At 46.2% G+C, this 72,089-nt stretch overlaps 1 long non-coding RNA gene across 1 annotated transcript; it reads right to left on the reverse strand.

Moving 5' to 3' along the window:
- Window positions 1–28,081: 28,081 nt before the first annotated feature.
- LOC139055429 (uncharacterized) lies at window positions 28,082–36,993 on the reverse strand. Its single transcript, XR_011511747.1, has 4 exons — window positions 36,935–36,993; window positions 34,003–34,188; window positions 31,994–32,155; window positions 28,082–28,187 (listed from the first exon to the last, which is right to left on the reverse strand). It is a non-coding gene; the product is annotated as an uncharacterized lncRNA (long non-coding RNA).
- Window positions 36,994–72,089: the final 35,096 nt, after the last annotated feature.

A 72,089-nucleotide genomic window follows, 5' to 3' on the forward strand; every position in this document is an offset into this window, starting at 1 on the left:
TTATTTTTTACGCATAACCCTGTTCGCAGTAATCGGGTTTCACTGCAAGCAGAGCACGCAGGAGCAGCTTTTTTTTTTGCTTGTTTATTAGCCGATTACAATTTGTTTATGTATACAGTACGACGGTACAGCGCAGCCAGCGTAGCTGTGACATCCCCAAATCTTTCAGCCTCTGAAAACAAACACTTCTACGCTGAGAAGGATGGCAACACACTTTCGAGAAATAAAAAGAAAGTCGGCAGCCAGCTTTGTTTCTAGAACTCTTCATTAGGATCGAAAGTAAGGCTAACGGATTTGGTTATGTTGGAAAGAAAGCTGGACCACGTTAACACTTTATGGGGTTAACGTGGCCTGGAGTTAACACTGGGGTTACATGAGCCATGCTTCTTGTGCTCCTTGTTTCGCGATCATAAAATAACATTCAAACAGGTGCCATTGCAGTAGCAGCGCTCGAGCAAATCCCGACAGGCTTTGAAAAAAAAAATACTTCGATCGTAGTTTTAGTGCAACCAGCGCAAGGGAAACGAGAAATAAACCTTTTAAAAATAAAGTTTCTTAGCGATTTCGGTGTTATATATTTTTATTTTCGTCGTTTTTAGTTTCCGCCAATGGATTTTCCCATTTTTTTTCGGTCATTTCTTCAGGAGCTTCCGCATCGTAGTTGCGAGCGTTGTTTTTTACTACAGCGTTTTCCACACCCTCGATTCCCTGTGCCAAAGGTACACAAAATGGCGAACAACAATGACATGGAGGAAAGATCAACAGACGCGCATCAACGCGCATCTCTGTCTATACTCTCGGCTGGTGGCGCATCTCTCCGTAGTCCTGCGAGAGTGGAGCCTGATTCTCCAACAGCCAAGAAAACTCTCAGAAAAAACGAAACAAGAAGGAAAGAAAAAAAGAACAAAATATAAACACGCATACAAAACTTTGGGAAAGTGTTTGCACTTGGGCAAGTTTATGTGACGACGCTGTTGTGTCTGGAACGCGCGCATATATGCAAGATTAACACGCGCACGCACACACACACACACACACACACACACACACACACACACATGTACAGCCGCACGCCGAGACAGCGATACTCTCTCCAGGCGACGGAGCAGAACGTCAGCATCGAGGGGCTTTGTGCGCCTTCTCGCATATTGCGAGGTGTTGAACGGGACGAAAAAGAAAAATAAGGCTGATAATAAAAAGATACTGCAGAGTTAGAGTAGACAGCTAAGTCGATTCAAGAGCAAACGTAAATTGAAAGTCGTGCACGGAGTGGCAAACGCCCGCACAGACGAAGTAAATTTGCAAACAACCCGCTGAACGTGCGTCGATACGACGGGAAAACATGTCACGGATCGAAACGAATATTTCAGACACGAGTGAAAAAGTGAAAATTAAAAAAGCGTTTAAAAAAAGGGAGGAAAATTAAAAAAGGGAGGAACTTTACTCGAAGTAAAGCCTTTACGCACGGCGACAAGGAGGGTATAGGATAGCCAAGCGAACGCAGATAGCCTGAACAAAGGCCTGATCTTGGTTTCCTGGGCAAGGACGGTGCGCAGGTGGAAGAAGAAAATAAATGTAAGATCAACACTGAGACAAGACAAGTAGCATAAAGACAACGTATAGCCGGGCGTTGTTTTCCCTTTATTTTTCTTTTGCTCCTTTCGCTTTCTTTCTTTCTTTCTTTATTTTTCATTTCTTGTCGTTATGACGCCGTAGAGGGCCCGCAGGGGTTCTTACCGACGGGGGCGCCTGCATATACAGGGCTGAATAGCACCCGCCAGCAACTTCAACTCCTGCTCATGGATTTCTTTCTTTTCTTTTTTCGTTTCTGAGCTCAGACATTGTGCTTCTTTCTATACGTGTAGGTTCTCTTTCTCTTTATTTTTCGCCGACGATTCCTGTTATATGTCGCCGGCCAGTTCCGTTGTGTTTGAACAGGCACCTGCCCCCCGCCACCTCCCTCCCCCACTACTTCATGCAGAGATCGCCCACCACCCCTCCCCCTTCTCTCTTCGCCCCCTTCCCACATCACATCATAAGGGGCTTGATCGATTTCAGCTTGCCCGGAACTTTCAGCTTGCAATGTTCCCCTGGGTAGCACTCATATTTGGTCGCTATCTATCCGCTCTTGCTTTCCTGTAAATTTTCCTCGTTTCGGTTCAATCGTCTCAGACATATTCTTCTCGCATTTAGGTTTCTTGGTTTTGTGCTTCTTGTTTCAGCTACGCGTTATCAGTCTGCTGCTATAGCATCACCATGAGTGCGGCGCTCTTAGAAATAACATTTGTGTCCTGTCTCTTTCTTTGTTATATAATGAATGAGAGGGAAGGAAACCGAGATGCACAATTTTTATTTGCCATATCGTAAAAAGCAAACAAACAATGACACCAAGGTCAGCACAAGGAAAATGTCCCCTATGGTGTCCTTAACTGAGCCCAATTTTGTTCCTTTTAAAACTGTTCTGTTCTGCTTTCTTCGTTGAAATGGGGCTTGGGGGCTTCTTCGTTGAAATGGGGCTTGGGGGCTGTCCACCCTTTCGCGCAATACTGCATCTGCGCTCTAACGTACGGAAGTGCGATTTTCTTCTTTGTTCCATATTGTTTCTTTAGCCGCTGCATCTTGAGCGAAAGACTGAAATTCGATATATGTTTTCGCCTTATGATAATACTACAACTGAAGGAATTCAGACAACTATACTGGGGCAACCACATCATGTCGCAGTTCTTCTGGTCGCGATCTTGTATAATCAGCCTTGACTTCCCGCATTATATTTGGTAGCTTCGGTGCACGTTACTGCCTTGCGGGCTTCAATATTAAGCCATGAAAGATTTTACAGCGTCAGTAAGAGGTTTAGAAGAAATAGAGTGGCGATAAAGATTCCAAGCACATTTGAGACGCTATGTGATGCGAAGCTTTCGCAAAGTGTTTAATAATATGCTAAATAAAGTGTCCATCTTCTGTAACTTCTTTTGCAGCAAAGCAATTACGCGCGAAGTAAGACGCTCGAAGGCCTGCTTAACAAGAGACGAGGGCCGCCGAGAAGTTTCTTATGGCTGTTCTTGAATCCGAGTAAATGATGGAGGCTCTTTTGCAGCTTCGAAGGGCCACTGCAATGGCCATTTCTTCTGCTTCATGAGTGAAGTTGGTAACTACTGTGCCTGCGTTGATGAGCGAGTCATGGACGTCCACCACGGAGACCGCGTAGGTGCCTCGATTCCTATATCTGGCCGCATCAACGAAGAGGACTTGCGTTTCGTTACATTTGATGTCAAGGATTGCCTTTGCTCTCGCTTTTCTCCACCCTTCGTTGTGGGTCGGGTGTATGTTTCTTGAGATTGGATCAACTGTTTTGCCCTCTTGGCGTTTGTGCATAGTTGCGACTTCTCTGGTGGCATGGAGAGGGGCTGTGTGCCTGCTTCTAGTAAGGTTTCAGTGCCCGCCCTTGTGAGTGAGAGCCGACTAATTTGGGCATTTCGCTGTGCCCCAAAGAATTCGGTTGCCGTGTTTTGAAGCCCCATGAATTTGGATGAGTCTTTCTGTGATAGCGTTTCTAGGGAGGCTTAGGACCTTTTTTAATCATGTTCTGATTAGTGTGTAGATTTTGCTCAGCTCTGTCTTCTTCCAGTTGAGGAAGGGGGCGGCGATGCTTACATGGATGATGAGGAAAGTGTGAAATGCTTTCATGAGGTTGTCCTCATTCAGCCCGTCCTTTGTGCCAGCGACCCGTGATATGACTCTGGTGAAGTTGAGGGTGCTCTTTTCTATGCGTTTTAGTGCCTCCGCGTTGTTATTGCTGTAGGCCCTAATGACCATGCCCAGGACCTTGATTGCGTTACACCTGGGGATGTCTCCTGCTTCCCTGGTGTGGTGAACGGAGAGGGAGCTAAAGGGCTCTCTCCCTGGGACCTTGTTTGCATAGGAGGAGCTCCGATTTGCTAGGGGAGAGCGTGTGGAGATAGAAGAGCCTTTCCATCGTTTCCCGGGCATTACTGTTGGTCGGCTTGTTGCTGTCGGCGAATAGGGGCTTGAGAAGGCTCCACTTGCTGGCCCTTCTCATTTTACCGTCCGCTTCGTTACACACCTCGTCATTGCTGCGAACTCAACTTTCTGGAGTGTTCTTCGATCTCTTTGTTGATTGCCCTTAATTTAGACCTCAGTCTCTTGTTTAGCATCTGCTGTTTGTATCTGTCTCTTATTGGCCTCCAGGAGGTTTTGCGAGTCGGGCGTCAATGGCTGGCCCCTCCAGGTCAATGCTTATTTCTTTAGTGGCACTGCATGGCCACCGTAATTTTTAGATTTTCCAGGAGCTCTTCGAAGGTTTCTTCTGGGCTGTCCTCATTACCCCTCATTTTTCGGAAGAGGTCCCAGTCGATGTGCGTGTACGTCCTGGTAGGAGTGGGTGTGATGCGGGCATTGATTTCTAGGATGAAATGGTCCCTGCCAAGGTCCTCTTGCAAGTTGTGCCACGACCCGTCCGTGTCCCCGAGGAACGTCAAGTCCGGGCTGGTGTCCCTTTGAACCGAGTTGCCTCTGCGCGACGTGAACCTTGAGTCTGTGATGAGTTGCATGCCTAGGGTGTCTGTGCACTCGGCAAGGTCAATCCCTTTTTTTTTGCTATTAGTGGCGTAGCCCCAGGTGGTGTTGTACTCGTTGAAGTCTCCGGCAATGATAAGTGGCCTGTACTTGGCTTGCACCGCGGCCGATAGGGAAACTGTAGACGTTTAGTATGTAAAGGTTCGTCTTTGGGAATGATTCCTGTGAGCATGGACTCCAGGTCTTTCTTGTATGTCGGGGTGTCCCTTTCCACAAAGGTGACGTCTTTGCGGATGAGAGTGGCAATGCCCCTGGCTTACTTGAACTCGGGGTCCAGGGTCGGCATGGAAGCCCTGTACCCCAAGAAGGACATGTTTTCAATGTTCTTTTCCTCTCCGCACTCTTGCAGGATGATGACGTGTGGCTTTTCTTTACATGAACTGACGAATCGCGTTAGGTTACCATTCTTTTTGTTGAATGAGTTACAGTTCCATTGCCAGCGCTTGAAATATTGAGGTACGTTATCCATTGTACTGTTTTGGCATGGCCCCCTTTTTGCTGGGCTCGCCTATTGGTCCTAGCGTCTTGGGGGTTGCGGGGACACAGGTAGGGGTCGCAGAGAAGACATGGGCCCTGGGTCCGGCGTGGGGATTGTTTTCGTGGTTTTGGGATTAGCGATTGGTCTTTCTATAGGCGGTCGAGTCTGCCGCACATTTGCGTGAGTGCCTCCTTAATTTCAGTAATTGCGGATTGAAATGTGTTGTACTCTCTCTTCTTCCAGCTGCGCTTCTTGGCTTTGTTGTTACTGACAGAGGCGTTAGACGAAGCCATGCTGGCATAGACATAAAGGCGTCCACGTCGGAGGTGTCGTCATCGGTTTGGATGACGACGGCCCTGCATATGTGCGTGCTACACGACGCGACCACGCTCAAGGAAGATTGAGGGATAGGCGTCGGTGTGTTGTTATTTAAGATACGTCCTTCTAACCTCGCCAGGGTTGCCCTGAGTTCAGCTGGATCCTGTTTGAGTACTTTGTTTTCCCGCTCTAGTGTGTGTATCCGCGCGCGTCTGCCACGTGCATTGGCTGCGCATTAGCTTGCTTTGCAGAGGCTACAAACAAAATCTGCTACTTTTGCTACTGACTTTGCGGAGTAGCAGAAGCTACTCAGCAAAGTGAAGCTAACAGTGCTTACATTCTCTCTAATCATGCATAAAACATACAGAACAGCATGTCGAAAACTGTCATCATCAGTGGCTCATACACCCGTAAGCAAGCAAGGTGGTGGTAACAACTTCATTGAGATTCTGCTCAGTTATGATCAGGCAGGCCCGAGTCCTAGGATGGCCCCTTACGAGGAGCGACCCTTTCGGCCCAGGCAACGAGGGCTTTTTGTTGTTTTTGATCCGGCGTTCTGAGCAGCTACTCCCACGTCTGTTGTGAGGGAGTAAGCAAAAAATGCAGTTACTCATAGTCCCGTAAGATTCATGGCTACTCACTTTGCGTGAATTAGCTGCGATGACACTGCGTCTGTTGTCGTTGTCGGTGATTTCAATGTGGATGTGTCGGTACCGAAAAGAGAGTGGTTTACGTGTTCCGCGTTGCAGACCTATCTCTTGCGATGCCACACCAATCTGACCCAACCGAGCACCCAGCGGCGTCCGTGCATCGATTTGACATTATCAAAGAATGTGATTGCAGTTGTGAGGGAAATAGTGACCACCCATCAAGACAATAAATGAATTCGTACTTTTGTTCAAAACTATGTGAGCTCCGCTGGTCAACCACCTTCACAGAGTGGAATGGCTCATCAATGTTTAGGTACCTGGCGTTATTTTGCCACCTAATTCCGTAGGTAACAACTCCATTCACCGGAAAACGTGTTGAGGTGGTGCAAATGGGGCTACCTACAGGGTGATCATCTTTACGTATTACGGAATTCTTAAATATGGCCCCTTGCAGATAACATAATTCTAGCCTTTGAGCACGATTATTCAAAAAGGCGGACGTTACTTGCACGAGAAATCGAAGCACATATGCAATTAATTAACAAAAATCTACTAATGTCCTTCTGAATTATTTACTTTAGGCACATATTGCAATTTACGAATTGTAGCCGATGTGTTTACAAGGCATATCCACTTGCATTGAATTTCCAGATATGACGCCAATTAGTAGATACGCGCCATCAAACATGCCGTAAACATGCACTGTTATTCCACTTACTTTTTATCAAAAGGCTCATTTACGCACTGAAACAAAAAGTAACTTGGACGCCCAAATATTTCGTTGCACGCTTTAGGAAATAATATCTCCAAACGGGTGACATCCTGGAAATTCATTCCATGTGGATACACCTTGCAAACTCACTGGCTACAATTAGTAAATGGCAATATTTGCTGTAAATGAATTAAGAAGGTAATTAGTTAATCTATGTTAAATAGTTTAGTGCGTGTTTTGATGTATCATGCTAGTAATGTCCACCTCTTCGAATAATGCAGCTTGAGGACAAGAATTATGTTGTCTGCGGCAATCGATATTTAGAAATTTCATAATACGTAAAAATGATCACCAGGTATAGGCCTATTTGTTATGCGAGCGCTGTCCCGTGGGTGAGCCATTCGGCCCAACAGCAGCAGCAGCGCTTCTAAACAAATCGACAGTTTCGTCCAAATGGCGAAGCAGTGACAGCAACGGCTAGGTTGAGCGTTGTTGCGCTCGAACTCCTCGGGCGGTTCTGAAATTCCACGACAAGCGCGACGTGTTGGCGCGACGCCGCACGCAAAAGTAGAGCGCCTCGATGTCCTCCTCACCCGCCGCTCCGTAGCGTCGTCTACTACGGCGTTGGGCACGCGAATGGCGCTTACACACGAGTGCTGGCAACGAGTGCCTACGGCGTCCACCAAAGCCATCTACTACGGTGTCCGCCATTCGCGTGCCCAACGCCGTAGTAGACGCCGCGGTTTGTCTCCACCCTGCAAACGGAGCGGCGGGCGAGGAGGACAAGCAGGCAACGCACGCAAAAGCAACGGCGCCCCGGTGTCTACCAGGCGTTTCGCAACACTGGCGCAACACTGGCAACACAGGTCGCGCCTCGATGTTGCACGAGATGAGACCGACGGGAAACCACCGGCGTCAATCAGCGCCTGGTGAAATATCAGATCGCGTTAAAGCTCGACGTTTACTGCCCGCTCTCCTCGGACCAGAGAATACAGACAGCAGCTCAGCGGGAAGGCGTCCGTGCTTATAATGCACGTGCCTGAGTACAATGCCCATGCCAACGGTGCAAGACAGAAAGAGCACAGTTCTTCCTCCACCGCTGAGCCGACTGAGCTCCAAGCCAATTTTTGACGTCATCGCCACCGGGAGGTTCCGGAGATATATATATATATATATATATATATATATATATATATATATATATATATATATATATATATATATATATATATATATATAGTGTCCCAGCTAACTTGGACCCAGATTTTGAAAGAACTATGCGTTCTTTAGAACAGAACTTGCGTGGATGTTAGCGTTTATCTAAACTTGCTGTACCATTTTTTCATCGTCCTTTGAGTAATTAGCTGAGGTACATTAATTGACTGTTTAAATATAGCTTGAAACGTTCAGGCGTCATTAGAAAAGTTGTGGAGCTCCACAAATATTGCCCAACTCAAGTACTTCCAACGAGATAGACTTAGCGTGGGCGTTTTTATTCGGGAAAAACAAGAGCCCGCGGAGTTTAAAAAATGGCTGTGGCTTAGCTAAGGTTAAGCCCAGGATGCGAAGCATACTAGCCTTTATTTTAGTTGTTGAACCACTGTTTAGCCTGGTGAACTGCTGTTGCTTGGCTATATTTGGTTCGGCTAGACGAAGAAACAACTCATGCTTTACTCTGCTTCGCCTTCAAGAGTGGAACGCGACAGCGTTCCCGTCGACCCGCCAAGGGGTGTAAGACAATGGGCTACGGCGCAGCGACTACGCGCCCCGCATTGGACGCGGTGAGCGTCGAGCAACGCAGCGTTCGGCGCGGCAACGAAATGTGCGCTTGAGCAAGCGACGCACGCCTGAGCCTTAGAAACAGCTCGTTTCTAAGGCAACACCGCATTCACTAGAGGCGCTTTTGTACCGCTTTCAAGCATCGTACTCGTGGCTCAGTGGTAGCGTCTCCGTCTCACACTCCGGAGACCCTGGTTCGATTCCCACCCAGCCCATCTTGCAAGAGTTGAGCCAAAGCCACCTAGAAAATCAGTCTCTGTAGCACGCCGCAACCTTCGCTTTTCATTCCAACGAGCAGCTCTGACTCCAGGAGGCATCTCACCTCGTGAGTGTCTAGCAGTGGCAAGCGCAGCTGCTTATATACCGCCGCGACGCCGCGAGCGACGGCGCGAGTTGGAGCCCCGTTTCTCCTCTGTCGTGACGTCACTGTGTCACGTGGTATTGAAGGCGACACCGCCGCGCCTGAGGAGCTGGGTTGAGCTCTCGTAGTATGCTTCGCATAGAATACCACGTGACCGCGCGCTCTGTGCGTCTGAATGCGCCGCGATTACAGCGCTCTCATGAGTGACTTGTAAGAACATCGCCAGTGCCATGCTTTCCCTCCACTTACGAAAAAGGGCTTCGACCTTTGCTCGGCTCTGACGTTACCGGCAGCGGCTGGCGACGGCGCTCCGAAAAAGCCCTTCGTCAGCAGTCGCTCGCGCCTGTCGCCGAAGAACGCGCCGTCATCAGCCGTTTATGCCGATATGACGAGAAGAGCCTTTTTTTCCGCGTTCAAGATGATGCGGAATAGAAAAAAATACACACAAAACATGCATCATACACCTGGATCCTGTGCGAGATCGAGAGAGCATCATTGTTACAACGCCGCTTTTCTTCCAAGCTGTGCCAGCGGCTAGATGCACTTGAGCTCGACTGTCTATTACTGTCATGCCGCGAAGCCGTTTCGAAGAATTTGTTTGCAGTGCCTAAAGCATGCCGTACTCTAACGAACAGAAGGCGAACATGGTCTTAGCCTTGGGAACGCGCCACGGGGTGACAAGGGAAAAGCTGTCAAGGTATACCGAAATTGGCAATGTGGGGGAAGACGTAGCGCGAACACAATCATGAGGAGTTACTTGACGCTGAAAGATACAGGTTGCTTCAAGAAGACGCGGCACAGAAAAGGGACCATCAGTGAAGAGGCTAAGGGATACATTTTGGCTTTCATGACTACAAACTCTCATTCCAGCGTGCGTGATGCGAGTGGTGAGGTCGGCATTTCAAAATCTTCAGTGTCAAAAGTTCTTAGGAAGGCTGAAATGCATCCGTATCACGTCCAAATGCATCAAGAGCTGCAAGAAAAAGGCTTTCAAAGGTGGCTTGATTTCTCAAATTGGATCCTTGTGAACAGTGACGAAATGCCGGATTTTGTGCTCTGGACAGATGGGGCAACCTTCTCCAGAAATTCTCAAGTCAACATCCATAATGCGCATTACTGAAGCTATACGAATCCGCATTGGGTGGCGCAGACCAGACACCAGTACCAATGGTCATTCAGTGTGTGGTGCGATATCTTTGACGGGAGAATAATTGGCCCCATATTTTTGGACCACATGCTCACTGCTCGGAAGGCCCAGTCGAAGATTGCTGTGATCTCCCTCTTTCATTTTTAAAGCGAACTTGGCATCAGCACGGCGTGGCACCAGCTCACAGCAGCAGCCTTGCCCGAGCCTGGCTTGACGAAGCCTTCAAACGCCCTTAGGTCGGGCGGCATGGAGCAGTGGCATGGCCTGCAAGGTCACCGGACTTGACACTTCTTGACTTCTTCTTGTGGGGACATGTGAAAGACCGAGTGTACCGCAAACGTACAGAGCATCGCACGCGAAATGCGAAGGTTGTGGGTTCGATTCCCACCGGCGGCAAGTTGTTTTTTCATCCACTTCAATTTCCATTAATTTATGGTTTCTTTATTTCATTTATTAAGCACACGTAATTTCCCCTATGTTGTCCTCGGTGTCAGTGTTTGTTGGCTTCTTATGATAAGAATGATATCAAGTGCGACATGGCAAAACTAGGAAGAAATTGATTTGACATGATTTGTCAATGCTGTACAAGAACGCACACATCCAGATATAGCAGAAAGGCATGACATCATTCCTACGCTCTCGTTGATACCAGATGAAACAGTGTTAAATTTATGAATGAGAAAGGATTCTCGTACTTCCCGATCATGGTGCGATTTGAGACGTGATTGTACTACTGTTACTTTGATATTGTCAAACGTGTGACCTGGCAGTCGAACATGTTTAGATAATGGAAGGTGCGGCAAGCTGTTAACGTGTGCTTTGTGGTTGTTGAATCTGATAAGAAAGGATGTTTCGGTCTGACCGATATACTGCATATGGCACACTGAACATTCAAGAAGGTAGATGATGTTAGTACTGTCGCAAGTGAAGTCGCCGTTGATTTTAACATAAAAATTGGATGCTGTGCTTCTAGCAGTCTTTGACGTGGTGATATACCTCAGCAATCTCTGCCTTTAGCCCTTCTGGTGTATACAATTGAGCTACCGGGGCGCTGTTTCCCCATCCACCTTTCTTGGGTATTTATGTGTCTTAGTAGAACCCTGGGAGTGTTAGCCAGCGCCACCACTCACAGACCTTGGCGGCGGACGTGGAACGTCCTTTTTGCCGCAGGCGTCACGAGTACGTGATCGTTTTGGGTGAAGGCAACTGGTCAATAAACCCACTTTATTAAGCACACGTAATTTCCCCTATGTTGTCCTTGGTGTCAGTGTTTGTTGGCTTCTGATGATATGACAAATAAAAATCGGGCGCCTCGGTTAACCGCCTTTCTTCTCGTTTATTACACAACGAGGGTCTCGAATCCGGCTACATTGATGCTTTCAGGTAGCATATGTGGGTTTCTTGACCAGTTGCCTTCACCCAAAAAGATCACGTACTCGTGATGCCTGCGGCAAAAAGGACTTTCCACGTCCGCCGCCAAGGTCTGTGAGTGGTGGCGCTGGCTAACACTCCCAGGGTTCTACTAGGACACATAAATACCCAAGAAAAGTGGATGGGGAAACTGCGCCGCGGTAGCTCAATTGGTAGAGCATCGCACGCGAAATGCGAAGGTTGTGGGTTCGGTTCCCACCTGCGGCAAGTTGTTTTTAATCCACTTTAATTTCCATTAATTTATCGTTTCTTTATTTCATTTATTAAGCACACGTAATTTCCCCTATGTTGTCCTTGGTGTCAGCGTTTGTTGGCTTCTTAGGATATGACTAATAAAAATCGGGCCCCTTGGTTAACCCCATTTCTTCTCGTTCATATCATTCTGTAACTTCACGTATAATCATCGCGATACCATAATGATATCTCATACACATCATTTATCGTGCTTAAGTTATACATACTGCTGCCCTTCTTCTGTTATTTTAAAGTGTACACGTGCATGCACTGCTGATTATGCCCACGTGCGCATGCCCATAAAAGCGGGTGCGCACTTGTATCTGTGTTTATTCTTACGAAGGCCGTGCCACGGCCTAAACGTTAAGCCATTAAAAATGCAATTTGCGTGAATGTGCTCCTTCAATAAAACATAAATACTAATAGTATTCAAAACGTAAAACATAATATTGGGTGGGAAAACGGACCACGGTAGCTCAATTCGTAGAGCATCGCACGCGTTATGCGAAGACGTGGGATCGTTCCCCATCTGCGGCAGGTTCTTTTTTCATCCAGTTTCATTGCCACTAATTTATCATTTCTTTAATTCAGTTAGTAAGTACAACCAATCTCTGCTATGTTGTCCTTGGTGTCTTTGTTTGTTGGCTTGTCATGATACGATTAATATAAATCGGGCCCCTTGGTTAAACCCCGTTCTTCTCGTTAGCTTTCCGTTGTATCATTTCTAGCTTATGTATAACCTGCTTAGTTTGGGGATACGGGACCAGGGAAGCATGTTCTATTTTGTACCTTATGTAGGCATTGTACGCAAGTAACCTGAGCTTTGCTGGAGTATTGCTTAATTTCCTTTGAAGCCCAACTTAATGGCTGACGTACAAACGTCCGAAACAGTTCAGTTTAACAACTGAATACTTATGATTAGTAACATGTACTGTTTCGTGATTGTAAGATGCATATATAGAATAAAAAAATTGGTTGTAGTTTACGTGTGATTCTTATTAAAACTGTTTTTTGGACATAAACTTCCAAGTCCCATGTTCGACACCACTGGTCCACCTTCAACAACTGGTCCTGTGAAACAACATGATCACTCTCACACAATATTTCTCTATATATAGCACAATCATATGCAAAAAAAAGCTTTATACACAGAGTCACGCACCAATATAATTAAATAATATACATAAACTCAGAGCAAAAGTCCCAGTACACTGCTTTGTGGTACACCTGAAGAAACAGGGAACATACATCTGATGCACGATCATCTACCACAGGAAGAAGAAGAAGAAACTTTATAAACGAATGGTCCGGCAGTTTTTGTTGTGGTGGACTCAGGTGGCGGCTCGAAGTCCTTGGACTCGGGCGGCATCTGCGGCTTGCCGAACGGCCCAGAGCTGGTCTGCCAACTCCGAACTTTTGAGAGCCGCCTCCCAGCCGTGGCGACGCCGGCGGAGAAGGTCACCGGCGGCTCCTGCAGCCGGGGCAACGGCGGGAAGAAGCGAGCTCGAGGCTTCCCGTACTCTGGCAACGGCCGCGATTATGGACGTATCGCGAACGGAGGTGGTTTCAGCACCGTTGTTGTCGGCACATTCCCAGAGCATGTGTCGCAGCGTTGCTCTCCGTCCGCAAGCTTTACACGCATCTGTTGGATGTAAACCCGAGTAGCAGTGATGTAAGACGGCGGGGCTAGGGTAGGTGTGTGTCTGGAGCACATCCACAAAAATATTTTTTTTTTATTTGTGGAAGTACACTTCCACGCATCTCACTAAATAACAGAGAGGACCAGCTAATTCAAGCTTATATAGTAGTTTCCATTGCAACACCTTGCCGAAGGGTTTGCTAAAGTTTATAAAAAATGCATGTATTTGCCTTGAGCGATCCGATGGCATTAAACAATCATGTACTGTGGTAAGTACCTGAATCGTAGTATATATCCCCTCGGGGATAACGCCCTGTTGAAATGGAGGCGAAACTTTATTGTTAGACAAGACCTTATACAATTAGCTATGATGTGTTCTACATGTTTTGAACAAGCAGAAGTAGCCGACGTGGGCCTATAATTTGTTATTTTAAGTTTATCACCTCAATAAGAAACGGCGCAACGCGCGCTGTCATCCAATCCACAGGAAAGTCAGTAGTGGTTAAAAAAATTCTGAAAAATATTAGCCAAGTGTCCTGCAATCTGTGCCGTAGTTTCGAGGTATTATTTCCTAAAGTGTGGAATGCAATACAAGGACGTTCCAGTTACATTTGTGCTTCAGCGGGTATGAGAGCGTTTTGTTAAAGTAAATCGTATGTTTGATGGCGCATATCTCCAAACTGGCGTCGTCCTCCAAATTCATTCCAAGTGGATACGCCTTGCAAACACATGGGCTGCGATTCGTAAATTGCAATATGTGCCCTGAAGTAATTAATTCAAAAGGCCACTGGTTGATTTTTGTTAATTAGTTGAATACGTGTTTCGACCTTTCGTGCATGTCTGCCTTTTTGAATAATCCAGCTCAAAGACTAGAAGTATGTTATATGCAAGTGACTCTTTTTATGCATTGCATAAAACTTAGAGATGATCACCCTCTATGCAGCCCCATTTGCACTACATAAACACGTTCGTAGGCGACTGGTGCTATTACCTGCACAATTAGGTAGCAAAATAACGCACGGTACATAAATATCCCCATTGGTACAAATATACGCCATCGAGGCATAATTTCTGTATTAAACCGAAGCCTTTTCTGTGCCTTCGTTGCCGGAGCTTGGCGTGCCTTCTCGGTCCGCTTCTTGCCGCGTTCTGAAGCTTGACCAATAGTAAACTGGGCCGGCTCTGAAGACAATGTGGGAGCCAAGTGTGCGGATCTCTGAGACCGTCTAATTTGTGGTCGCGTCGATGACTTGAGGCTCGTGGTGGGCCTTTGAGCGTCTTACTTTGCACGTAATCGCTTCGTTGCAAAAGGTGCTGCAGAAGATGGACACTCTTTTTAGCATTAATAAACCACATTAAGAAGGCGTAGCATCACATAGATTCTAAAATGTGTTTGAAGTCTTTATCGCTGCTCCATTACTTCTAAACATTTTACTGAGGCTGTAAAATCATTCATGGCTTTTTTTTTTTCTAAGCTCGCAAAGCAGTAACGCACGCTGAAGCCACCATATATAATGTGTGGTCAAGGCTGATTATGCAACATCGAAACGAAAAAGAATGACGACACGATGTGATTGTCCCAGTAAATACTTTTGAATTCCACCAGGTATAGCCCGATCGAAAGGCGAATACATATGTCGAACTTAGGTTTTTCACTAAAGATGCCCCGGCTAAGAAAGCAATATGGAATAAAGAACAAATAGGAACTTCCGTACGTGAAAGCGCAGCCACAGTAATGGGTGAAAGGGTGGGCAGCCCCCAAGCCCCATTTCCGAGAAAAAAGGAAAAAAAAACGGCACGAAAATTTAGAAAGGAACAATAGTGGGCGCACTTATGAGGTTAAGGTCTTTACAGAAGCCATTTGCGTACCCACACATGACACTGACATTATCAAATTTCATTCGGATAGCCTGGGAGCATTGGTGCATTTACAGAAGATGAAATCTCGCGTCATATTCGTACTAAACTGACCAAATACATGTCCAAACACCCTGTATTACAGTTTCTTTAGATTTGATACCAGGTCACCAGGAGATAGAAGGCAATAAATGAGCTTATGCCTTTGCTCGCGATCCTCTAGCAACGAGAAACCACACGAAGTTTCTCGAGACCAGTTGCTTCAGAGCCGAACGTCGAAAACAACACAGTAATCTGCTTCAAGAGTTCAACAGCAGACTCCTCTTACAATCCCCAATCACAAACACACAGGAAGCTGCATTAATCCGTCAGGCACATACAATTGCACTAATCAGCGTTGATATTAGGCACCACATTGTAAAAAGACGTGGCACAGCAGCGTGCCAGCGTATCAGGTATCAGGTATGGGGCAAATACCCAAATGGACTCAATCATCATCATCATCATCATCATCATCATCATCATCATCTTTAGTGTCCACTGTAGGACGAAGGCCTCTCCCTGCGATCTCCAATTACCCCTGTCCTGCGCCAACCGATTCCAAGTAGCGCCCGCGAATATCCTAATTTCATCGCTCCACCTTGTCTTCTGCCGTCCTCGACTGCATTTTCCTTCTCTTGGTATCCATTCTGTAACGGACTCCATACTTACTGGGAATGTCCCAGGGCACTCTCCATATACTTAGGCGCAAGCGTAACTGTCCAGCTCTTCAATTGGCGGTATATGTGTGAAGCCGTGAAGCAAGCGAATGAGGAAGGCGCCTGGAGGTGAAGAAAATCGCGCGCCGGGGAAAGGGCAAACGATGCGAAGCGTCACGGATGACGAAGGTATAGGCAGAGGTGCGCCGCGCCGGGTTGACCTCCTCTGGCAGTTTCTGCACTTGTTTGCGATACAGAGGTACTGGGATAACATGAAAGCCCCTTTACATAACATCGTCTTCGCGCGCCGTAGGTACTCTGTGTGTGCGAGTGAAAGCGTGCGACGCTGAGCTCAATCTCCAGTGCGTAAGGAAGGAAGCGCGCCGTATTCCGTCGCGCGCGTGACACCAGGGGCGGGGAGGGAGGCGGGGCGTTGTACTTCAACAACATGCGGTCGCACGGGCTTTATATTGTAAGCGATCTGCTTTGGGGGCACAGTCTAGGTGGGTCGATGGATCGTAGCTCTGCGTGCGCTGAGTTCTCGCCACTCAATTTACGTTGAAGCGATAATAGCATTAAGGTCACGTCACTCACTGCTGCTGCCGCGATTCCTCACGCCATAGTTTTGACTGCGAGCGTCCGCAGTCATCGAGTGTGATGTGTTCATGTTTGGCTGTGCGCGCTGACACCATGCTTGCCGATTTAGTTAGTAAGCGAATGTTTACAAGGAGGCGTTCTACTCCGGCTGCTGCTGGGTATGGCGTGGGCTCGCGAGCCCTGTCTTTAATACGATCTGCGATGCGGACAGTCTAGGCATCTAGACGAACTGAGGGCCGGTATCTTCCTGTGCGCTATTGGCCTCGAGATCGAACAGAGTCGGCTCCTAGCGGCGAGGTGACGAAGCTCCCAAGTGTGGATGCCGGTGGCCCGTCGCCGCTCCAGCCGCTGTGTGCAGCGATCGTAGTTCGCGAAATCACGATGGATGTTGACGACGACGGTTTGTTCGATGGTTAGTAACCTCTCAACCTGTTATTCTTTCATTTTTGTAACGGGAATTCGTAAAGTAAATCGCTGTACGTTTTTAGTGTACTGATGCGAAAAGCATTTGCTTAACGCGACCACACCATGTGCGCTCGTCTCCTTTCAACGTGTTGTGAGGTTAACACGCGTTCTTTTTCCGTTTTACATCACCCTTGCCTCTAAGCACAATTCTCAACCATGTTAGGGACGGTGTCAGGTGTCTCGTCGAAGGCGACCAAGGCGACCAAGTCGTTGCGGCGGGCCACATCATTGAGTGTAGTGCCGTCGCTTCCACCTGTTGCTCTGACGGTCCTGTGCACGTTATCGCATTCGTGCTGCAGTCGTCCGCGCTTAGTAAAGACCCACACCGAGTCGACCTGAATTTGACCGACGAGACAAAAATAGCAGAATTGAACTGCACATGCCCTGCAGGGTAAAGTATTGCCTCAAGTTGTTCGGATGTAGTTGGTCCCGGCGCGTATCGCGATTTGTTTACATTACATCACACTAAGCTGACTCGCTGATTTGCGATGTGTTTACGTTATGCGATAAATTTAGAGAACTTATGTTGCTTTATCAATTTTTGTTTTTAGCCAGACCTACGAAATCGCGAGTTAGTTTCAGAGTGTTACTACCATTGTGAAATGTTTTCGAGTCGCTTTATAACCATTTGCAACCGTTACACGAAGCTCAAATAAAGCATGCAACGTATAATTTATGTTGTATCATAATCATTAGATCCCTTTAAGTACTTTCGCATGCAGGCACTTGAATTTGCAGTGGTGCTTGAATGCAGTGCATCGGGCTTCAATTTCTTCCGCCCCCCTATAAAAGATAGAAAAAAATATATCAATATGAGCAGTAGCAATAAATTCGCTCGCGCATGTTCGTTCATCGCTTAATGGACCATCCGCTGTTGGCTCGCGAAACGACACTGTTTAATCTGTACGAGATCATGCGTACACACTTGCCGTGTTTCGGTGCTCGTATTTACACTTCTGAACACAGAGAACAGTTCCCGTGGCTGAGGAAAGACAACAGAAAACGTGACAACTAGTCACGCTCGGTGACGGTCGTTTAAACGGACTCGCAGCTGAGCGCGAACCTTGAATTCGCTGCGCAGGCGGCGCATGAAGTTTATAAAATAAATTGCATGCGTGGACACACGGTTAATTTACTTGCGGAAGTATATAAAAGCACAGGCAACTCATTACTGGCATCCCAGGCCACGCCGACACGAACTTTTGCGGACTGCAACGATCATCACACGCACAGCAACCACACAGCAACTACGCATGCAGCAAATATTAATGCCCAGATTGCCGATTAGGATTCCCAAACGTGATATCATATTGGACTACTCGCCATCCTTTTTCGTCAGCGAACGCTTGAACGCACCATCGTCGAAGTGCTTACTGCATACCATCGCATACTTGGAAGGCGCCTTGCCGTTCCGAAGCCTGACGAGCCATTCTCGGCGACGTGCCGCGTCAACGGGGTAGTAGTGAAAGCTTATCCCTGGCTCTGTGCAATATGTGCTGCATTGCGGAACCGAACAAAATCTCACGATCGTAAATGAAGCGTTTTCTGCGGGCACGGAGCACAGAATCGCGAAATGAAAACAGTAGCTCCCTACACTTCCACACACCGCACGGGCGACGCATCCACACTAACAGGGCGACGGTGCTGCCACCTATAGGTCGATCTCGCGGCCAATAGCACCCATACGCTTGCTGCGTTCACTAAGTGAAACATCACCGAAAATGTTTAATTCGCTCGAAGAACCCTTCCCCCCTCATTCTTTTCCCTACATCTGGGAGAGTAGGACCACTCTACCGCAAGAGCTGCGCTCTATGTGGCCCCTGCTGGTAGATCACATCAAACACATATTGGATTCAGACAAATTTACTTAACGTTATCACCAAGGTCAGGCACTCAAATGCACTCCATAAGCAACTCGCACAAAGAGTCGCCATGAAGTAAAGCTTCTCTCCCTCTCTCATTAAAATCTACTGGCCGCATTCGAAAACCCATGTTCCGACAATCTTAATCATAACCGCCACGTTTCTTTACGTTACTGGGATAAAAATGGATAGGATTCACCGGAGGTGCAATATATATATATATATATATATATATATATATATATATATATATATATATATATATATATATATATATATATATATATATATATATATATATATACACACACACACACACACATACATACATACATACATACATACATACATACATACATACATACATACATACATACATACATACATACATACATATATACACACATACATATATAAAGAATACTGATATGTCTCAGCGATAATCGAGTGCCCCATACTGTTTGTGTTTCCTTTGCCAATGGACCGTTCTGTACATGGTGTAAGTGCTTGGATCAATGGCCCTCACTCGAGAGAGGCGTGCTCACACTCCCGCCGAAACTGCACGTGTTTTATGCGATCGAGGGGACAGAGCAGTCAGTAGACTGAGGCGGTCTCTCGAGACCGGGAACGTGCGCCGACAGCTAGGGATGTCATCATGTTGACGAGCGCGTAAAGGCGTGTCGAAAAGGGCCAATAAAGCACCACGCACCAGCCTAACCAGCCCACGTACCCTGGCCCGACAGATGGCGACCTCAAGTGCAGGGCTTCACAGGCGTCCAGCGGGGAGGCCGGACACTTTCTTTCATGGTGGCACACTGCGCACACACATCTCTAGCTGACAAAGCGCTGGCTTCGAGATGTTCTTTCCGACGAAAGGGGTATAGTGAGCGCTTGAGGGAGCACATGGACGTCTTAGTTGTTGGTATAGAGGGGCACAATGAATGATAATGTCTGGCTGCGGAGCAACTCACGCTGCTGAAATCGCAATTTGGTAGCTGTTAAACCAGTGCGAGATTCAGCGCCGCGAGACAGTCCACGGATGGAAATATATATGGCAGACGACGGGGAGGAGGAAATGAAGAGCTTATCTTTCGTTCCCCGATGCGTTCGTCGATCCATTCCACTTTTTCCGGCTATGTGACGACAAATCAGTTAACATATTCGTAACAATTACACCTATGCAAGCAGATTTGTGGAGCTTATCCTAGCAGGTTCATCGGAGCTTTCCTAACAGGTTACTTACAGTCGAAGGACATGATCAGAACCACATGAGCATACACATGGTCTGGTTTATAGAAGGGCTAGCGACTGCTTGCAGCTATGTGACAAGGGGAACACACCAACTGCACAAAACCTGTCTCTTCCATAGTGCCCGAAGGAGCCGTTATCGGATGTCCTTGCTTAGAGCTCTGCGTCGTGCTTACGCGTCTAAGAAGAGCTTACATATTACCAATGAAGTAAATCTACGGGCAAACGATAAGTTCCGGTAAATTGATGGTTTGGTTTTCATTCCAAGCAATCATTTGAGGAACCACAGGACTATGGCAAACGCAGCAGGTTGAGCATCTTTGACCTGCCCTCTTAATGGGCATTTTTCGTCGCGCTATATTAGAAAACATATAGATGTTAGCTTAATGCTAATTCAAATTTTGCGATCAGGCTGCCATCCTGTTGCATTTTCATCCTTGCGCGGCATTTGCTCATTCGTGTCTGACCGCCACATTGCGGGAGCTTTCCATAGTCATTTGCTATGATTTGGGCGTTTACTTCGCCATATTTAGCACAGAGTAAGAAGCCGACGCTTAGGCAACAAATGATGCCATGCTGAAGGGAAGGGCAGACGACGGAGACAAGAGCACGCCGCCCGGCACGCGCACAGACCCTCCTAAGCACGTGCAATCACGCATACATCGGAGGCGTCAATGGCTCTCGCCAGTCCGAGCACGCGCTCGTCGACGCAAAGGCACACTGTTCGCGTCCTGCCCTCTTTAGTCTACGACGGCTCGCGGCCGGGGCCGCTGGGCGCGGGTCGTGTCACGTAAACAGTGCCGCCAAGTCTCTCCTACTCGAGTGCCGTCCGGAAGGCCTCGTTGAAAGGCCGTCGCAGGCGCCAGCGTTGTCGACTGCCAGCGGGGAAAGGACTCTCCTCTCTTTCGGCACTGCCCTCCCTTGTTGACAGAAGGGGCCCAGCCGGGAAGAGGACTGCCCGAGGGCCGCCGCCCACGGCGTATCAATGTCCGTTTGTCTGGTTATCCCCTCTCCCCCTCCTCTCTGTATATCTTCGCACGCACGCACAAACACAAACGCACACCAACGCGGCCGGTCTGCGTCGGGCGGCCTCTCCCACGCGGCTATGTGTGCCCTGGACAAACACGGCTCGTCGAGTGCCTGCGCGACAGACAGCGGCCGACCGAACGCCGCACGATGAGAAGGGAATCGAACGTGGCCGGCCACAGGAGCGCTCAGCGAGGTTGCCTTCTCTCTCTCTCTCTCTTGCTTTCTCCCTATCCATCCCAGCTTCCTTCCCACTGCGAATGGGATCTTTGCGCCGGCGCTTTTGGGAACACACTGATCCATTTTCGAACTCGCTCCTTTGGTCTCGACAGAAGGCATTGATATCGAGCTCCGCGAACGAAGCAGTACATAGGGGCGAATGAAAAAAAAAGAGACAGTGGGTCAGGGTGATGCCGAGTCTCGGGCCCCTGCTGACTCCGATAACGAGATAAGAGTCGTGTTCCTCGCCTCGTTACATCATTCGCTCCCCCGCAGCACCGTTGGCTCAAGCCGCGACTGCGTGTGTCTTTGCCGTTAGGTGTCCGTCTGCTCTGTGTGCCTTCGTGCGGTGCCGCGCCGGGCTTTCAAGGCAAACAAAACGGCTTGCAGCCGGTTTATGCGCCACTTTATTCGCACCTTCGTTGCATCGTTCGTAAGTTTTCGAACATTGCAAGACTTCCAAGTCGCATGATTTTCACGTAGTTTTCCACCTTTACTGAAATTGTATTTACCCAGACCTTGAACATTGTTCGCTGGTCGTCGCGGGAAGCGCTGATGCTCCATTTGATATCTGGTGAGCTAAATAAACCTCAAGATGAATATACAGCCGACCGCCTTTAGAACGAATGCCTCTAGAACAAAATTACCTGCACAACAAAGGTTTCCGTACGTCACGGCCCAATTTCTATCTTTCATATGCATCGTGAACGCCTCGACAGCAAATACCCCTACAAAGTATTTACCTGTACAACGAAGGAGTGCAGGCGTCTCCGGCGACTAATTTCTTGATTGCCGACGATTGAACGTATACTGGTTCCGCCAGTGCCCTCCTCAGGCGCCACAGAGCTGAGGTCAGCGCTATAGCGGCGTGCTTGACGAGCGTGTCAATCACAACGTGTATCTTAGTCCTGCTGAACAGCTGACGGGATGGCCCAACTCGTAAGCCAATTGTTGCCACACAACAGCGGGTGTCATGGCTGACGAATGCGTCACGGTTGACGACGACGGGTGTTGTTCATAACTCACGACACCGTGCAAACAATCAATTACGAAGAGCACGCGTGTGTCAACGAAAGCGTAAGTCAAAAAGGGCCCACAAACGAAGTAAGCAACCCTGACAATGGAGGCAATACTGGCATTAGACTCTCAGGAGCTGCACTTTTCATCGCTCCCGGGTTATGTCGGGGAGCATGCTGCGAGCCTCGATGCCATATGGTGGGTCCAGAAGAACTTGTAGATGGACTAGATTCACTCAATACCTCTTGAATTCATGTTAAATAGAGGTCTTATTGCACTGGACCTGCTTAGCGTGCCCGATTGGAAATGGCACGGTGCACGATCTTTAGAACATATGTAGCTTAGAAGAACTTGCTGTTGGGCGAGTTTCTGCATATTAGCAAACAGCCCGAACGATGTGACCTGTGCAACCAACGATTTTGTACTTCGCGAGCGCTTCGTTATAAAGGTGGTTGATTCTTGTTAGTCTTAGTCAGTTATGTACTTCATTAGTCAAACGTCAATGTATCTTTTAGTGCATTTTGAAACATAACTGGATACTTACGCTTACATTCAGATTTCTTCTCAGTATAGGCGCGTGCTTCCAGCATTGACGGGCTCCATCTTTGCAATTGCACCATGTACTGTAATGTGATTTATTCTACCGTTATTTGTGAGTCTGTAAGTGGATCATTAGCAATGTCACCTCTACCCCGCCAGTCAGGCATCGTTGCAGTCTTCTGGCAGAAGGAACATAGGGGGCGAAAAGGACAAAATGGCTGAAGTGCATGAGCATTGCGTGCCCATACCTTCCGCGTTCTATGTGGCAAAGCAAAACTAGTCATCGTGTCACGCCCGTTCTTCCGGCTAAACGAGCCCGCAAATGGCAGAAGTGTGCAATTTGCCATTAGTGACTCCCGAAGGACATATTGGCAACGACAATCGAAAAAAAAAAGAAGGGCAGCTCGTGTTCTATACCAAATTTCCAAGCATGCCAACTTGAGCAACATTGTCCTTCGATCTTTCGTATTCTGCACATAGCTTTCTGCAATGAACGCAAAAAAAAAGACAAATTCAGCGAGCCCGACGGAGTTTTGGCATTGGGCTGAGATTTACTTTGACCATGCAGTCAGTGCTGGAAGTTGAGGAAATATAGAAAAGGGAGATTTACTGTTTAGAAAAGTGCTGATTAGGACATGTTTGACGGTGATTTCCTAGACGCCTACGGTAAGCTGTCGTAGTTGTACAAGACCCTCATGCAGCAGAGAGGACGTCATGAACCCGAAATACACGCAGATGGCTTGGATGTCATAAAAACAGGGTGCCTGAATCTCAAGTAGTTAGTGAACTGAACATGAACAGCGCAAAGTCAGCAAGGAGACGAAAACGAGGCGGGAAGAGCGCCGACTTCCGACTGACGATTTATTGACTAGCCCAGACAGCCACTTTACTTAGCCAGTGAACGTAGTCTTTCGTTATGGGTCGTTTCGGCTGACAGGTATTGCGAACAAAAACAGAACTCGTTCGACCTTTTGTGTGCTTATGAAAGAAACTTGACGAGGCGTACCCCAAGTCGTCACTGAGGTCATACTAACAATGGTCAAACGCTGGCGTCACGTTCATGTGCCATTTCCTTGACAATTTCCTAGACCATTTAGCACCTACAAGCGCTTCTTCCGGGCTTCATTTTTGAATACCGTGCTCGGTTGTTTCGGCGACGTTCACGGTCACTTCAGAGAAGTCGCCGGTAATCTTTACAGTCAACGTGGCAGAGGTACACCTGAAGCTGACGTCGAGAGGTTTTGAGAATGCAATCCAACAAAAGACGCGGCAACCCCTTGCGCCGACCTGTGCAGCTTGCAAACAACTTTCCGACAACGGCCTATGATCCCGAAAACCAAGCCTGCGAGAACCTGCGAAAGAATGAACTTGCGGGAAAGAGTGAAGAATGCGTTTCTCTTTAGCGCGAAGAAGAGCTGCACGACTTGGCTGCTTATTGCACTCGCGGGGGGGATCAGAGTACGGAGCCTTGCTTTGTCTCATTCAAGCATGCCGGCTGCATCTACGCTTTTTCTTTAATCTTTCGAAGCCTCAGACACTCGCGTTCCTTTGCACGCATTTTCAAGCAACAAAGGTGGCGTCTGGTCCACATCTATAGTGCTCGCACCACCCAGGAAGCCGATGCAACCGGCTATACGCAAGCGAAGAATGCATGGGGTGTCGACTTGTGTACGAGAAAAAAAAGGGAGACCCTTTCGCGTCTCTCTGCTTTCGCTCCATGTCACATTGACACGGTGCCCAAGGAAGACGCTGCGCCTCTTTGCAGCCAGGCATACCGCGCACACAGCTGCAGAAAGCGCAGGCAAGGCGCGGAATGACGACACAGACACTGCGTGGAACGCGTACAGCCCGCGTACCGTGCCCCCTTTTCCTTTCGCGTTTTCCGGAATCCGCCGTCCCCGTAATCCAATTTTTCTCGCTGTACTGACCTCACTGTTTGCTTGTCGCAGGCCACTCACACACGCTCAGCGAACTCGCGTTGTTGCGCGCCGATGCGTCGGCGGGCGTCGTTGAGCGGCGAGCCGCGCGTGGCATGCAGGCGCTTTTCGGGCGAAACCGCACCGCCGAGTGCAGCAGCGTGTGCACCTCTGTCACCCCACCGCCGCCGGCACAGTCACACACGGACGCGTACATGCGCACCCTCTCCCGCGGCTTCCTTTCGCAGACACCTTTTTTTTTCTTTTTTGTCCCTCTGCCACCCTCAGTTCAACCGGATCGGCAATGCACAGAACGAAGGAGCGACACATCTGCGGGCTTCACACAGTACTGTTCGAGCACCCTAGCGGCCAGAGCCCCCCTCTCCTCGTCACCAACATAAAGCATCCACTGCGCCCTGTTCGAGAAAATCGCTGCTTCCAAAGGCAAAACGCGCTATACCGTATCCCCGTGTGTGTGTGCGTGTATGTGTGGACAGCCGACAAAATTCTTCCCTCCGTCAATGAAGCCACCCATAACCTAGGTCGGCTGTCTGGCCCGCCCCTCCCTCGGCCGCTCCCCCTTCCTCTCTCCTCCTCTTGTTTAGCGCGTGCATGGCAGCAGCACTCGGACCCACCGCAGCAGTTTTGTACACAGGAGAGACCCCGCGGAGATTATCTCTTCTTAATCCCGCCCCGACGAGCGCTACGGGGAGAACGGGCCCGTAGGATTAGCGGCGCGGCGATCTCGGGGGCGGCCGTGGGCTGGCGCTCCGCATAAAAAACTACAATAACAGTAGTGAACTCCACTCGTGCCCCCCCTTTTCAGGCCACGGCTGCCGACGGGTCGGGAAGGAACGACAGCACGATCGTCCCCGGCCAGCGTGACCGCAGTTGGACGGGACAAACGCGAGCGAGAGCAGCGTGAATGCGCCGGAGAACGCGGAAAATTGCCTCGAAAGTGAGCGACAATGGAGTCTCCCGTTCGCCGAGAAGGGACCACCCCGGAACTTTTGATAACGCCGCCACTTGGCCTTTTCTTGGGTCGTGTACTGATGGCACTGTGGTCCTTTTGACGTCGCAGAGAGCGACAGTTGGCATGCGGCCGCTGACGTATACCGCGGCGTTTGTGTGCAGCCACGAAGAGCGAAGAATGGCCTGGTCGTGGGCGCCCGCCTGGGTTCTCTGAAAAGTCGGGCAGAAGGGAGCATGCGGGGCTTACTTGCCTTCTTCTGAACGCTTTTGTAAAACGCCTCAAAAGGGGCTGCTGCGAAGCATTTGAAAGCTGACCGCGACGGGTTAATTCGCTCTCGCCTTTGAGTCAAGAGCGATGCAGGTGACAACGCGGTCGTCTCACCGAGAAGAAAACGTCGCTTAGTTGCCCGCTGTGTTCAGCCCCAGTCTTTTTGCTGCCCGTAGGCTTTCCAGCGGGAAAGCGTGGCGCTAAAGTGGTTCAGGGAAGCCTTCAGGAAGTTCGGGAAGCGTTTGGACGTTGGCTTTTCTTTTCACTGCTGTGGATTGGTGCGAACACCAGAAGAACATGTTTTGTATGTAGAGCCTCTCAGCTTGTTGCGGTTGATGAAAGCATGTCCTTTCTTTTTCTGGCATTGTCAAGATAGTCGATAAAGTGACATTATTAACTATGTGCTACGAAACAGGAAACACCGACCCACAAAATTTTACTTTCTCAAAACTTCAACGACATTTAGGCTGTGTTAAGTATGTACTGTTAGATAAAAAGAAGGGTCACCCATTACAGGCAGGTTAAATATGTGTAAGTACCGTTAGAATTCTGAAAAGTACGTTGAAGATGCACGTCGCGAACAATTGGGCACGGTATCCATATTTATCAACAATATGGTAGTCGTGTTACTTGAGCCCGTTTAATGCCATCTGGCAAAACAGGCAACGCTTTTAGCGGCACACATCCGACATTTTAATTGAATGTTAGCATAGCACTTTTGTGGCCACTCAGAAGCCATCTCGAAAACATATGATAATACGGTGATGGGAGAGCATTAGATTCTAAAGATTAGCATTGTCGCCAGGATTCCGTGTAGGTGTTGCGTAGATGTTGCTTACCTGATACGGCCAATAAAGTAACGTGAGTGGCATATGTTGTTCGCGCCTGCTAAGGCCGATGCACACGAAAGGCTGCCTGACGTTCTATTTACAAAATATAAAATTTTCTTACCGGGATTGCCTACATACGAGTGCAAAGAAAGAACTGCTATACGTACATTTAGCTTTAGAAGACCAAGCTTGAAGCACCGTTCAGTGAGGATGCGCCTTCGTGGTACATGCGAAACAGTTCATCCGCCACTGCTATCACGCTACCAGCTTAAGGGACCCCTCATCAGGTCTGGCCATTTTAAGCTGACAAGCGCAGAGCATACAATGCGTGATAATGATCGCGTCTGCAAAGTATTACATCGCTAGGCGCCACGGAAGGATCTGAAATTTCAAGCCGAACGCCGCTTTCCCTTCTCGCGGCCGCCGCGCTCTAAGCCGTAGGATGACGTACACAGGCCGGTGCGCCTACACTGTAAAAAAAATTTGCCTTACTTTACAGAAAATTTGCTGGTAATTTGTGACCGAACACTCTTCCGTAAATTAAGAACGGTCATTTCCGTAGAACGGACAACTGTAAAAAAAGAGACCGTAATACAAGATACGAGTGTTTCTGTATCTAGAAAACGGAAGACTCTGTATTCTGAATCTGTACTATAACCGTTAAAGTACGGTGCTTCTCGTATTCAGAAAACGGAACACACCGTATGCTGAATCTGTGCTATAACCGTTAAAAAACAGGTGCTTGCCGTATTCAGAAAACGAAAGACTCCGTATACTAAATCTGTACTATATCCGTTAAAGTACAGGTGCTTCCCGTATTTCATCTTGCAGAGCATATCCATTCGAAGAATGTGCCATCGGGCACAAAATTGCCCAGGACGTGCGAGAGTCGACCGAATTTCATTGGTGTGCTATTTGCTGGGATCAGCCGTGCCACCATCTGCGTTCGGAATGTGCATACGTGACCCACTGTTTTCAGCGGTCTTGAGCAGAAATGCAATTTGGTCAACGCTCGCACTTCCAGGGTACTTTTGTCCACGATAGTACATCTCCTTTAATGCAAATGTCATGAAGGCAGCTCATAGTCAAAGCAGCAGGTCACCATTGAGAAAATTGTCTTGCCAACACACTGACATGGCTGCAGAGATAAAACACTTTGCACTTTGTGATATGAATGCACTGCACAGCATATATACAAAAAGGTGCAACATTTCAGTCCTCAAGTTCTTAGATCACAGAAGCAACTTTATTTTCTTCAATCACTCGTCTTGCACTTCTTCCTGGTGAAAGTTGTTCTTGACTCCAAACACTTGCAAGGATAAACTTGCTGCTGTTAGGAGAAACAAATAGTATTCGTGAATATCCATCCTAAAGAAAGCGGCAAAAAAGTTTAATCACAGAACACGACAAAGCAGTAACTTCTGTGTTAGAAAAACATGTAAGTAGATCAACATTGTTGGCACAAGGGATGTTGCTGTAGCCAACATTTCGACATAGGTGCTTGTCATTAGGGTAGCAAATGTTTTCCTTGGCTGTGTTGTGGGATTGTGCATATCTCACTGGCCCCTAGCCTCATTGGGGGAGAAGTAACTGGTGCATATAATAGGTCAAGAGAAGCCAAAGTGTTAAAATAAAGGAAGGAAGGGTGTGCTTAGCAGTGGTGATTGTGATGGAGCGGGTATGAGCAATGCTGTCAGTACTTGCCAAGAGTAGGGGTGACCAAAACAGAAAACGATGTACACATGTATGCAGTCATTAATCCAGTAGAACCAATCTTCCCAGAAGACAAAATAGGTATCAAGATAAACAGTTTGCACTTTTGGAAAAGGAAAACGAAGAATTAAGGAAAATAAATTTTGTATCAAGATGCATCTGGTTAAGATCACTGCAAATGGTAAATGAAGGCACATTATGAATATATATTTTGTTGAAAGCCGATGAAGAAAATATATATTAACCAAATATTAAAAAAATAGGGACATTAAAATTAAACTGGATATGACCATAAAACAGTAAAGAACAGCCTGTGGAAAAAATGGGATGGATAATATAACCAGGTGCAAGATTGCAAAACGTCGAGTGCTGTTTATATTCATGCTGCTGTTGACGGCTTCAAGTTTCTGTCTTCCTGTGGAACCTTTGTCTTACTTGAACAAGGAAATGGGTCATTTTTTAAACAAGCCAGTTCAAATGCAGTTCAAAGCTTCAGCGGTGTTATAATGAAAGAAAATATTTTGGTCAGTTCTCCTGCTCATCTTGAAACTTATTGTGCGCAACAAACAGGGACGAAGAATAGAAGAAACACAATGTTAAGCGCTCGTCCTTGTGTTTCTTCTATTCTTCGTCCCTGTTTGTTGCGCACAATAAATTTCAAGATGAATTTGTTCCAACTAGGCCGACTCGCAGTCTTGCTTCAGTTCTCCTGGGTGTGCTTTCATTCACCAGTTATTTCCACCGGTGTAAGTTCAAAATTTAATGGTCTAAATGGACCTTAGCTCCTGGCAAACCATTAGCTGGTCTTTCTTTCAACACAGATGCCTGCACATTATATGTGTTGGCAGGAGTGCTAGCGAACTACATTATACTTGTTGCCACAACCAAAGTGAAACTTCGTAACAGTGATTGAAAAAAAAAACCAGCATTCCACAATACTGATTCAAGTCGTCTGGAAAAGTTGCTTAAGTTAACATACACCCCCTACTCCACCAGACACAATTATTCACCACACTGACTCTCATGGTGTCAACCATGCTATTACAACACTAGGCATCAAGTGAGGAGAATTAGGGGATAAGAGGGCACAATGCTTTTTGTTAGAACATCAAATGTGCTTTACATAAATGCTACATTCCAACTAACAAAGGAGCAACCGGTTTGTGAGATAGTGACCAATGCATACGAAAGCTAATGACATTCTGTGCAGCAGAATGTTGACGATGAGGTGTTATGCGCACAAGTGTACTCTTTCACACAAAATGACATCCTGCACTCAAACCTTGTGCCAATATTAGAGTTTGAAAAACACCGTAGTGGAAAGCAAAGAGTGCTAAATTTGTTGAAAATTACTAAAAATTATTCGATTATTCATTATCCTTACTGTTCGTTAAAGATTCACGGATTGTTCCCTATGGGTGCTGTAAACAGGCACCCTGCTTTTACAGTGGTAGCAACAATGATCTGTGGCACAGACAAGAATAAATGCTCATGAAGTTTATGCAAGAGTATATCCTACAAATTACACCCCATTTCACATTCCAATATGGTAGAAGAGGAAGACGAAAAAAACTACTTTCTGGTGGAGGATGCATACCCCAGAATAGAAGAAACAAGTGTACCCTAACCATTGCTGCTGCCGATGCCTGTGCACTAGCAGTTACATATAATATGGCAGTTACAATTGTTTTTCCACAAGCACTGCAAGCTGCGGCCAGTTTACCAGTACACAGCTGTAATAAATTTAGGGCAAGCTAAAGCTCTCTAATGGATTTATCTCATATGACACAATTGGAATGCAATATTCTGCAAATAAGTGAAGCGCGATGTGCCATCCCATACAATGAAACACCTTTGAAAAATCTGAATCACCACCTGCACTCTTAGGCAAAGTTACACCCTTTGGAGTGCCCCTTCTGCCACACAACAATAATCGTTATTTGCCTTGATGCGTTTCCTTTCTTGAAGACGCCACGCCCGCTACTTTGTTGTCGGGAATGCTATCATGCTGATAACGCGCATGCCGTTCGTTACTGGAAAGCACAGGGCTCGCAGCGTTAAACAAAGAAAATGCATAAAGGCAGATGACAATTATCGTTGTGTGGAAGAAGGGGCACTTCAAAGGGTGTAACTCTGCCTAAGAGTGTGAGCCGTGACGAGGGAAAAGAGTGTGTTCTGTGTAAAGTAGTGCACCTGTATAACCTAAAGCTTTGGAGAATGCATTTAGTATGAGCTGGGAAGGTTCCTAATTTTAATTGCACACAGTGAAAACCTCCATGCAGTTTTGCAAAATGCAAACCCCCTACCTTTTTGTTGTTCAAACGTAATGACACGTAGGGCCATAACATGTACATTATGGGTTTCGTTCCCAAACAATCAAAGTGAATAGCACCACCCTAAGTGTTATGTGCCTTCTTGTTAGTGTCGAATGCTGCGATCGGCAGAGAAACGGATTTCTGGAGCAATATAAAGTATTAGGTACTGTGATCTCAGTTCTTTCACTGCTGTTTAAGCATTATCGGGTCCTAAAGTAAAGAAACGAGGAATAAATACATGCATATTTTACGCTACAACCCTCATAAGTATTTAGTAGTCTGGATTATAAAGGATTCCAGATTTACAATGCAGGACAGATTTTATTCCACTGAAAGAATGGCATCATGCCAATGATTCTGCATTTGGTGCTATATTTATTTGTATTTAGTTCAGTTGGAATGTGCGTGTATCGTCAGCGATATCGCTTGACATGTTTTATATTGACTGTTTTCTAAATTTAGGCAAATTCGTATTCGCAAATAACCTTGTATGACACCAAGAACTTGCTTAGCAGGAGTATTTCTAACATTTGCAAGATATGAGGCTCTTGAATGCATATCTCAGCCTGGGGTACACGCCGCCCCCTAATCTCATCAGCAAGTTTCTGGAACTCATCTACGAGGTTTCTTATGATGAATGTAAAGTTGCTTGAATGGGGCAAATAGGGAATTTATAACAGGTGAATTATGCAGCATAAGAATGATGTCAGCAAGAAGCAAGCATCAAGAACTATAAAATGAAGACTATAAAATGCAAGAATTATTTGGGATGATTTAAAATTCTGGCATTGGAACGAAATGTCTTTCAATCGATATATAAACTCTGATTATTCACTCTACTACCACTGCCTTCATTAGAAACATTCATAATCATTATCCTATCTATGCCACATCATCCTAGCTAATATTCAAGCCTTCATAAGCTGCTTTTTTTACTGCTAATTCTCTGTGGGAAAGAGGTGTCCGTATGAAGACCATATCATATACTTATTATCCGTTTTTTGATAAATGATAAGGGAAAAACTTCACACCAAAAATGCATTGAGCTTGAGCAAGTTCTGCGTTTGATGCTGTTGATTCTTTTTTCCCTTTGCCATCATTGACCCACCTGGTTAGCTAAGTAGACAGAAAAGCTGCAGGAGAAAGGTGGGGGTGCCAAACCAGACTTGTGCCCCAGGGGACCTTTTCACGGTCACTGGAGGAACTGCCTGTGGCCTCGGCATCTTCCTTGAGGGCCACGGCCATGTCTAAGAAACCTTGTCTCCACAGGCTGCACAAAGAAAGATAATTTGCTGAGCTAAGTCTTTTTCTTAAAAGAACCCATTTAAGTTGTATTCTTTTTCTTAAAAGAACCCATTTAAGTTGTATTCGTGGCTTTGCACCACAAAACTGACACATGACTGGCCACTCAAGACAGTTTATGTGTATTCGCAGGCTTATTCCTTGGAAAAACACTTTTATGTAGCACACAATGAGTAACAGTAACAAAAAAGTGTATCAGAAGGCTTTCATATTGCTCTACAACTTTTCATTGACACATTTCATTTAATTATTTGAGATATTTAATAACTAATTAAGAATTATGTAATTAGGCAGAATGCACAATATAATCAGAGTATCTCCAGGCGATGGCAAACATTACCTTCATTTTGTCTAGTTACATCGCATTTACATATTTCTAAATCTTGGTGCATGATAGTTAAGACACCCTGTAGATCAAAAAACAATATTAAAATTTTCATAATCATCTCTTGCGTGTTATTGGTGGCTATGGCTGCTTCAAGTTATTCTTTCAGTATGGTACAAGCAGTTTTGAAGTGAAATTGTTTTGCATCGAGGGCATGTAATCTAGGCAATCAAGCAAAAGGTCAAGTTGTGTTCACTATTCAGATGTTTAACTAAGAAGCTGCAGGAAAAGGAAACAAGACACAATACCTAATAAACAATGCAAAATTTGAAAATTTAAACTGAACAAGAAACCAGTTTTTGAAAACACAGAAAAAAAGCCAGCAGCTTACATCGAATACACCCTTGCTATGTACTCCAAGTGAAGTTGTTACCGCAATGCTTGGGCACCATATGAACGTAACAATCAACAACTTCGAGCAGAATATTAACACCACTAAATGAACTGGCCTTTGAAGATTCTTGATCTGAAATCCTCAACGAATTCTTCTGGCGTTTAATCTGTCAAGCTCAATCTGTATTCTCAAAAGCTGGCTCTCGGCCATAATTTCTCTAAATGCAACATCAGCTTAAATCTCAAGATAGGGTTGACCTGTAAATAAAGTGGATAATGCATGGCAAACATCATGAACTCTCTTACATGTTAACCAAAGGGTTCACTCATGCAGCCATGAAATTGTGATGCAGACACGATATATTGAAGCTGGTTTTGTGAAGTGTTTCATGCTTCCAAGGCTTCTTCAGTTGTGAAAGCTGTCTCCGTTAGCTAAATAAGCGATGAGAATAAAAAAAGAACTTAAACATGCTCACAATATGTTGGCCATTTGCAAGTAAACAGCAGCCTTTTTGGGCACCCAGGTTGCCTGGTGCAAATCTACTATGCCACAGTACTTGCGTTACCCAGTACCAGCCACTTTAAAACGCAATGTGTTCAGAGCCCTTTCCCTCTGTTTGTCTGCTTTGGAAACAGTTTAACATGTGTTCAGTAGGCGTCGAGAAAGGGGACAGAAAACACTGCGCACCACTGATTTCTAACATGTTTCGCTGGATGCAGCACACCGCACCAGATGCAGGTGAAGCCAGTGGAAATGTGATGTCATGCAGTCGCTTGTCCTGGAAGCAGGGCATATGGTGGACTAACTAGTGCGTGCGATCAGATAATATTGCTGCCGAAAAACTTTTCTTTGTGGTTTTTCACATTTTAGGAGGTCTCTACATGTCTGGTAAGCACTTTTATGACAATCTGAACCCGTATACGATAGTGTTCTCTTACATCAAGTTTTTTCTGATTTACCAGTGTTTCCATTGCACGCCAGTTATGTTAGCGACACTGTGGACACTACAATGGAAAAATTCTGGACACCTCGAAACACTGCTTGGGTAGTTTATGGCACATCAGGCAGGCATGTTAGGGGAAGAAATGCTACACACCCGTGCAACAAAGTGCTGCCGCAAAGTTGTCAAGCACCAACTTCCGGGACAAGGCCGGCTTCACTCGAGGGCGCTCGATGTGCTGTTCATCCCCTGTAGTAGAGATCAGTGGCGTGGACCCTTTTATACTGGCTGTCTTTTCTGGTCGGAACCTTGGCAACAGCTTCCACCATACTTTTTTTGAACCTGCAACATGTGCAGAGAAAGTCACATCACTGTGCGTTGATTGTATGGCTTTATTGTGCTACACATTCTATCAAATCATTAAGAAATACAGTTCACACATTTTTACTTCTGTATATAGACAGTCTAGTTGCTATACACGCGAAACATTAGCATTCCTCTGACAGAATGCAACAATAGAAGCGTACACTGTAAAGCTACACTAAAATTTAAATTGATGTGACACCGCATGAGCATACAGTATGCTTACTGTATGCTTTAGCCCTGTGTCAAGTAAAAGTTAATTGTCAATCATTTATGGCGTATTTCTACTTATTCTGGGTCATCAAACTGTACAATCAATGTTCCAAGTTTACACAATGTTGGCTTTTGATTGCCTATGTGATCCGTTTCCTACTCACGCATGCAGTAATCCCACTGTATTAAGGAAAAAGAGAATAGGAAATGCCGTGATAATCTTCTACATTTGATGAGGGCAGGAGCAATGACCAATAGCATGTGGTTGAAGCTACATAAATACTCAGTTTTCACACAGCTTAATTTTTTAGCAAGTAATAAAGAGCTATCCTGTGCACCTCTGCATGACCAATAAAATCTGACTACTTGACACTGCACTAAGGCTGCCGCTTGGTACTGTTCGGCAGTTCAGCTTTGGTTTTCTGATATACAGAACTGTTTAGGTACCAGTAGTTTACTTTGCGATAAAATGGAGCTTGGAGCACTGGTCATTTGCACATAAATAATGCGACAGTAAATATAACACAAGGATAGGAATATGGGTCTCTTGGAAAAAGTACATACACATTATGATTATAATGTGATGTGATGCCACAATGAAACAGAAAGCAACGCATATAAGTGGACGGTGCTTCCATGCCACCAAGGTTATTGGACAGACAGTACTTCAGAAGTGCCCGCAACACAATGTGTTGGCGGGCTAGTTGGTGTGAATCCATAAATACTTTGTTAAGCGCAAAACAATGGACACAAGAAAGACGACCAGCACAAGACGCTACACTCAACTGACATCACTTTATTGCGTCGCTCCTTTATAAATAGTAGAATCTAGAAGAACATCCGCAGTGAGCACCATGTGCAGAGACCACCAACAACCAATCACAAGAGCGTACTCATGCGACGGGATCCAAAAAACCATATTGAGCACTGCACAAGGTTAAAGAAGGCACACTAATGCACTGTGACCCCAATGACTGTATGAAGAAAGCTTCCGATAACTCTCACGCGGTGGTATCACAGCACTTTTTCAAAATCGTAGTATCACGAAACATGGCTTTGCACTTCCATATTTTACAATGTTGAGCCAAATGGGAACCTGTGCCTGTTGGTATGGATCGCTTAGGTTCGCAATGTTTCGTGATGCTACGATTTTGAAAAAAGAGCCGTGATGCCACCGCCAGAGAGTTATCGGAAGTTTTCTTCATACAGTCATTGGGGTCACAGTGCATTAGTGTGCTTTCTTTAACCTTGTAAAGTGCTCAATATGGTTTTTTTTGGATTCTGTCGCATGAGTGTGCTTTTTTGATCAGATGTTCGTGGTTCCTGCACATGGTGTTCACAGCAAATGTTCTTCTAGATTCTGCTGTCTACAAAGGAGGGACGCAATAAAGTGATGTCAGTTGAGAGTAGCGCCTTGTTCTGTCGTCTTTCTTGTGTCCGTTGTTTTGTGCTAAAAAAGCAATGATGTATTCCTTGTGTGTGTTTGAAGACAGCTCCACATGCAGTAGCGTATCCAGTATTGCTGCCCAGTGGTTTAGCTCGCCGCAGTTTGAAGTGCCACAAAACATAAGGACAGAAACCTGCATTATAGTCTTGTTGCAAAGAAGAATATAACGTGAAGTGCATTCTGAGGCCAGAAACTATAAAAAAAATTCCTGATGCACCGCTGTGCAAGGTTTTATAGCAAAGTCAAATACATTTAGTGTAAATATGACACTATGATGATGCACAATGGTGGTAATCTGTAATAATATAAAAGGTGCCTTAATGTTACAACAAAAGCTGACATTACTTAATAATAGCCCTGTAAAATTTAGCATGCAGGGGCACCGCTTGGTTAAACAATAGTGATGTATTGTCTATGTACACAAGTATTACCCACGCATTTCTGCCATTGTCTAAATGGCATAAATGAATGGGTAATACTTGTATACATAGATATTACATCTCTATTGTTTAACCAAGTGGGTAAACTATGTCTGCATGACACAAGATTAGAATTAAACCATAAATTATACATAGTCACCCTAACAGTAACACCTCATTTGAACTTCACAGTAAGAGACGCCTGTTGATGCCAGCCTCCCCCAATGCTAAACTGTGCTGCATGCTCTACAGAGAAATTATAGTGGTATCACAACTCTGAAGCAATTCAGGACTGCAGCACTGTAGAAGACGTCTAAAAATGTCCCATTTCATGTATAACAGCCTGAATTGCTTGCACATCTTACCAAGTGCAAATTAAAATTTCTTTTTGTTTAGCATTTTTGCCTGCTAGACCACAATCCAATGTCATCAATATATTAACATATTACCTCAAAGAACCTAATTTGGCTTATAGATTAACACCTTTGCATACTGCCACAGCTGCACTCTGTCATATGCGTTGCAATCATAAAGGAGTGCTGGTCCACCAGCACTCCAATGTCACTAACAGTGATCACCTACACAGCTAAGTGAACGGTCATGATTCAGGTGGCACATAGCTATGAGAAAAAAAAAATCCACTCACCTTGAGAGCTATAATACTGCAATAACTTGAGAGAGATGGACCCATTGCAGGCAGCAGACGTCTTCTCAGCTCCAGCACAACAGCAACTTGCCTTTCAGTAAAAGAAAAGGATTGATTAGTAATGATAAGTTACCTTGTTTTTGCTGAGTATCAATACAATCTGACTTTCATGCATATCCACTCTTCGCTTTAGTAATACAACTGAATTATTCGTCAAATAAAATAGTCTATGATGATACCATTCGCTTCTCTTGTATGTCCAAATTTTTTCGCACTGATACCCCGTTTACTGCTTGCTTACTGACACGAATGCCTTGACTGCCCAGACACCATTCGAAGGAACACGTCTTGCTGCACCGCAAACGGTGCAGCAAGACGTTTTTTTCTGGTCACAATTAAAACGTGCACCCAAGCAAGAAAGTAACGATCACAGGTAGTGAGCGACTGCTATTGCCTCGAACGTTTATTTCCGTATTTTAACAGAAGTTCTTGTATCGGATACAGTATGCTCTCAAGCCAATACAAGCGTCAATACAAGAGCTCAACTGAACGCAGTTTTATTCTACGCTTTTAACGCGAGTGAACAAAAGGTTAGAAGTACCTCACGGAAATTGAGATCGAGCCAATCGCGCTACGACTGGAATCGATCTGAAAAGATAGGTTGATCCCTTTCCCCATTCGTGCGTGATTTTTGCCCTAAGACGTTGCATAGTGGTCTTTTGAAACAATATTTCTGTTCGCGACACCGGCTTACCACACATCATTTTAACACCTACGTTATGCAAACCAAATAAGATTAAAATGGGCTTACCTCATGAGCAAGTTACGAGCGCGCGTAGACTGTTGAACAACCGTTGAGAGCAAGCAGGCTATCCGTGTCCAAGCGCATACGTGCACCCAAACACAGGACAACTTCTTCGATGCCGCAGCGACCAGAGTTTTGTACACGAAGTGAAAGACATCCAGCGCAAATATCTCCGCGCGATGACGGCAAATAACGAGCGCACAAGCGTACACAACACAGCAACAAATTCGGAACTTTGCCAATTCGAACGTGCCGAGACCCAAGCAGCGTAACCATCCATCGTTTCTGTTCTTCGCTCCCGATGCGTCAATCTCTCTTCCTTGGGGTCTTGCTCCATCCTTGAGTACAAATCCAGAGATATTTACGGCGAATTAAATACATTTACAACACGACTCGAAAAATGCCGGCTGACTACGCATGTGCATCTCCGTCTGCCACTCCAACGGACGCGCAGCGCGCGCTGCCCCCTGGTGCCGCACTCTGAGCGCGGAGAACCGAACAGAATCGGTTTCGTTTTCGCATTTGTGCTCTAGTTACTGGAACTGCAATATAATTGCTTGACAATTAATTGAATTCTAAAAGAGGGGAACGCTTTCTCTCCCACAAGTTAGTGCGTTTTATACAAAGGGAGAGAGAATTCAAAAGGCAGAAAGGCAGGGAGGTCAACCAAAGCATTCGCTACTGGCGATAGCGAACCCCTGTGCTACAATGAAGTGCAAAGCAGTGCACTGCGATGCGTCCATAAGCTCGAGTACAGTGATAATTTGGGCGGGTTGGTGCATGTAATGAACGGGTAAATAATAAGTTGTGTCATAACATTACCCATGCATAAAGCACGTGGAACTAATGGTGTTGCATTCTAGGTCAAAAAGAAATAAAGCTTGAATCGTTACATCTCGACACTGGGCATTCTTTCTTTCCGAAATATTTTTTTCTTCTTTTTGACAGTATACACAGTACTAGCACGGTAATAGGTCCTTCATCTTCAGTCACCTTCCAGTAGTTTACATACATGTCGGTGCATGTTAGCGTTCTTTATTCTACCGTACAAGAACGAGCGCGCTTACCGGTCTTGTTTCAAGATGAAGCGCCAAATGTTTGCGATTACATCTTACCGCAAGAATTAACACATGAACAGTGAAGATTATGCGTAATCGATTTGTCTCAATGAATGGGCAGTTATTGTCAGAGACGAGATATTTTGTAAATATCATGGGAACGAGTTCAGCCAACTACATTGCAGTTCAGCAGTGCCCTTTGACACTTGGGTTAATTGCTTGCCGCATTCGAAAATTTCCTCCGACTGTTGTACTTGGATCTATAGGCCGCCATTCCCCTTCGAGACCATTTATTGCCAAATGTAAACGCAGTTACGGTCATTATACCACTCCCTGCGTTTTTGTGCTGATTTAGAGTGCGCACAATTTTTGGCGTATAGAGCACCAATGTCATTCCCAGTGCGCTAGCACCTGAGTGCCGCAAGCTTGTTTACGTATGCACGTATGTCCCCGGCTCTTCATTCACTTAAACATATATACTGCGTTATTAACTACAAAGCGCTTAATTTGAGAACATTGCGAGAACACGCATATATTTGCGCATATGATCAGCGTTACTAAGCCCATATGCGCGGCAAACTGCGACCGGAATAGAAGATGCGTATATATATTTACACGATCTGTTATTGCAGCTTTTGGTAGAAGGCTAGCTCTCACATTTTGTACGCATCTTCATAATGCGTACAGTTTGCGTGTTCAATAAGGTGTTGTTAGCTGAAACTTTATGAGTACGAGCGCTCATTCAGACAGCTTAAATTTTCTCACAATATTCGGATGTTCACATAACAAAAATACGGAATTCTCTCTGTTTCGTCCAAAACAGTGTATAGCCGTTATATGATTACAGTGAAAATGTCCGTAAAGCTGAATACGGAGAGCACTTTCCGTATATTAACGGCAGATTTTGCCGTATTTTTGAAATATGACATACTTTCCGTATTTTTATCTGCAGTTCTCCGTATAATGACAGAAATCCCCCGTAAAATTACGGAAATTTTTTACAGTGTACGTGCACGTGTTCGCGCTGTGACGTCGCTCGTGGTAACACGTGACTCCGAAAATTATTCATGCTGTAAAGGGGGTTTATTCGGCTCGTAGAGCAGCAGCGACAAACTCAGCACCAGCAGGTAGGGCGCAGCCAGCGAACGAACTGGGTACGGGCCACGCAATGGCAACGGGGCTTTTCAGCCTGCCGATCTCCTTCGTCACAAAGCCAACATCTGTTATTTGTGTAATATGTTGCTAGAATAGACGAGTTAAACAGCTTAGAGAAATAATAAAATCCACAAACCGAATGTCTGTCTATTTTTTATTTACTTCGCACCGCAGCAAAAGAGACGTACTTCGATTTCCTTTCCTCTGCTTATTCCCACGTCCTGCAGTCACGCGGGCAGACACCAGAACTATGTCATTTTCTACCGTGTTCCAGCTCGCGATTATGCTCTGTGATCCGCTTGTGTCTGCCTCAGTATTCATGTAGCGCAGGCTCATACCGCTAGTCAGGTGTCCTCATGCACAGCGCACAAAATCATGTGCGGCGCGAAAAGAGACAATCGCAACAGCTCGCGCGCGCCGCCGAGAAAAAAAAAAGGAAGCCGGGGCCCATAATGTATTCGTCACGCGATCGTCGAGGTCCGGTATGGGAGAACGCAAGGAAAGAATTTCGCTTGTGGAGGCTAGACAGGGCAAGTGGAGAGAGTGTCTCGCTTAGCAGTGCACGGAGTTCTCCTGAAATCATGGGTTCACTGCATTGAAATCTTTCTATCTCGGCTATTAATGAGCCGATATGAAAAATTTTTGTGGCAGAACGCTGGCAGAACATGTAACAACTTTCAGCGTATAACAAAAATTTGCTGTGGGGCATAGTGAGGGGCCCTTTAAGAGTGGCGCGTCTCAACAGCTGTGTTATTCGGCCAATGACACGTAATGCCGTTGTCGTTCACGTTACTTTCATTGTTGCTGTTGTCACTTAATCCCTTCCATGACTTTTTTTTCCCTCATGTTTTGATATCAGAATCTCTCAACGTCATTTGGTGATAGCAACAAATACTTAAGACGTGCTTCCGGTGTTCACATCCGTGATTACACTACTTACGTGCCTGTCACTTAAAGGGACACTAAAGGCTACTATGAAGTCAAGTTAAAGTGATAAAACAATGCTCTAGAATGTCTAAGGCGTCAATATAATCGCATACAGAGGTTTAGTAACCGAGAAATTGAGGAAGGTAAATGCATGACACGATTTGAGACCCCCCAGCGACATTCCGGTAATAGCTCGACGACGAATGGCACTCCTCATCAGAATTTATGTCACTAGTGCTCAACTACTTGTATTGAAAATATCATTTCATTAGGTTATAAGACGGAAGAAAATGCTACTTGTCTACTTGTGTTCGATTCTAAGAAAAAATAACATTTTGACGTTACGCTTCAGTAGTATCGGTGGTCGAAAGGTTTCGTTATCGCTCGACTCTACGCGCTCGACTCTGCGCCGCGCTGAGCTGGTTCTGCGGGCTCGCGAAACTTGCATTTGGAACAAGCAGCGAGAATGCCACGTCCATGTGATGTCGTGGGATGCGCGAATGGTCCGTGGAACTTGGCGAAGGGCAGTTGCAACGGCGAATCAAACGTTACTTATTACTGTGTGCCAACGTGTGAACCTCTCCGTTCGAAGTGGTTAAGTGCTGTACCTCTTCCTCAGCGCGTTGGCAAAGAGCCGAAAAATTGCATAGTGTGCTCGCTGCACTTCCGTCCAGAGGATTACGAGTTCAACGCCGACTTACAGAAGTCGTGTGGCGCGCCTTTCAAAGCAATGCTTTCCCGTATCGCTGTTCCGTCGGTCTTGCCTGCATTCTCCGAAGCGCAAGACCAACTGCAGGTCGAAGACAGCGCGGTGAGTGCGGCATTTGATTTTCACGAAGGAAAAGCTACAAATGTGCGAATATCTACAGCCACAACATACAGTTGCCGTCGTAGTAGTACGCGACGACGCCGGCAGCGCGAGCCCTCGAGCAGCAGGTCACGTTCAGCCCAGCATCGCGAGCCAATGTGTCGTTGTCAGGGTCGTCCATTGGAACGAGCGAAAAGTTGGCGTCATAAAATAAAGAACCAGCTTATCGTCGCGCGCTTCCATATAGCTTCCGCTAGCCACCATAGCTCCGCTTTTGCGCTGCTGTCGGCTCTGCCTTGGCTCTGTTTCTGGCCGTGCGTTTGCGTTTCGCGCAGAAAATCCGTAGCGCCGTTTGCGGGCGCCGGTTTACTTACCGATGGCGCAACGTCACTATGGGACCATGACGTCACGACTCCTCGACCGGAGAGTGGACGATTTGAACTGCGCGAGAGGTACGCGAACGCTTCAGAACGCATTTTCTCTTAAAATAAGTCCCTTCTTCTCATGAAACAAGCGTTTCGAGGTTTCTGGGATGGTATTTCAACAGTCCACGTTGACTTAATATTACCCTTTCGCGTCCCTTTAAGTTCCAGCGTCTATAGTGTTGTTTTTTTTTTGTCATTTGTTATGTTAAATTTCCTTGTTCCCCCCCCCCCTCCGACTATTGTTTTAGGATATCAGTAATAACGCTCTTAAAAAGACCCGCCTTCGGATTTTCTACACTTTAAGATAAATAAAAGATAAAATTTTACACCTTCTTTGCCTCTCTGAGGTTGTACACCATGCAATGAAACCCTAAGGACGGAGTTTGCCGTCAGTGACGCACCTTGACGCTATAGAGAAGCAACTATACGTATGTTGCGGTAAACAGAAACGCAATGAAAGAAGAAAAAGAAGATGAACTACTCTTTCAGCACAGGCACTGCTTAAATAAAGCTGTTAAAACTCCACCTGGAATGAACTTCTGTACAAACAAATCTGAAAAAGGAGGTGCCCATTAGTTTGCATGATAACCGTTATCCGTCGTTGATTATGACGACGGCGTACTTTATTATCATGTTGTGCTCCAAAGCCTTAATAAAATATGGCGAACTGGGGCGGCTCTGGCGCCGTACAGATGTTGACGCTATATAGACACGTGCGCGATTATTTTTCTCGAGTACCGGTCCTGTGTTATCGCAATACCAAAATTGTAGGCATGTGTGTGTACCGGTGTGGGTACCGAAATCTGAATGGTTATTACCCATGAAAAAATATGGGTCCCCTGTGGTCACTATAGATGCTTGGAACAATTTTTGGCGGCCGTGGAGTGGGGGCCGTTGCCAAGGAAACGTTAAGCTCTATATGCATGGATTGTCTTGGTGGCGGCTTACTGTGCCACAGGCAGGGCAGGGGCAAAGTTCTAGAGAAGGGCAGACATTGGTTAGATTTCCGAGTCGCTCGAACATTTTGGAGGCTTTTACCGTTTGAGTGAGCCGCGCAGTTGGAGACCTTCGTATTAGACGTGCCCATGGGAAACTGTTGGTTCCTCCAGCAGAGGTGGTAATTGCGCGAGCGACGACGACTGGCTGTGTTAGGATTCTGTCAGTATTGTTACATGCTATGGTTAAAAAAAAGCTGTAAGAATCGTAAAGCTGTAACCATCGAGGTTTATTCCTCATTCGTCACCTCACACAGCCTTAACAACCGGCACGTATTTTAGTGCACTTTGTTTACAGGTTTTCTCCAATCTTGCTGCAGTTTGGAAAGCGTGTACTAGTCTGATGTTGCATTTAGTCTGATGTCGAATAGCCATAGACCAATAAATGTATTCGCATAAAATGAAGTTAGCCAGAAAAGAATTTTACCCGAATGTATACGAATTGCCACAACAGAGCGTTAGACAAAGCTGTAGTAAGGAATTTCCTGTCTAAATACATGGAAACAAAGATATCGTTCTTATCGACGACCACTGCACCGGTGTCAGTGAGGTTTCTTGCATTTAAAACAAAAAAAAGAAAGGAAAATTCTGAACGGGCAGTAAACGTTCAGCCTAGAAGAAGAACAAAACTTTATTCGTTGAAAGAACTTCGTTGCCCCTAAAACGGGGTAACGCCGTGTGGTCGGGCCCCTATTCCAAGGCACCGCTGGCCCTCGCCATCCTTTCTGCCCTGCGGACGAGCCTGAGCTGATCCCCAAGGGCGGAGCTGGATAGCAATGCCTCCCACCTCGCTCTCGTGTTATTATCTTCTTGTTCTTCTGTGTGAGCTGTGCACTCCCATGTGATGTGGTAGAGCGTTGGTGTGCTCCCACACCACGGGCATATGTCCTTGTATGCTGTTGGGTAGTATATATGCAGTGTATGTAGGTTTATGTATGTGTCTGTTTGGAGCCTGCGTAACGTCGCTGAGTCCATGGCTGAAAGGTTCCTATGCGGGGCTGGGTAGAGCCTTCTGATTTCCCTGTAGTGCTGCAAGATCGCTTTGGAACTTGGATCGATGGGTGTCGGGTCCTCCACCATGTTGCCATGGGCAGCTCGGCAATTAGTAAAACCTCGAGCCACCTCATCTGCATGGAGGTTCCCAGTAACACCCTCGTGTCCCGGGGCCCATGTTATAGTTTGGGTATACCTGACGTCAAGGTCTCTGTTGATTTCGGTAAGTATCCGGCATGCCCTCGCGCTGATCTGACCCCTCTGATAGTTTCTACATGCGGCCTGAGAATCTGTGACTATTGTTAGTGGAACATTGCGCTCTATGCCTTCTCGTATAGCTAAGGCGATGGCTATCTCTTCGGCTTCTAAAATGGTTGCTCGGGAAACCGAAGCACAGGCCGTGACTTTCCCTTTACGGTTTACGACAACTGCCACCATGTTCTTTGCGTTGGCCCGATATGGTGAAGCATCCGTGAATCGTGCAGTGTCCAAGTATTTTGTCGTTTTGTCTATGTATTCTGCTCGAGCTTTTCTCCTTCCTGCGTGTAATGTCGGATCCATGTTTCGTGGTATTGGTGATACCCCATACAAATCTCTAATCTGGCAGGGTAGACCTTTGGCGTTTTGGTGTATTTGTATGCATCCTCCAAGGCCGACTCTTAGAAGAAGAGCTCTGCCGACTGTCGTTTGCGCCAATCGACTCCTCTGCGCTATGAGTTGGGCCTCAGCCAGCTCATGAAATGTATTGTGGAGGCCGAGGGCTAGAAGCTTCTCATTTGAAGTGTTGCGTGGCAACCTCAGGGCTGTCTTATATGCCATCCGTATTATTGTATCAGCCTTTTCTTCTTCCTCCCTGTTCATGGTATGGTAAGGAAGGGAGTACATTAGTCTGCTGATGACCAGGCTTTTCACCAGTCTGAGGGTGTCTTGTTCCCCCATTCCTGTCCGATTATGAGCCACAGGGACTATCATCTGGTTAATTTGTTGCGTTGTTTTTCTGATCGTGTTTAAAGTGTGTAAACATCTGGCATTAGATTGCAGCCACATCCCCAACACTCTTATTATTGACCTCTCAGGAATAATTTTCCCATCCAGCCTGATCTCGAGTTTGAGTCTCGGGTCAGTTCTTTGTTTTTTTGTTTTTGTGGGGCGAATGAGTTCCGACTTCTCCGCAGAGCACTGGAGTCCTCTTTGTTGCGTATAGTTTTCTATTATATTGGCTGCCCATTGGAGCTTTTCCTCCTTCTCTCCCAAGTTGCCCTTGGTTATCCATATCGTTATATCATCCGCGTATAGGGAATGGTGGACGTCGGGGATTTCTTGGAGCTTTTTAGCTAGTCCAATCATGGCTATGTTGAAGAGTGTAGGCGAAATCACCGCACCCTGTGGCGTTCCTTTGTTGGGAGGATGGATGACTTCAGATTCATCGTTTCCTACTTTTATAACTGCTGTTCTCTGGTTGAGGAAGCTTCGGATGTACTGGTACGTCCTTTGACCGCAGCTGGTCTCTGCAAGTCCATCCAGTATCCCTTTGTGACTTACGTTGTCGAAGGCCCCTTTTATGTCGACAGCCATGACCATGTGTTCTCCGGCCTTGGGGACGTTCGTTAAGACTTCCTCCTTTAAAAGCAGGAGTATGTCCTGTGTTGACAGATGTGGTCTGAAGCCAAACATGGTAACAGGCATTAAGTTGTTTTCTTCAAGGTGACGTTGGAGTCTAGTGTTTACTAATCTTTCGAACACCTTTCCTAGGCATGATGTAAGAGAGATGGGCCTAAGGTTGTCTAAAGTAAATTTCTTCCCTGGTTTTGGAATCATGATTATCACAGCGTGTTTCCATTGCTGTGGTATCGTTCCTTTGACCCAATGATCATTTATAAAGTTCGTAAGGGCTGTTATGGCTTCATCATTCATGTTTCTAATCATGGCATTTGATATTTGGTCTGCCCCTGCCGCTGTGTTCCGTTTTGTACTGGCGATAGCTGCTTTAACTTCTGCTACCGTGAAGAGTTCATCCATTTCTGGGTTTGGTTGTCCGATGTAATCAGCTTGGTATGGGGGTATCGGGGTTTTGTTACCGAAGCATTTTCTATGGACTGCCTGCAGGAGTTCTTCTTTTGTGCCTGGGTACGAGTGTAGCAATCGCTCCAAGTTCTTTTGTCCTTCGCGTCTGGTTTTGAGCGGGTCGATCATTCCTCTGAGGATGTTCCACGTTTTTGCCGTCCCTAGGGTTCCATTAAGTGATCCGCAGAAGCGTTCCCAGTTGGCTGTTGTAAGTTGATTAGCATATTCCTCGGCCTTCTGGGTTATTTCTTTGATTTTCATTTTGAGTTTGCGGTTGCATTTCTGTCGCTTCCATCTTTTGGTCAGGCTTCGTCTTGCATCCCACAGATGCAATAGGTGAGGGTCCACTTCAGGTGTTTTGTCTGTCCTGGTGATGGTTTTGGTATGTTTCTGCTTTATATTTCGTATGCATTCGCACCAATTATCTAAATCATTTATGTCCGTGGTATGTTCTTTAAGTGATTCTCTGTACGCCCGCCAGTCTGTTATTTTTGCTGTACCTATTTGTTTACGGATTTGAGCTGTGCGGATTGTGGTGCTTATAATGCAATGGCCACTGCCTAGATTTTCGAGGGTGTTGCACCATTCCCCATTTGGACAATTTTTGGTTATTGTTAAGTCCGGACTTGTGTCTGCGGAGATACTATTCCCTGTTCTTGTTGGCATTGCAGGGTCTGTTAGAAGTGTCATGCCGAGCGCTTCTATTTGTCCCATGATATTTTTGCCTTTATTGTTCTGGGTTGGATACCCCCAGCTTGAGTGCCTGGCATTAAAATCCCTAACTATCACTAGAGGTCTCCCCTTCGCCATTTTTGCGGCCTCTTGAAATAGTTTGTCGAACGTTGCTCTTTTCTGACTCGGCGGGCTGTAGACATTAATTATGAAGGCACTCTTTCCTCTGGTGCCTTTATATGTGATTTCTGTTATTATATGCGGAATTTCCGTTCCTTCTATGGATTTGTGACATATTGCCGTTACTTTCTTGTCCACCAATGTTGCGACCTTCCAGTTTTCACCTTCGGTATTGAAGGTTTCGTATCCCTGTAATTTTGGGTTTGTTCCGGCTTCTTGCAATGCAATGATAGCTGGTGATCTGTTTTGTGTCATCACCAGCTGCGACAGTTGTCCCATTTTACGCCGGAACCCGCGGCAGTTCCACTGCCATATTTCGCACTCTTCGGAACGTTCAGCCTAACTTGTGCTTTATTTCACTGGGCGCTGTCAAACGCCCATGGTTTCCCGTCAGTCACATCTCGTGCACCATCGAGGTGCGACTCCCGCAACGCCACTTGTGGCTTTCCTCGTTACGCCAGCGCTGTGAGACGCCTGGCAGCTGCCAGGGCACTGTTTCTCCTGCCCAGCAGCAGTTACCTCGCGTGCTGCCTCTTGCCAACAAATCGCATTCGCACGCACACACACACGCACACACACACACACACGCACGCGCGCACACACACACGCACACACAAACACACACACATACACACACACAAACACACACACATACACACACACACACACATACACACACACACACGCACGGTGTCCCTGCAAACTTGGACCGAGATTTGAAAAATACCCAAGGGCTCTAGAGAAATCGTACCGACTGCATAGTAGCCGTAGTCGTATGTGCGTACGGCCAGTATTTTTTCCATCACGAAGTATTACTTAATGAATTACTTTTAACTAGTGAACTTTTTTAATTATTACTTGAATCGCAAGCATATAAATTACATAGTTGTTGGGCACCTCAAATAACCTCCGAATCAAGCATTTGTTTAGTGCTCAGCTTTGCATCGTTGGTTCTTCCGAGAAGAAAACAAAAGCGCGCCAAACATCAAAAATACAAAATAGATAGGCGTTCGCGCGCCACTACTCAAGCGCTCCCAAGCGGATAGCCAAGGATACACGGCTTTACAAGCGGCGGCAGCTCGATACTGGGCTTCACGCTAGGTGATGGTCGCGGCATCAAGAGAACACGCCGCTGACGCATTGGTAAGCGTTGCGGAGCCTTGTACGATGCGGCAATAAGAGAATGCAGCCGTATATCTTTCAATTGTTGCTTGTAGGCAGTTGAGTAGCGGCGTGCGACTGCGCATCTATTTCGTATTTCGCGTTTTTTGCAGGCTTTTGTTTTTTTCTTGGAAAAAACAACCAGGACCACTTCAGCACTAAATAAATGCTTGATTCGAAGGTTATTTAAGGTGCCCTACAACTTTGTAATTGATATGATTGCGATTCAATAAATAATTAAAAGTTCACTAATATTCGTAATTATTTAGGTAATATTTCGTGATGAAACATATACTGGCCTTAAGTACATACCACTACGGCTACTATGCAGTCGGTACGATTTCTCTAGAGCTCTTGGGTATATTTAAAATACCCAAGAGCTCTAGAATTCAGCGTTCCCAAACGCTCCACGTTTGGGAACGCTGAATTCATGGCGCGCAAGCGGACAGGTCGCGTAGTATTTTTTATGCGAAGCATATTACGAGAGCTCAACCCAGCTCCTCAGGCGCGGCGGTGTCGCCTTGAACACCACGTGACACCGTGACGTCACGACAGAGGAGAAGTGGCTTTGGCTCAACTCTTGCAAGATGGGCTGGGTGGGAATCGAACCAGGGTCTCCGGAGTGTGAGACGGAGACGCTACCACTGAGCCACGAGTACGATGCTTCAAAGCGGTACAAAAGCGCCTCTAGTGAATGCGGTGTTGCCTTAGAAACGAGCTGTTTCTAAGGCTCAGGCGTGCGTCGCTTGCTCAGGCGCACATTTCGTTGCCGCGCCGAACACTGCGTTGCTCGACGCTCACCGCGTCCAATGCGGGGCGCGTAGTCGCTGCGCCGTAGCCCCTTGGCGGGTCGACGGGAACGCTGTCGCGTTCCACTCTTGAAGGCGAAGCAGAGTAACGCATGAGTTGTTTCTTCGTCTAGCCGAACCAAATATAGCCAAGCAACAGCAGTTCACCAGGCTAAACAGTGGTTCAACAACTAAAATAAAGGCTAGTATGCTTCGCATACTGGGCTTAACCTTACCTAAGACACAGCCATTTTTTTGTGATTTGGACGTTTCGCAAAGCGATCTGCAACTTTCGAATTAGAATTTTTTGCCTAAGTTTATTGCTTTCGATGTTGGTTAATTAAACTTCACTAATTATTCAATTAAGCACAATACGAAAAACAGTGTGACACACTCCAAAGCATTAAATATCCTCAAGGTGCTATCACACAAGCACTGGGGATCTGACCGAACTTGTCTACTACGTATATACCGGTCCCTCGTATGTAGCATCCTCGACTACGGTAGTGTAGTTTATGGTGCAGCTAGGCAGTCATACATCAAGCGACTCGATCCAGTTCATAATCTCAGCCTACGACTGGCAAGCGGTGCCTACAGAACATCTCCTGTCCAAAGTTTATATGTTGAGTGCAATGAGCCGTCCTTACAGCAACGCAAAGCAATGCTTACACTTTCCTATGTACGACGAGTTCGATCATCACCACAACATATATGCTACAACATCGTTACGCAGTGCAAATCAAGGATACACTACACAAGCAAACCGAACATGATTCGGCCACTAATCTTTCGATACGAAGAATACTGTCAGGCTTATGATGTTCCTCACGAGGCCCTGCAGGTTGCTGAAAGGCCACCAAGATTGCCACCATGGTACAACTTTTCACAGCTATGTGACTGGACACTAACACATCTAAAGAAAAAAGACATTCAACAAGAACACATAATACAAGAGTTTCGAACTATACAAGAAAAATATAAACATTACACGGAATTTTACACGGACGGCTCCAAAACACAAGAATACGTAGGTGTCGGAATAATTACGAAAAATTGGCAAAATAGCATTCGGATAAATAATTTTTTTTCAGTGTTTACCGCCGAAGTTTTCGCAATATGGACGACAGTAAAAAAAATCACCAGTGACAAGCAGACGAATACTATCATATATACCGATTCGTTAAGCGCACTCAGAGCTCTAAACCTTAACTCCGTGTCTGAACCCCTGCTTGGCGATATCGTAAACATGTTGGCTTATAACGAATATGGAAGAACCATACGATTCTGCTGGGTCCCAAGCCATGTCGGGATACCAGGGAATGAAGCAGCAGATAGATGCGCGTTCATGGCAGCACACAAAGGTATAACGCAAACAACACTTCCATACAAAGACAGTATCCGAGCTATTCATAAGGCCTTGACATTAAAGTGGCAACTAGAATGGTACTCATGCACAAATAACAAGTTACACACAATAAAACCCGTGCTTAGAGAATGGAAGTCGTGCTCTCACCAGCAACGCTTCTATGAGGTGATCCTATGTAGACTCCGAATCGGGCATACACACCTGGCACACAATTTTCTACTTCAAAACGAAAACCCACCAACTTGCGAGAAGTGCCATGAACCACTCACCGTAATGCACATTATTATGACATGTCCAAATATTGAAACACAGAGACAAAAGCTTTTACAGAATCTCTATAAGTTACACATACCTTTACACCCCGCCTCAATACTAGGAGATGAACCGCTAGTGCCTTTCGCTGACTTGTTCAGCTTTCTAGAAGAAACCGGCTTTTTACACAGTCTCTAAAATAACGCAGCTTCCACTGCTTTAACATTTGAATTCTTAATACCTTGTGGCTGGCGCAGCATGGCCTTAGTTGCTTTTGCGCCATTAAACCCGAATTAACTAACTAACACTCCATACAATAGTCAGCAACATGCATTAAGTCGCGTCGTCTTAGAGGGCGTTGCATATCTTTAAACTCTGGCTAAAGCTTGCTGGGACACCCTGTGTACATACATATATATATGTATCTATATATGGTTACAACACCGCCAGAGAAGTTCGAGTGCTATTGTAAACCTTGTTATCACTGTCAATGTCTGGCACTTCGTGACATACTGCTAATTCTTGTTGTACATAAGCAAAAAAAAATGCCAGGTATGAAGTTTACAACTCTGCTACTCATAAAAATAAGTGATGTTACAATTGTGTTCACTAGGCCTAACGATATATCTGATGCGGACATAAGCGATCTATTATACGCCACTCAGAAGTATACCGTGCACTATACAATTAGTGAGAATTTTCAAATGTTTCGTTAACATTGTAACAATTTTGGGAAAGCTTTAAATTAGTAGAACAATTTTGTCTGTTAGTGATGACAGGTGCAGTTTACAGCAGAGCAGTACCTGTTTTTTGAGCAGAGTTGCGGCTTTGCAAACATCACCCTTCTATTTATAATTGGCTTATTCTGGGAATTTTTCGTTCGCGAGAAAGGTCAATGTCCTAAATCACCTTTCTGCTTCCTGGAGTTGGTATAAATCTGCATTTCAAATGTACTTCTATGGGGAAATCGGAGTGAAATGGCCCGAAGCTCTTCCTCCTGAAAAATTGATCTTTTAAACTGGCAGAATTTATAAAGACGTATATACAGGGTTGACTGACGACGACGGTTTCCATCGACCTCACCTCGCGAGCACCACGGAGTTTGCAAACCACTGGCGGGCGTGCTCTTCATCAGGCCTGCGTTGTGTGTGCGTGCGTTTGCGTGTGTGTGCATGCGTGTGTGCGTGTGTGTGAGTGCGCGTGTGCGTGCGTGTGTGCATGTGCGTGTGTGCGTGTGTGTGTGCGTGCGTGTGTGTGTGCAAGAGCGAGAGAGAGAGAGAGAGATTGTGAAGAGGCGCGTGGTAGCTACGGGCCTGCTGCCCCCTCTACCCAGCAACAGTTTCCCTGCATGTTGCACAGGCTCGAAGATTTGGGACTCGCGTTTAGATAGAACGGCGTCGGTGGAATTCAAGCACCACGTGAAACGTGGTTAATGCTGTCCACGCTAAACTCTTCTGATCAAATTTACTTAAAGCACACCAACAAATATCAATCATACAAAATTATTCTGCGAGGCACTGTTACTACAATTTGTTTTCATTAAAAAAATATTTGGGTTACCTCGTTTTTGCGGTGCCATTGTGTACGCATCACGGTGCATGTGAGATTAGGTGCACGGCCGCATTGAAGATATCCAGTGGAATGGGTGTGTCCCACCGTAAGTCTTGAGTGTTTTTACACTCAAGACCAGTCTTGAGTGTTTTTACATGTGTGTGTGTTGCATTTCCACAGCACGCGACCCGAACAGTTGCGAGGCACAGACTGCTCGAACATAGAAGACGTTTATTTAGGGGCGTGCGATTGCTATTATCCCCTGAAGTGGGAAGGGAAGTGAGTGTGGAGAGAAGGAACGGAAGTATACTGCGCATGCGCAGAACTATCATGACGAAGACACAACAGTGTGGTACGTATCTGTGCGTAGTCCTCAAATCACCATTCTTCGCTCGACAGAGATCAATCCTTGCTTTCGTCATCGTGACGTTGCTGTGTCCAGGTGAGTGTCCCGGTGTGCATCCGCATCAACTGTTGTTTGCATTTAGACAAATCTTGTGAACGATGCAGTTGGACAGGCATACACATATCGTGATGCCCATGGTGTGACCTGCGCACCGCACGAGATTGCTCGTTGCACAGGACGAAAATAACCACAATTGTACGCATCGCGTTTAGTTATGAGCATTTAGTTATCGATTTTACTAAAAGTTTTGATTCACAAGATACCTCTCGCGAAACTTTCTGGTGGCCCTTCACAGTCCAACCCTGTGGAGCTTTGCTGAGTGATGCCAAGATTCTCTTTCATAAGATTATGGTTTTGGTACAAGTTCTCCCGTTCGCGTTGGTCCTTCGATCTAGAAAAAAGATTGTCAAAAAAAATTGCTTACAACAATATCCGCAATCACTGCCGTGATGACATGGGCTGCATCCGGGGATTATGTCTGCTGGAAGGAGTGTGGAAGGGAATGTACAACGAGGCTAAGCAGATAGTACGTGCGAAAGGTTGACAAATGCAAAAATAAAAAAGAAAGAAAAAGTCTGAGGTTCGGGTCTATAAGCTAAGCCCCCTGTGTGAAGCGAAGACATTGAACATAAAGAAGAATGGAAAGAAGAAGACAAAAACAACAGAGATTCTTTTTCGCTACTTCTTTATATTTATTTCTAATTGCCTGTGCCGCTGCATTATACAAAGTGGCCGCAGAGCAGGTCCTCTCCCGCCGCCGAATTAACAGCGAGTTGTGTAATCCGCACATAAGTCTTACTCTGCCTGGGTCACGCCCGAGGAACGTGTGTACGACGTACGCGGAGTGAGAGAGAGAGGGACACTGAAGCTGCTGCTGTGACAAGGCTCGGAAATCCGCCGAGCCTTCTCAGCGCACACGCTTACATTAAAAATAGACGAAGGCAGGGAATATATTTAGAGAAAGAATGAAGGGTGGGCTTAAGCTATAGCTATAGCCTTCTGTGGCCTGTCCTGGGGAAGAAAGACAAAGAAGGAAACCAGTATTAAAGACGATCAAGACAAGGAAGCAGTGTATAGAAGTCAACCGTCTTACAGCATTCTTAAAGTTGCGTCTCCACCCTAGTATCTCGTTGAAAAAAAAAACAAGAAAAAGAACAAAGCTTACCTCACCGAATCCTCTGGCTTCTATCAACTCGTTTATTGCGACAGTAGGCCCTTACAGCGGACACCGTCATCTTCCAATGAATCAGGTGTTGTTGTAGTAGTAGTAGTCGTTCTGAAATATTGCGGCACATACTGTAGGGGTTTGGTCAGGAATCCATTTGCGATCTGTATTAATTCTTCATCCGTTGCAGTACCACCAGCTATGTCCTTCGAAGTAGTTCCACACTCGCCCCCACTCCCAGATTCGGCGTGGCGCAAGAAATCGTCAGTGATTTTATGTTTTCTCGCCTGCGTTGCGTCGCGGCCTAATATGAGAATGAAACTAGGCTTGGAGGCCCCTTTTCGTACAGATACTGCAACATCGATTTGTGAAATGCATTGTCCATGAGCCGTTGCTCATAGCCCTCAAGTTGACCCGTTCTTCGCATCTATAAGTACATTTTCGTGGACTTTCCCCTCCCCCAGGGCACGTACAAAGTAGGTGGCGGGCATCCGTCGCAGACGCATGGAGCGGAACACTTTGAACGCTGGACGTTGTCTTAGTACTGTTAATTGATCACACGTACAGGTGATCGCTGGAGTAAAGGCCGAAGTCACCAGAGAAGTGACCAGAGAGGGAGACAGATTTCTCCGCCCGAGAAATATTGTGAGGGGAGGGCGTAGACACGTATTCATGCACGCGTCTCCCGCTGGAGGATAGATTCTCGGGCGATTAGAACGGAAGGGGAGAGGGGGGGGGGGGGGTTAGAGGGACGGCAAACAGCAAGTGGTGACGAGAAAGAGCGAGCATGCCAGTTCGCACCCAGCGGACAGTGTTCTTTTCACTACAAGAACTCGTAAAGTGTCCGAATCTGCTCGCAAACACGAACGGCCCAGCGCGAACTTTGCACGCTGTAGTCCAGTGGTTGGTACGACAGGCTCCCAGCCTGCACATTGCCGCAGGGTCGCGATTTCGGTGGCACGTGGTAGGTAACGGGTAAACGGTTAAGGGCGGACAAGCACAGTAAACGCAGCTCGAGCTTTCAACTGCTGCCGCAATAGAAGGCTTGAACTGTTCTTGTGGCAAACCCGGTTGCCCATCTTGATCCGTAACACTCCACCGCCACTATTGCATAAAGCAGCAAGCAACAATATTGAAGCTCCAAGAATACAATAACAACGCGAAAAAAGAAAGGCAAGTAACAACTCAGCAGAAAAATACTGTTATCGTAACCTAAATGCTTCTTCTATAGTTGCTTTTCTCTTTTGCCTCTACCGCTCGCCCTGACTCGGAAAGATGCACATTTCTTGGCGAGTTGGAAGTGTGCACTCCTTAGACATTAACTCTAGAATACACAGATAGCGAGGACACGTACGTGAACAGATAGAGAAAGCTTTTTAATGAATTCCAGAAAATTATGGCACCCGGCGTATATGTGTGCAAACACCTTTGTCCAGGTTACAGAAGCGAAAAGAAACACGTCGTTTTAGTTGAAATCCGACCTGCTTTCCAAGAACCATAGAGGTATCAGGCGCACTGCCTGTCCAACGAATCGTCCCCTTCGAAGTAGCGTCAAGCTTTACATTTTCTTTGCTCATTACTTTGCTACACTGTATTAACCGACATCAGCTTTGGCTGAACTATGCATACCATGATCACGCATTTCCTTGCACTTTCTTGTACATTTTACCGTCCTCCTCATCCTCCTAGGGCCTTTCCGTTCTCGATCGTCGTCCCTATGCAGAGTTGCGGGTAGGCGTACATGGGGCACGAACGTGGAAGCGCTATGGAATGTACTGGCTTGCACAGATGCTTTAAGAGGTGTAAACGCATTGAGATAGCGCTTTCACCTACCACGTGCCAATTTTGTTTTGTTTTTTCCTTTGAAATCATGAAACAGAAAGTAAAGAACGACAGTGGATTATTTCAACACGTAAAGTACTTTTCTTTTCAAGACTCAAATTTATATTCAAAAGGCGAGAAAAGCTCGTTTATTGTAAAAGGTCAAACTTTCCATTTTTGCATTTCGCGCCGCAACCTCAGCGCCGGTACATAAGTACGTAGTTACAAATTTCCAAATCTTTTCTCGTATCCGGGTCGTTTCGGTGCAGTAGAGCTCCGTACAAATTTGCTTGGTTGAGTTTCTGTTTCCTGTTAAGTTCTATGTCGTCTTCGTTTACCGGCTGACAATTAACTGGACCGTAAAAGACGCCGTTAAAATTTATAGCGTCACGAGATGTTTATGACGTCGTTTATGACATACCGGCATGTGAGACAGTGTCGCCATTCGTCCTTTGTTCTTTAGTCTTTAGACCCTAATACTGGACCTCCTCTCGAGGTTGGAGTTACCGCTTTGCTTTGTTATAAGCATAATTTGCGTACAGAGTTCAATTTAACCTGCCTCTTTACTCACCCCCATAAAGTACAGCAAGTTGATGCAGAATCAAGGGCGTCTGTTTTCTTTTATTGCTTCATTTTCACATGATATTTCTGTCCATCACGCCATTTCTTGCTTTTTTTTATGCGTGCAACGAGATAATTCCTTTTTATTTCTTGATGGCGCGGCAGGGGGGGGGGGGAGGTGTTGAGTTGAAGTCTTGTGAAGTTGCTGTCTATTGTGCTAGTGCACCAACGAATATTTCAATAATGCACTGCAAGAACTTCCTTGGCCGAACATTCTTGCGAAGCATATGCATAAAAAATACAGAGGTCACGTCATCATCTCCGTAGCAAGCTAATAAGAGAAAACCGGAAAGAAAAAAGAAGATAGCTGTGGCGTCACTGCATGGGATCATGGATATTCTTCTTTTTTTTTATTCAAAAAGGGTAAACGTACTAGGAGTTACAAGCACAGATACTGCGCAGAGCTGCACCCATAAGCGCCTCAATTACTCTCCGGCTATCAAGAGCAGTGCTCAATAACTTGCTCACACACGCAAGCGCGTGCAACCGCACAGAGGCAAACAAAAATTCTGCAGCTAAAGTGTTTTGATACCGCGCTCGGTAGCAAAAAAAAGTAAGGAATGAAAACCGCTGCGCTCGAGAGAAATAAGACGAGAGGAGGATAATGAAACAACGATGACGGGAAGTGATAGAGAGCTGGGACCCGCGAAGCGTGTGCCGGACATTATTTATACGCGTGGGTCCCCCCCCCCCTCACCCCACCCCTAGGGGCCGCATCATCTTCTGATGTGCCGAGAGGAATAGGTGGGGAAGACGCTCGCATTTGCCGCGCTCAGGGAAAGGGATACTCTCTCTCTCACGGTGGAGAGCCGGTGTTATAAATACTTGTCGTCGTGGGTCCGGTGTTTTTACTCCCGAGGAGAAAAAAAATTATCAGAGAGGAAAAGAAATAAGAAGGGCGGTAAATGGGGGAGACTGGGCGGCAGCTTTGAAAACATGAGGACCGGAAGAGCGCAGAGGGGAGGAGGAGGTGCAGCCCCACAGGATTAACGATAAGGGATTAAACACGCACGAAACCACTCCTCTTCTCTTGGCAGCCTGCAGTGGCACCACTCCCTCTTATATGTCATTATACAGTTTATTATTATAATTTTTTTCGCTTTTTGCCCAGTCCATGGTGCCTTCCTTTCGGTTCCATTAAAACAAAGCGCGCGCTCTCGTGCGATCGCATCCAACGCCGACGACAAGAAATTTACCACTGGGAGAAAAAAAGAGAGGCTTGAAAAGTAGCGCGGCTGCAGAAGGTAGGGGGCATTGCAGGCACAGCTATGCAAGAAGACTTGAAGCAGTCCCAGTCTTCAGGCCACTGATACTACAACTTTTTTCTTCTTTTTTTTTGGCGGGGGGAGGGGAGGTCGCGGGCTGAGGGAAGGGCACACACTTCACCGGGGACGGATAGGGGGAGTAAGGGGGAGGGGGTTGGGCAGGCCTCATTCTAACACAGAAATTTCGGTGGAGGTGGACGTCACAAGCCCGGTGCGACACCCTCCGGCTACACCACCGAGCGACGCATCTTGCTGCATGCAGCCTCTCTGTGATAGCCAGTGGGCGGCTGTATAGTGCTTGCAAGTTTACGGTGGGAATTTGCAGACCTGGCGACTGGCAAAGATGAAAAATTGCATGGTCAGAGTTGCACGCCAGCCGAAAACGCAAAGCCTAAATAGCCTCGTGTCGAGCTACCCACTTCGCGCCCCCGACAGCTATGTCAAGGTAATCGTACCTTTCGTAAAAACGCAGAAGCCCCACGGACAAAGGGAAGAAGAACAACAACATGGCGCTGACTCACAACGGACGTTTCTTCTGGAAGCTCACGGACATAGTTAGGAACAGACGTACAAAAAAAAAAAGAAGGATGATGTAATTATCCGGACTGATATAAATAGCCAAATTCTTTCTCGTGAAGAATGACCCATGGTTCACTTATAGACGTGCTCCCCTCCCCCCTCCAAATATTTACGCTGTATGCTTTCGCTATTTATCTGGCCTTCTGGCTTGCGCGTTTGAAGATAATAGAAGTTTCATCAAAGACAGGAACACAGCCACATGATTTGCAGTGCACGGGAAGATGTGGTGGCGCAGCCTTTTGCACAGACAAGTCATGCTCTTGAATATGTCAAGGTAAGTTCGAAGTACAGAAAAAAAAGCGGGAGATGGAGCGTGGTATTTAGGACAAGATTGAGCAATACCTTGCGCAAGAAGTCGACTTTGGTCTCGCTCGTGCACGCAATTACTTGAAATCATTAACACAATAACTGTGATTACGTGCTAGCGCAGGTAAAATGAGGAGAATTTGAGCACGCTACGGCGGTGGAGGTTATTCTATACTAAGTAAACGATTAACCTGCTTGACCATGTAACAGAAGGCGGTGGCCCTTTACAGCAGCACATTTCCCTTTATTATATTTTAACTGCAAAAGCGATTTTGCACTAGCTGCGCCACAGACTTTCGTTTCACGGAAGCAGCGTCGTCGCCCGACATGATTCCGGCCACGACAGCACACATATAACGAGTCGATGTATATACGTACGACAATCTTTACTATACCAAGACATATGCGTCTGTCCTTCGCTGTGTTCTCTGCGGAATTACGCTACGAAACAACAAACGCTACCTCAATATATTCACCGCTACAAATATTCGCTGTCGAGTGCCGTCATTGCTTTAATGAGCCAATTTGATTCCTTTGCTCTTGCGTTCGCGTTCGCGCTTTCTCTGCCAAGGCCACTTGGTCTAGCGCGACCGTGTTACGATGCGCTTTCTTCGACGAACGGTATTCGAGATGCGCGTGCTGGTGCGCTATACTGTGACGTGCGAAGGTTCAGATGCCGTTGGCGCCGGTGATGGCGCTGTGTCACGTTCCTCCGCCGCCTGGACTGTCGGTGCCGGGGCGCGTTTGTTTGTTCTAGTCCGCTGCACACGCGCCAAAATGTGCTCTTCTTTTATGGGTAATGCACACCGCACTGCCGTGTACTTGCTAAACTATTTGCGGCCACTTTTACTGTTCTGCGGCAACTTAGTTGGATTTAGAAATCAAGCGGTCAGGAGTGGACTTTCTTTCTTTCTTTCTTTCTTTCTTTCTTTCTTCCTTTCTTTCTTTCTTTCTTTCTTTCTTTCTTTCTTTCTTTCTTTCTTTCTTTCTTTCTTTCTTTCTTTCTTTCTTTCTTTCTTTCTTTCTTTTCTTCGTTTCTCTGCAATGGAAAATGTATTGTGTTAAAGGCACGTCCTGGCTGGCCTGCTGCTGGCTCCAGCTCTATGGAGTGTGCCTCGACTGTGGAGCGATGCCGTGGAAGTATATCATTGCGACTTTTCTTGGATGGTCAGTTCTTCCATCCTTGCCGCAGGTAGATTAAGGATGTTAATATTTCGAACTATAAAGACTCCTTGGCATAGGTCCGTGCAATATTGTCCGAGTTTTGGCGCAAATTACGAGGGCGAATCAGTAACTCTTCGCCCTAATTTTTTTTTTAACCAAATTACAGCTGTAACTGGAAAGTCAACGTATCCGTTCCCAGCGGTGGACCTTCCTTGGACCCGCCCGGTCTTATCTGCCGGTAGCTCCGCGGCACGGCGCAACTATCATTTGTAGAAGACGGTGGTTGTGCTCACACGTCCACGGCGTACGGGCAACAAAGTGTGATTAGTTTCCAATGGAGCAAGGGACGAACGCCCATCGAAATCCACGGGGAAATGTAGCCCACGTATGGGAAAAGGTGACTCGCTCTGAGAAGTGCAAGGTGGGGTTGTTGTGAGTTTGCAAAAGGCCGTGAAGACACTTACACGACAATGAACTTTCGGGAAGGCCAAGCGCGTGTGAATTCTACCACAGGGGCATCTTAAATTCAGTGAAACGATGGGACAAATGTTTGAACCGATCTGAGCACTATGTGGAAAAATAGTGTAAGCTACGTAGAATAGTAGGTATATTTGTAATTAGCTTTATGTACCTTATTTTGGCTAATAAAATATAGGGGCAAAGACTTTCTGATTCGCCCTCTGGGCTACCGCAAGTGAGCTCTCGGGTTATCCAGCCGGATCGTGCCGGCCAAGTGACAATCATGGAAATTTATAAGCTATTATATGCCTTCTGTATATGGTGAATCTACAATGCGATTCAGTTGAGCATACAGCAAGTTTTAGTGCGTTTTAGTGCGTTTTAGTGCGTTTTAGTGTGTGTTAAATCTCCTAAAGTCGACACCTCTGGCCTTTGTGTCGAGAAAAAGTTTCAAGGCTACATTCTCTTGCTGCAAAGAGAAAGTAACAGATATACTATCTTTTTCGACCCACCACAGTTACGTGCCCTTTCGCAACTTGCAAAAAATGCTCCAGGAAGGCACTGTGGAGCGCGTTCTTTATTTGCAAATGCGATGATGCCATTCAGCACGGGGCAGCATTTGACTGACAGTCAGCGTCTGCTTGTTTAGCCTCCCCAGTCACCCGTTGCAGCACCGAGGTTTAATGTTCTTTAGATTTTTTTTAGTACATATTGCAGGCCTTTCGGTCCAGGCAGAGGGGCAATATAATGCATACAAACAAAAGAGAACAAATTAGGAACAAGCAAATACAAATTTACGCAATATTTAGTCACACTGTGTCTGTAAACTGTCGTTTCAGTCTGATATTGTTCTGAGAAAAAAAGAAAACTTAAACGTGTCAGTTCGAGCATAATAGGGTGTTAGTGAGTCCGGATGATGCTGTCTTGTGTGCCATGTTATTGCAGGCGTTATGTAAGTCAATGGTTTAATTTGAAGCCTATTGTTGAGAAGAAAGGAAAGGAATTCAAGCCTTAGCACCTTTCGGCATGATTCAAGAGTGGGTATGGAATTTTCTGAGGATACACGCCGTAGAACTGTGGTTTTATTTTTCTGACAATCATGCAAAACATGCTATTCGCACCTAATCTTGAGGTTTTCCCGAAGCCTTCGAAGCAAATGAATTTAATTTTGACTGTCGGTTGACGCCATTCAAGTTCAACAATTTTTGAATAGAAAGTATACTGTGTGGGTCGACGAAAGTCTACTTACGTGTTTGGAGGAGGGACGATCCTGAACACTATGAACTTTTTCAGCATCAACGCCTATCTGTAATTTCATTGCCGCGTTACGCCGCGTGACAACTAAGATGAATAAACAATAAAGAAGAAAAGCTCTGCATATAATAGGAGGTCTTATTTCGGTATTTCAGGCGTCAGTTTCGTTTCTTCGCGTCTACTCTGGTACTCAAAGTTGTTGGGGTTTGAAAGGTGACTTGTCTTGGTTTATGAAAAACGAAGTGACATTGAGTGGAATTAGTCGATATTTCTTTGTTTTTGCTCGTCGTATTATCCGCTGTATTACGTGTATTACGTGCAGGTTTTTTACGGGAATGACAAAGTTCCGACGTCTTGATGTAAGTGAGCAGAGGAACAGGCTAGCCTTCGTAGTTTACAGCGACACATAATATTACATCGCCTCCGAGGTGTTGTAGCGAAACAAGGATTGATGCGGATCGCGGAGGCCGTCTACTTGCCCAAAGAAATTACTAGTATATCGGCGAACTACAAGCACACGTGATCGCTTACACCGGCAAGCGGCACGCTTTTCTTGCGTCGTACTCTATTTTCTTTCCATATTTCTGGGTGCGTATGAGCACCGAAAAGCTGCCGCATGCACCCCGTCAACATGTACAGACGCCAACTTGATCAAAGGAAGAAAAAAAAAAGAACAATGTTATGAGAACACAATGGGAGGATAAGAATACTTATAGTTAAATATCGTCATAGCTGCATTTACAGGAGCCTGGCAAAGTCAGGTTGGGTCAGCCTCTGAAGTCTCTTACTCGGTTTCAACTAGACAATAGGGGGCCGGGCCAAGGAGCCACGCGGCAGGCTGAGTCAGTTCACTGGCGAAATTCGAGGCGAGTTTTTAGACACAATTGAATTAAATTATGGGGTTTTATGTGCGAAAACCACGATCTTATTTTGAAGCACGCCATACTGGAGGGCTCCGTATTAATTCCGACGGCCTGGGGTTCTTTAACGTGCGCCTAAATGTAAGTACATGGGTGTCTTTGCATATCGACCCCCATCGAAATGCGGCCGCTGTGGCCGGGATTCGATCCCGCGAACTCATGCTTAGCAGCGCAACACCACAGTCACTAAGCAACCATGGCCGGTCTAGCTGCGCTTGATAAAATGCATGTAAACGAGGTGACGCCGTTGCAGGTAAACTATTCACCCGACGACCAGGTTGCGTCTAACTCACAGAAACAAGGAAAATGTATCCGTGCCAATGTGAATGTGTCCGTGCCACTAGCTGTCTTTGTTTTCACGCCTGCTCGATCCGGTTAGTCGTAGTTCTCTAGTGGAATGAAACGTATTGTTATGGAGACCTGATCATGATAAGAGAGGAGCTTTACCACTGCTGCTACTCATTCACTCTCTCATTTTGCTCGGTCGTGCGAGCTCGCATTAAGGAGCGAAAGGTTACGAAGTAATAATATAGGTGCAGAAAATAGAGCGCCATATTCGGCAAGCTCCGATGCTCTTAACTCTACAAATAATAACAATAAAAATGAGAAGATTGAAGGGAGGGGGGATGTATTCACCTAGAATAGAGAAGCTATTGGAACTCATGTTCATATATAATCTAAACCAAATTGTTCAAGAAGACACACGAGTAACGGCCACATCGCGGTCATTGTTGGATCTGGTGTTTGTGTCAGATAAAATAGGTGCTTATACTGTTAACGTTGCGAATGGTATCTCTGACCACAAGATGATTATTGTTACAATCGCAGTGGGAGCAAGTGTTTGTTTCAGGCCTTACATCCCTGTACGCATTAACGATTATGGACGCGCGGATGATGTTTCCATTCTTGACTACCTGGATTCTGCATTTACTGACTTTGAAATTGATTTCCATACTAAAACAGTAGAAGATTTGTGGCAGAACTTTAAGGTAATTGTACAACACTGCGAGGACACCTATATCCCTAAACGCGTAAAGAAGACAAAGCACCGAAGCCCCTGGATGACCAGGAACATAATTCATATGAAAAGAAAAATAAAAAGGCTACGTAAAAGCAAAAATAAATCTACTCAGGTTTCGCGACTTCGAGCTGAGATGAAGCAAGCCCTGCACGATTCTAAAAGAAAATTCTTCAGTGACACGCTTAGCCGCTTCCTCAGAACATCACCGCAAAAGTTTTGGCGATATTTCAGTGATAGAAAGGAAGAGGTACAGGAAATCAGGAAAGAAGATCAAGTTCTGATAAACAAAAAAGATATTGTAGAGCACTTTAATCACTTCTTTCAGTCCGTGTTCACCACGAACGATGATGACGTCGATGTTAGTTCTGAAAGCACAGAGCCAAGCCAAGTGGATGACATCATAATTACACAGGAGGGCATATTTCAGCAGCTCTTGAATTTAGATGCAAAAAAAGCCTGTGGACCCGATGACATAGCGACCCAGTTTCTTCAAAGATATGCTGAATGGGCGTCGCGTTACTTGACCCTTATATTTCAGAAATCATTGCAAACTCATTCTGTACTCCGAGATTGGCGCAGTGCAATAGTTATTCCGGTGTTTAAAGGTGGCAATCGAACAATAGTGAATAATTACCGGCCTATATCTCTTACATCCATTTCTTGTAAACTTCTTGAACACATAATAGCTAAGCATATCATTCGCCATTTAGAAAATAATTGTTTACTTTACCCATACCAGCATGGCTTCAGAACAGGCCTTTCCACTACCACACAACTTGTGGAGACAATTCATGATTTCGCAATGGCGATTGATGCCAGAGAGCAGATTGACGTAATCGCCGTAGATTTTGCCAAGGCTTTTGACAAGGTGCCACACAAGAAGCTGATTTACAAACTGGAATTAACCGGCCTTAATGCCACTATAATAAAGTGGATTAAAGCTTACTTAACGAATCGCAACCAGGTGGTCAGAATGGATGGTCATGTCTCCGGCTCACTGGCAGTACTCTCGGGAGTCCCGCAGGGATCTGTGCTGGGACCGCTTTTATTTTTGGTGTATATTAATGACATTACTGCTGTGATGGAACCAGATGTACATCTTAAACTGTTCGCGGATGACTGTTTATTTTATTCTACAGTACGAAGCACGGCTGACCAACTTAAGCTTAATAACTGCCTAAAGGCGTTAAGCGGATGGTGCAGCAAATGGAGTATGCAAATAAATTATTCTAAATCAACATATACACATATTACCACACAAAAAAGGGGCCGTCTTTTGTTTCCATATTCTATTGGTGACAAGTGTCTGATGAATACAAGTCAGTTTAAATACCTGGGAATAACGATAACAGAAAGCTTATCGTGGAGTATACATATAAATAATCTTTGTTCAAAAGCATACGGGAGGTTATATTTCTTGCGAAGAAAATTGGAGGGCGCTACATGCGATGTACGACTGGCCGCATACAAAACTTTTGTAAGGCCACTTCTTGAGTACGCGTCAGAGGTATGGAGCCCTCATCAAGGTTATTTGAAGAAACAACTAGAGAAAATTCAGAGGTACACGGTGCGCTTTACATGCTCCCGATATCGAAGGACTGATTCAGTCACAGAAATGCTCAGTTTTTCTAAACTGGACCTGCTAGAAACGCGTAGACAAAAACATCGATTGAAATTATTATTCCAAATACTTCAAGGCCAAATAAATATTAGGAAGGAAACATACATACTCGCACCTGGCAAACGGAGCTCCAGAACCAACCATAACCGGTCTATCCAAGCTTATACCACTCACACTAATACATTCAGGCACTCCTTCTTCCCCGATGTGATTGAAATGTGGAACAAGTTACCGATGTGTGTAGTGGAACATACTGATTTGTCCAAATTCAAAAAATCTCTGGATGACTATCTGTGCGAATGCGCCGCTTGATTTCGATGTATTCTGTGTTTGTGATTATTGCACATGTTCTTTTCTTTTATATGTATTTTTTCCTAACCCTCTCTGTAAGGACCCTCGCAAGGGGGTTGACAGTAATGTTAAATAAATAAATAAATGTCGCAAATTATCCGGCTTGCAGGTCTTGAGATTTCACATCGTGTGCGTCATTTGAATTGGCTGGTATTGTCTGTACGAGCGTGCGTGCGAACGCAGACGCGCAGCGCAGGCTCGACGCACGCTCGGCGAGTTCCACGCTCGCACAGACCTCCCCCCACCCCCACCCCCCCCGCCCCCCGCGCTGCGGTCGTCGACGCATGCGCGTACGGCTCGCTGCACAAGTCGCACGGGCGTTGTGGCGCGCAGGCCGACCCTGCAAGCGAGCTTTTCCCGCGCTCCCATCCGGCTCCGTCCTCTCGTGGTTGGCCAGGATAAACTGCGGCGGTCCATCGGAGCGGGAGCATTCCAACACGGTGACGCAAGCCCGCAATTCCTTTGCGCCCCGACGCCTTTCCGCTATGCGACGCTCGCGCTGCTACCCTCGGGGCCGCCTCCAACGTGTGCGCGTTTGCCTCGGCATTTTCAGCTGTATTGAAGCTGTCTGCCCCTTCGTTTGTCGACGATGCTTCTTCTCGAGCGCCAAAGTCATAGGGTGAAACCTGCTTTAGGGTGAACGAAGAAGTGAGTTGCGGTATGGTGTGGGGTTACTTCGACGAAACAAGGATACAACACTGTGGCGTAAAGTGCAAAATGATGCTGGAGGGCAGCTTCGCAGGTACAGAGACTGCTAAAAGTATGCGCTGCAGAGAGAGGCTACTTTTTTTGAGAACGACAGATGAAATAGATATCTTGAAAATTCCCAACATAATCTTAAATAACGGCAAATAATAATGATAAGATAGAAATATACAAAAATGACCCATCAACAACAAAATATCATTTCTTCACAACTGGTGTTATTTCTCGACATTCATTCTGATTGGATACACCTTGTACGCTCACTGGCTACCATTCTTAAATCGAAATACGTGCCGTAAATTAATTAATTCCAAGGATAATTGGATAATTTTTAAAAATTACTTGAACAGATGTTTCGAATTCTCGTGCAAGTAAAGTCCGCGTCTCTGAATAATCCCCTTCAAGGACTTGAACTGTGTTATTCGTAAAAGGCAATCTTTAAAGAATTCCGGAAATCTTCAAAATGATCACTCCGTAGTTTGCCTGCTGTGCGCTTTTAGAACGCGGCTTCATCTTTCTCGTTGACTTGTAGCATCGTATATTTCTCCCAATCAAAATAACCTGAACACAAAGACGCGTAGCTGAGTGACACACTAGTGGGCGCAGTTGCGAGGGTTAGCATCTTGCACTTCGGCTGTTGGATAACCGCGACGTTGACAGTGGCTCCCGAAAACTAGACAGACTTCGAGGAGCGCATGCATAGGGCAACACCCTCAACCAACTCCGCCACTGTGCTCTCTCAAGTATTTGCTGCTGCCTCTGCTGCAGCCGCCGCCGCCTTTGGCGCTGCCGCAGCCAACACCGTGAAGCGGCCGGAGCTGTCGCCTTGTGTGATTCGAGCGTCGCGCTCGCTGAAGGAGGTCCTGCCTGGGCGCGCGCACAAGTGAAGGTTTGCACCATATAAAGAAACAAAAAATAAAACACAAATTTAGCTGCGAAATGTTACACATGCGCTTGTGATCCCCGACTTGACGGGATAAATATTCGCAGCAGAAGCGCGGATGCATGACCGATATTGGAAGCGTTATTAGTATCAAAAAGCGAAGTGATTGTGCCAGCAATCCGTCCATCAACATGTTCAACAGAAAGTTCTCTTTTTCCTGACGTGGAAATGTAGACACCGTTGTGATGTCCCTGCTTTCGAACGTGTTCTCTTTGTATCCTGTGTTTCTTACCTATTTAGTGACCCGTATCGGTGAATAAACACCTTGAGTTAAGCGCTTGTCATTCGTGCCGTCTCATGTATGCCGTCTCATGCATGTCCTCTCTTTTAGGTACCTTCCACTACGATTAAGTATATCTAACATACTAGACCTTAGAAAAGTTTTAATAGATGTCTGCAATACCTTTCCCAGATTCGACGCCCGAATAAACGAGTAGCCTGTAAATAATTAACGACCGCTTTTAATCATCTGTGGCAGCCACGGCAGTCACAATACTGAAACAAGAAACGGTATGTTACCAGGGGCGCTATAACGTAAAACTATTCCCAACATTTCTGTTCCAATTCTGCAGTCAGCCTTCCGCGATTGGTCAAAAACTTTTTTGGGCCACCCCCACTTCAACTGCAGGTCACGCGACGTCACAAAAGCCGCGATAGCTCCGCATCTGATATGACGTGTACACACTGATTATGCATGATTTGACCGAACAAAAGAAAAAATAGTTATTTCTTATTCGACGCCTTTTCGGCACTAGCCCTCGGCTATTGGTCAAAAGTTTTCGGGCAGCACCCACTTCCCCTGCCTGCCACGAGACGTCACAAAACTGCAAGAACTCACCGCGTCAGAGTGACGTGTACGCGTCAAAAATGCATTAATATGCCGAACAAAACTGAATTTTCTTTTGCATAACCACTGGATGCCCCGTTCCGAAAGGAATAAAAGATGGCTGCTGCCGATCGCTGATGCACTAGCTACTCGCACCTGTCGGAGAGCATGGGTATATTTGCGTATAATGAAACATTTTGCGTAGCCGTGTAACGTTTTCGAGCACTTTCGGAACGTTTACGACCACGTTCTGCCAACTCTTCTTTGGTGAGGATCCGTTTTAGTGTCATTCTTAAGCTTCCGTTGCCTGTCGCCGCGATTGTCGACCAGCCACCGCCAGCTAAGTAAGGGAAAGCGGACCAATCGCAGACACTGGCACCACCCTCTTCACCCAGTTCTCGATATTCAGTGCAGTGGCTCGGCCCCATCGAATCCCTCTCCACTTGAGCGTGCTCCTCGCCTCTTGTCAGCCAATTAGATAAGACAAGCCGCTCAGTGTAGGCAATGTTATGCGTTTTTCAAACAAGCAAAAGTACACTCCTATGAACGAGGAGAGCGTTTGATTGGTCTGCTTAGACAACCCTACGGGTGACCACGCGATGCTTGCCTCAGCGGTTACGCAAATTTGGCGTCAGGAAATTGGAATAGAAACATGTTAGAATAGTTTAACGTTATAGGGCCCCAGGTCCGTGTACAGTGTTGCGTTCGCTGAAGGAGAGATGTGGTATTACACCACCGCACAAGTTGTTTGAAATGTATGCGAATGTAAGGTGACTAGAAAAATAATAAACCGGAACAAATTTGGGCATAAGGTATAAGAACAAACTATTTTATCCTACGGAATGAATGGGGATTATTGAACACTGCCCATCTGCCCCGCGCATTCGCTCAGGAATTGGTGTCCCTTCGCCGCAACAGCGGCTATGTCCTGCAGCAAAATCGTCGGGAGGAAATGCGAAAGATTCTTACATCGTTATATATTTAAAGGCAACGAATAGCGTACAAGTTCGAATAGTAAATTATAGAATTCGAATTGAATACTACGCACTATTCAATTCGTATTCGATATTTTGAATATCCGCACTCCCCTGATTTCTTTGGATGTGCATTTCCACATGCACAGCTAATATTGCCGTTACGAGGCACGTCGGTCTTCCGCTTACCTTTGAATGCGAAACTGAGCGTATAATTCGTGTGCTTTCTGACATTTTAACTGTCGCAATTCCCGTAGATTTAACATAATTTGGATGTAATCACTAAATAAGGACCATGAATTAATCTTTCACATCGAATCTTCACGCGCAACATGTTGTTAGTAAGCTAGCAAACCCCCTCAATTTAATTTGGTAAAATCAACTGGCGAGCGACAAGGTTACTGAGGCCCGAGTTAAGAGCTGCGACAGCTCGAGCAAAAGAAGCGAACAAATCCAAGCGGAACGATAGCCGGGTCATCCAAAGGAAAACCCAGAGAAGTGCGTATACACACAGAGACGCCGCGAGACTTGATCGAACCTCTTTCCCGGCGGGGAAGAGAGGAGGAATGGGGAAAGAGGGCAAGAAGAAAGGCGGGCCCCTCACGCCTAGATGGATCGGAGGAGGAAAACACACACACACGGTGAATACGAAGTTCAGACCCGGGCGGAAGGAAGGGAAAGGAGGAAGGCGGTTCTGTCGGGTTGGAGGCCAACGGCGGGACGGGCAGCGTCGAAAACAGAGAGGAAAAAGGATGGCGTACACAAGCGAATTCAAAGAAGGCGTGTAAGGAAGACGTGAGTCCAGGGGAAAAGGCAGGAAGGGTAAGGGGGCCAGAGGAAAGAGGGCAGGGTGGGCTCAGCAGCAGCAGCAGCAACGTCCCCCGTAGCATCCTCGGGTAATTGGATTTTTCGCCCGTCACGAAATTGAATCCTTGCGCCAGGAGAGGAGGTGGGCGAAGCAGCAGCAGCAGCGCCCAGAAGAGGCAGAGGCGAGCGAGAGGTGAGGGGGAGGGGGGAAACGCTCGAGAAGAATCTCTAGTCGTCGCTTCGCTCGTCGGGACGCGCACAGCTGCGCGTTGCTGCTGTTCCCGCCGCCCCTTGTGAGGGTGCCGGTGCCGCGTTGTGTGTAGAATGTAGGGCGGCCTGCAAGTTCGTGTATGGCGCGCGTGAGCGCGTCTGCAGGAAAGAAAAGCTACCAAAGTCTAAAGAACACACCTGAGCGTAACATCAAAAACTGCAGTCACCCGAAGTACGAATCCACACACAAAAATAAGATATAGCTAGAAAGAATAAAGGGTGAGGCAGGAAAAGGGACACCGGAACGGGATGGAGCGGGCAGTGCGGGCGCGGCATAGAAAGTTCCGCCGTCATCGCGCCAACTTCCGGACTTCTTCCGGTGCCGCGCTTTTCTCTATGGCCGGTTGCGTTGCTCTGCACGGAGTAGTTTCTGTGCATTTGATTTTTTATGTTACTTAGCTCTACTCCCACCTTCGTAGGCGTCGTTCGCGCGACGTAGCCACTCACGGTGAGCGTGCGCTCCTTGGCGCTGACAGGCCGCGTGAAAACAATGAGGCGCGAGATATACACCCAGGCACCCTAGGAAATTAAAAAAAGGGGGGAGGGTGAGGCATTGGCAATCGTTGCAGCTCGAACTTCTCGGCGGACGGCGGTCTGCTGGCAGCGCAGGTGCCTCTCCTCCTGCCCACTTGTCAGTATGAACGAGACCTCCCCTTCTTTTCTTTGCTTTTAGCTCTGCGAGCTTACCAAGAAACTAAATAGCTTCATCAAGTTAGGCCTGCAAATTGGGCTACTTGGATGCGGTTCGTGGTTGCAAATGCAAACAAAACACGACGCTAATACAACGACGACACGAGGATACAGCGTTCGCGTCGTCCAGTTCTTTCTTCGTCCCTGTACTGTTAGCGTTGTGTTTTGTTTACAGCAACAAGCTACGTTAAAGAAGGTATAATGCACGGTAAAGAACCCGCCGTGGTGGCACAGTGACTTTACCGTTGCGCTGTGGCATGGCCAGGTCGCGTGTTCGATCCTGGCCGCGGCGGCCGCATTCCGATGTGTGCGCATGCATGCACAAGGCATTGGGTAGACACGTACTGCTACTACTACTGCTACTACTACTACTACTACTACTACTACTACTACTACTACTACTACTACTACTAAAAATAATAAAATTATCCATACTAATACTAGTAATAGTATTACTGCTTCTATGTGCAACAAACTGCATGCATCATGACCCAGTGCACAGTTTTCAAGCGTTAAACCGCACAGAAATATGGTAAATATTACAATAATCGTTCTATTTTATTAACCTTGGGGGCGAAGGTTTCATTACATGTTACGGTTTAATTACATTTCATTACGCCGAATTTCATTTTTCTTTAAGTTTTGCGCCTACGACCTGCAAGAGGCTAGGTCAGTGTGGCGTCAAAGATTTATTAGTAAGAAATCTGAACCTCATTGTCGCTAGAAATGGTAACTAAACTTGCTAGGTCATGACTCGCGTTTATTTCGGATGCAGTGCAGTCCTTCACACATACAAAAGAATTCGGCAGAATCCATCTCCCGATTACTGTCAACGGTCATGCATTTAAGCATTGACTCAGCGCAGCTGTACAACGTATCCGCACCGTCGAAACTAGTTATGAATGAGGTTTATTGGAGCGGAAGTCGTCTTTCACGCTTCCCTAATAACACTCGGCGCCATGTAGCGGTGCCGCCGCGAAGCTTGCCTGCGTGCGGTGTCCGAAATGAATGGCAAGCCGGCAGTGGCGTAGCTAGGTCGTCTGGCACCCGGGGCCCATAGGTCTTCTGTCACCCCCTCCCCGGGTGTAGCCGGCGGAAAGAGGGGTGTCTTCAGACGTGTATGACACCCGCCCCCCCTCACTGGCCCCTTGCACCCGGGGCCCACGGCCCCGGGTGCAAGGGGCCGTGCGCTATACCCATTCGACCATGGACTACCCAATGACTCATATAGGCGGGGAAGTGGTTATACATACATACATACATACATACATACATACATACATACATACATACATACATACATACATACATACATACATACATACATACATACATACATACATACATACATACATACATACATACATACATACATACATACATACATACATACATACATACATACATACATACATACATACATACATACATACATACATACAAAGGCAGTCCCCTGAAAGTGTGTAAAGAAACCTAAGAATGCTAACGCATTAATGTAACTTGACACGAGTAAGTACTGGCAAAAATGTATGGCGTCGCACTAGCTGTTGTGGACATTTCATGGAAGCGTCATAACCGATCTTTCGTTTCTTATCTGGCTTATTATGCCTCTTCTCACGGTGTTACCGTCTTACTATTCTAGAAAGGCAATTTACTGATGCAGATTCGGTTATTATTTGTATTTTGCGTTCCTTTAGGAGAGAGAAAGAATGTTTTGTGTGGTGTCACGACAGGTTATAGCTTAGCGGCAGGCTTGTCAGGCCACTCAGGGTGTGGTGGTGAGGGCG

The sequence above is a fragment of the Dermacentor albipictus genome, chromosome 2 (assembly GCF_038994185.2).
Source record: "Dermacentor albipictus isolate Rhodes 1998 colony chromosome 2, USDA_Dalb.pri_finalv2, whole genome shotgun sequence".
NCBI lineage: Eukaryota > Metazoa > Arthropoda > Arachnida > Ixodida > Ixodidae > Dermacentor > Dermacentor albipictus.